This window comes from Drosophila tropicalis, unplaced genomic scaffold, assembly GCF_018151085.1.
Source record: "Drosophila tropicalis isolate 14030-0801.00 unplaced genomic scaffold, ASM1815108v1 contig_593, whole genome shotgun sequence".
Classification (NCBI taxonomy): Eukaryota; Metazoa; Arthropoda; class Insecta; order Diptera; family Drosophilidae; genus Drosophila; species Drosophila tropicalis.
Window position 1 is genome coordinate 19,933,399 of NW_027173070.1, and position 66,602 is coordinate 20,000,000.

Below are 66,602 nucleotides of genomic sequence, written 5' to 3' on the forward strand. Positions count from 1 at the left end.
GCAAAAACTGGTTTTTTAATGAGTTCTATTTTCTTTTATAGTCTTGATAAAATCAATCAATCGTACTTTTTCCTATTGTATTTGTATTTGCAGATTGAATTATTAATCATTTGAAATATATGTACATACATCTAAACCCGTTTGAGTAACCGCAATGACTTCTAAAACCAATACACCAGCAACTGAGTGACTATATGTGGTCAAGAGTAAAGAATTGTCTTCATAATCCTTGTCTCAGCTATGTATCAAGTTACCTGCTGCTATGATAAATTGTCTTGTTTTAGCCAACAGACATCTATGGGATGAGCTTGGGCTTACCCAGTTGAACATCACACACACACACTGGCATACACACAATGTCACAATTTACAAATCCAATCAAAATGTTGCACAATTCACACAAAATAGATACAATTTTCTCCTCCTTCATCCCTTTACTCCTTTAGCCAAGAACGTGTGTAATAATCATGGAGACAAACCTTGAGAAACTTGTGTAAATCTCTCATCGGGGACAGTATTCGTAGATATGTATATACATATGTATATAGTAATGACAAATTCAATTTGCTGCATCATAAACCAGATGAGTAATTAAAGTTTCTTTGCTGCAATATTTAATATTTTTGCCTCTATTTCCGTTTGAAACTGTGCAAAACAAAAAAATTACATTTTTTTAGTTGGCAACAGATGTGCTATATAGTATATGTATATAGATAGCATATTTTATTTATGATATTCAACTGAGCTGAGCTCATCACTTGCCACAATTGTTGTTAATATTTTGCAATTTGTTGCTGCTGTTGTTTATAGCACTTGCAATTGCATTTGCATTTGTATTTACAATAACAACATTGAAATTGCAACTGCTCAAATTTCGTATGTTCAGCATTAGAGAGAGACGCAATTTGCATAAAATAACATGCCATGGCAATGATAGACACAGATATAATAACAACAACACCAACAGCTACAAATACAGATACAGATACAAACCATAGTGATGATGATGATGTCAAATTTCAGGATACTGTAATTAGAATTTGCATATTATTAATGGAATTTGAATCCATCAAGCTTTAAGGCATTGACTTTAAATTCCGATTTCCTTTTATGTACAAGAAAAATTGGAAACCCCAAAGCTGTCAATCAAAGTCAGCCAAAGTTTATTGCACTTGTAACAAAATGGAATGAAGCAAGTAAGTCGACTCGTCGACTTGGTTATACCATACACCAGGCGAAACAAATATTTCAAATTTCGAAAACCAAATGTATGTCTATTAAATTGTTTTTACATGTTTCATAGTATGTGCTATCTCGCTCACTCTACGAACATACGAGCACTCTAGCGCCGCCACTAGCCAACGGCCAATTCTGGCCTTGTGGACTGCTTTGTAAAATACGTTCATACGCATATTTTGCATGTTTCTAGTCCGATTTCAATAAAATTCGGTAGTTTTGTAGAAATAGATAAGAATAATTAGTCTGCCGAATTTGCATGCGATAGTCAAAAATCTACAGGAGAAAATCGGTTTTTTCTTAAATATGGAGGCGGAAGTGGGCGTGGCAAAATATGAAAATAGATGTACCCTGCGCGCATACTAAGCCAGTGTACATACTAAATTTGGTGACTTTAGCTTTGTTAGTTTTTGAGAAAATCAGTTTTGTTTAATTTGCGGGGGCGGAAGTGGGCGTGGCAAAATTTTTAAATAGCCAATATCTGCGCGTCTATCAAGCTAATCTGCATACCAAATTTGATGTCTCTAGCTGTTATACTTTTTAAGAAAAACAGTTTTATGTGATTCCTGGGGGCGTAAGGGGGCGTGGCAAAAAGTTTGAACAATCAGTTTTTGCGCGCTAACTAAACGGGTATACAAAATAAATTTGATGTCTCTAGCTGTTATACTTTTTAAGAAAAATAGTTTTATGTGATTCCTGGGGGCGTAAGGGGGCGTGGCCGAAATTCCAATTAACTCTGTACGCGTGCATAATACACGAGTATACATACCAAATTTGGTGGCTCTAGCTCTTATAGTCTCCGAGATCTGCGTGTTCATACGGACGGACGGACGGACGGACGGACGGACGGACGGACGGACGGACGGACGGACGGACAGACGGACATGGCTAGATCGACTCGGCTGTTCATCCTGATCAAGAATATATATACTTTATAGGGTCGGAGAAGCTTCCTTCTGCCTGTTACATACATTTTGGCGACTTTAATATACCATTTCACCCTATGGGTGTATGGTATAAAAAGGGAAAAATGCGGTGATTGGAGGAGGAGGAGGAAAAACGAGACGAGGCGAAACCGAAGAGGAGTGGAGATGTGGGAGCCAAAAACCGCTTCAAGGCTGAGCTATTGTACCAAGAACCATACATACATACCATATATGTACAGCTGCGAGCAAAAAAATAGTAGTGGCTTCACCCATTTTATAAATATCATAGAAAGTTATGTTATCGGGGCAAGACTGAGACTTCTTGGTATGCAAATTTATTATTCGGTCTGTTATTAATTATATTATAAACAAAAAAAACCACTCCATTTTAATATTTCGAAAATAATGAAGATTTGGTGTCAATAGTTCCAAATTGAGGCGAGCAAAATAATAGTAGCACATATTTTAAAGAGCACAAAATATCATAGTATAGGGTTTTATTCCAGGGAAATAGTTTAAAAATAAAGACCAGGTTAATATCAACCTATTAATAATTAGTGGCATGTCCATTGTTCCCCAATGCGGCTGCGCAGCGAGGCGGCATTGAATCTATCATTTTCTAACACTTTTCTGGTGTTATGGCCTTTCATGTACGCTCTATAGCAGTCTAAGGACCTCTTTTATTAGTTGGCTCTGCAGCAACTACTCCCTTCTTAACGTCGCACTACAAATTTTCAATCGGGCTCAGATCGGGCGACTGTGCGGGCCACTTCATTAAATCTACTCTAGCATTGTCGATACGAGCTTTTGCCACTTTCCTTGTGTGTTTCTGGTTATTGTCTTGTTACAATACCCAACAAAGTGATATTTTCTCTTCGTCATGATGTACCTTTACTTCCTCAATAGTTTTAACGTACACTTTATGCCTTCTATGCAGCATATAGGACCAACACCGTATTAGGGAAAACAGCCTGACACCAACACACTTCATCTGCCATGTTTAAATGGTCTTTGTGGTGTACTGTGGACTGTACTCCGTGTTTTTCTGTCGACGAATATCCGGCCTAGATCCCCTTTGTCCAAACATCACAATTTTGGACTCATCTGACCACAGTATGTTGCGCCATTTCTCCACAGGCCATTTTATGTGAAATTTTGAGCATTCAATCCATTCGTTTATGGTCTTCTGTGGGAGAAGCGGATTTTTCCGAGGGCTGCGAGCGTTCAAGTTATTTTGAGGTAACTCTCACCGCACTGTCCAAACACTGGCCGGCACTTTAGGCTCTTCCTGGATCTTCACAGCAGATGCAAACGAGCGAAGCCTTGAGTCTCGTACTATTTTTTTTTCTAATTCGGGCGAGATTTTAAGCTTTCGGCCACGTCTTTCTGATATTTTTTTAAATTTTAATGCATTTGGAACAGCAGTTAGGGAGTAATTAAAAATTTGACAGACTTCTATGTAAGTTTTGGCCTTATCCATAAGGTTTCTGATCTGAATAATCTTCTTAAGAGACATATGCGTACCCCGGCCCATTTAAGTCTGCGAATTGGAATACTTAAATGAATCTTCTACCGCGAACATTTAACACATCAAATAGAGCAAAAAAAACCAACCTTCTAGCAATAGTTTTAGTTTCCTGCAAAGAAAGATCCTTCACTACTATTATTTTGCTCGCTCTAAATTTGGCAATTAAGCTTAAAAATTAAGTAGCAAAAAAGTTAAGTCTTCAAGTGAAGTTAAAATGTAATGGACAAGTGTTAGACATTGCTGATAACGGTACTTAAAGGTTTTACACAGATCGGAATATTATCTTGCAAGTTATAGTAATAAATATCGGCAAGTGTTTTGCGCTACTATTTTTTTGCTCGCAACTGTATATACATTGTGTATTGTATTGCATATCCACCCACAGTTATTTGTTACAGGAAAAATTCTCAAGAGTACAGAGTCTCGTGTAAGTAAAACAACTTCCATGCAACATGCACCATTTTCCTACCCTGTACCCAATTGACTAAAAGGGCATATTGTCATATGTAGTAATAGCCATTAATTCATTGTCTTCGTTATCATTTGGCACCAGAGTGCAATCTATTAATTAAGACCTTTTGAAACAAAGTTAAGGAAAAAATTAAATATAAATTTGGAATAAACAATTTGATGTAAAATCGTGATGCATAATATTTTACTAGTGTTGTAGTACTCGCCTGTGAGTAAGTGGACAGGATTGAATTACTTCCTTCATAAACTCCTTGTTCAATCTGTGACTCACCTGTTCACTGTCTCTGACTCACTTGACTGAGTTGTTCACTTACATCACTTACATCACTGACTTAATTTTATAAAAATTTAGCAGATAGAAGCTAAGCTCTACCTATAGTCGGGGATGTTTTCATCTTAGCAAACTTTCAACTACTGCTATCAGATCCTTTTCACATGACTATAGGAACTGATCAGTTACCTCAGAAAATAATAGTTAGTACAGACTGACCGAAAGTCTCAGGAATGAGAGAGAGTGCATAGACGAGAACATACAAAGAGCGGGCTTTGAAAAAGGAGTTATAATGTATTCAACATTCTAAACTTCCAATCGGTATCTATCCTGACAAAAGAGTCAATGAGAGAGAGTCAAAAGAGTAATTGATCTTTTTCACGCATTCAAGAGCGAACATGGACTTCATGGACTTGTGTAGAGCGAATTCATCAGGGGCAAGCCAAATTGGTGAAATCAATGAATACTTTATTTGTACCAAGCAATGATAGTAAATTTGTATCCCTGATTCAAACTTTTTCGCTCTTAACTCTACTGTTAGTCAAATTTAGTTATCTATTGGAAGCTAAATGAGCAATAAATCTACTTGACAAAAACTCTAGGAGTTCAGTTAGAAGAATCTTATCTTTCTTTTATATAGTTTTGATCCTGTGTATCCAAGGTGTCCCTTTGTAGCAAAAAGCTTCTATCTTTTTGGATACCTTTTCGTTTACAAAAAAGTAAATGTTGTGCTATAACTTTTTACAGGATACTTCGAAGTAAGTTCTTTAACTAAGAGTGAAAAGTTTCTTTAAATTGTTTTAAGGAATAAAATTTACATACATATGTATGTGTGTATGTATGTAATGTAGACACGCAGAGACTCAGACACGTGTGCACACACAATGCAATCAATTTACGCTTCAGTTAAGTTTCATTTGCCATAGTTAGACTTATTCATTATACATCATAGAGAATGCAGACTAGAAGAAAAACAAAATTAACCAGAACTGCCAACTGAACGAGCTCCCTACGCTCACACCCTGTATGTCTGTTTTTCTCTTTATGCGCCCCTCCCCATCATATCTTCATTTCTATGTATATGCTGCTAATTGAAATTAATTAAGTGCGTATGCTTTTGATGAAAGTCATGGCTGATTGCTCCTAGAGCAAATTGTATAGAGGCATTCCACAAAAGAATTTGCACCGAAATTTCAGCCAATTGCAGAAGAGGAAAACTGCTTAAGAGGAGCAAATGTTTATCAGAACTCGATTTCCACTTGAAGCACATCAAAAGAAAAGCAATGCAGCTGAGAAAAATAATATAGAGAAAGTAAAACTGTAATAATTATTTATTAATTCAAACAGATAGAAGTGCTCTCCCATTGGAACTATGTAGGAGTAAAGCTAATTAATCAGTCAGACAGACACATAGACAGAAGAAGAAACTGTAACAAGTTGAGCAAACAATTCATTTGGCAAAGTTTTGTCCCCTAACTGGAAAGACTGTTTAAACTGTTTTCTGAACCCCAAGTACACCTTGATGGACTTATTTATTTCGCCCGAATGACAACGACGTGACAATTTTGCACAAAAAACACAAAAATAAATTGATGAAGGCCAAGGCAAGCAATTATTATTAACTACGTTGAGGTCCTAGGAGGATTGAACCGAGATCAAGTTGACATTGTGGGGAATGAAGTAAGCTTTGTACGTGTTGGGCATAAATTTTTCAGCTCCAACACAAGATGCAACTAGTGGGCAAAGATCTAGCACTAAATTACGGCAAAAAAGAGAAGAATAAAATGCTTTAACGTCTGAATTGTTTTTCGTTTGGCCTTTCGCACATTGCCCATACGCCAAGTGGTACGCTTAAAAGCGAACTAAAGCTGGGGCAAAATGGTGCAGCAAATGGAAAACGCTAAAAGCTAACCAGATTGCCTACGTAATTGCTTATAATGGTTCATTATTGTCTACTCCCACTCTAAAAATAACCATTTAGAATGCGTTGCCTAGGTGAATTTTTGGTTGTTTTTAGGCGCTCACACACACACACACGCATAAAGAGAAACAGAAGGAGAGGGCAAAATGAACGAGTGAACGAGAGGATTAGGCCAAGCCAATAACAGCTGCACTTTAAATGAAAAATTCCTGGCGAAATATTCGCCAAAAAGGCAAAAATATAACCCACACAGACCCCGCCCACTTTGCAAAAATGAGAAAAGAATAAAATTTGGAATTTAAAAGACATTAAAGCAGCATGAACTTTTAAGGCAGAGTCGGCGGCTGAGGCACACACATACAAATATATTTGTATTTGCATAAATAATTCAGTCAGCATAACGTGGAAAAAGGTAGAAAACAGGAAATGAAAGTCGAGTTAACAACATTACAGAACGACCGAATGGTTGGTCCAAAGGAGCAAACCAAAGGACCAACCTCTGCAGTTTCCTTCCTTTTTGCAGAAATAGCTGAGGTAGAAAATTATAGAAAAAGCAATAGCAGAACTGCAATGACATTTCCATCCTTCAACTGAACTCTGACATACTTTCTGCTGATTAATCTTGTCTACCTGACTCTCTATATCGTATTTATGTATGTATAATTTCCTTTAATTACATTTTGGCCCAACTGTCAAAATAGCTTAGAAACTGTTGTTCTATTTTTATGAAATTTCCCTCTATTCCTGTCTCTCCCTCTCTCTCTTGCTCCTTGGACTCCATGGGTGCTTACACAATACATAAATTAAACGATATATCATGCTGACATCTTAAATATTGTTAAAAACTGTCACGTTTACCGTTTCTGCTTTTGCTTACTCATTCAGTTGGTGGACGACGATGACGATGACGAGGAATAGGATGGAGAACAAGAAGGAATGAGAACAAGAGCATTGAGGACGTCTTCAGGCAGCAGCTTTTGTCTGCGGATTTTCAGTGACTGACAGTTAATGGACCATAAGAAATTCAATTAGAGACGTTATGCTTGTTCTTGTTGTTGTTGTTGTTGCTTTCCTTTTTGTGGCATTATTTTTATTAATGATACTTTACGGTTTTTGTGTGCATTACAAAGCCAAAAAAATATACGGGTATATCCCCATATACATACATACAAACATATATAAAGCAGAAAGAGGCCAACTGGATGCGATTGTCTGCTTCTATATATATGTAAATGGGAGTTTAGTCTGCTGCCATGTGATGCCGAGAGAAAAATTAACAATGGCGCATTGTGAATAGGTAAAAATGAAATGAACGGCGCCAGAAGGTAGGCTATGGAAAATGCGGATGAATGGCAAGGATTTGTATGGGATGAAGGCGTATGTTCATGTGTGTGTGTGTTTGGACAGGTGTCTGCAGAAAGCTGTGTGTGATCTAGTTATAAACAATCGAAAACCATGAAGTTAAGAATTTAAATATGGCTTGTTTTCACCGAAGTTTTGTTGCAAAATAATATTTTAATAATGATGTTCCATAAGTATAAAGTCAGCTAAAGTAGCTCAACTTCCGATAGAAATCTAACTAATTGCGCCGATATTTGTTTCCTGTTTTTAGGTTTACTCCTTCATTTATACATACAAACATATTGTTAAGTTAATTGGGTTAAAGATACCAATACCAATTACTACATCCATTTTGTCCAAGAGCTCGTCCAGTGGTAACATAGATTCCTGTTTAGACCGTCTATTATTTGTTTATCTGTAAAAATATTATAATTAATGTTTTAGTTAAACTAAAATAATGAATTTTATATCAATACTTTATTTGTTTATCAGAAAAATGAATTATTTTTAAGCCCTCATTTTAATTTAATTATTGAAATTCTTCTCTTATCATATCCAACACTTATATCATCTGATATGCTTTAATAACTTTTTCTGTTTCTGTTTAAGAGATTTAGAAAACTCAATATCAATAAAAACGACTTCATAATGTTTCTCTTTTACTATAAGAATTAGAACATCAAAATAAAGATAATATGTGTCATAAGCTGACATATTGTTAGTACAATTATACATTTTAAGCTTTATATAGCAGACTATCACAAATTTAAGTTTACAATCATTCCAGAATAGAAAATTATTATCTCTATTTGATCATTCCATTCTTATAGTTGTGATATATCCTAAAAATTATGATAAAATTAAAATTTTTATATCACATATACAACACATTTACATTTGCAAATGCATATTAAATGAAACACTCAAATATTTACTTACTTCTAAGCTCTTATCCATTTGTAATACTTTTTGTTCTCGCCTTTTTAATACGTGCCTTCAAGAATCCTTTTGAACGTGTCGAATTTTACCAAGGTGATCTTATTAATTTTAATATATGTATGTATCTTTGTGGGATAAATTGAGTGCATTAGGTTTTTGTTATTTAGTAAGTCTGCTTTTCGAAATTCTTTCATGATCCAAAAGTAGATTCTTAGCGAACGCTAGAGTCATCTTCTCATCAGGTAGTTGTTCTATAACTTTGATGACTTCATCATATGAAGAAGGCAGAGTTTGAAGCAAATAAGTAATGTTCTCTACTTCACACACTTGAGATCCTGCGCCTGTTAATTCAGCAATTAATTTATCGAATTCTTGAAAATGACTTATTAGTCTGTCGCCTTCTTTTAGTTTTAATGAAAACAACTGTCTGCGGACTGATAGCATTCGCGATAAGCTTTTTCTTTCATAAATTGCGTCCAAGTTTTTGAAAATCTCTTTTGGGGTTGAATCCATAAGTCCATTCGTAGCACAGAAGAGAGATGAATCGCTCAGATTATTAAGTATTAGACATCTTGCCAGTATTTCCTTCTTCTTCCATTCATCAGTAACTTTCTCATGGTTTTCATTGATGACATCCAGGACATCATATGCACTTAACAAAGCTCGAATTCTTAATTTCCACGTTGTATAATTTTTACCATCAAAAGACTTAATCTTTCTTTTACCCATTGCTTTTTTTCACAAGTGTTGGTTACAGAGAAAGAGGCTGAGGATAGGTGCGAAAACATTAAATTTAAACAGCAACAAATGCAAAATGTAAACAACAAAAATATACCAGTCAACAGTAAATCCAATAAATTTGTATATGGACACGAGAATAAAATAAACAATTCAAAATATTTGCACGTTGCTAAACTTTCCTCTTTGTTTGGCAAGTTTACCACGTGAAAATGAGTTAGAGGTGGGGATAATGTTGATGACAATGCCGATATATCGATAAATTTTTGTCATTCACAGCTGTTTTTAGGTGGATGCAAATTTTAAGAAGTGGAAGAAGCAGATATTTTAAGGTTTCAAATATAATTTTACATATCATAGTCCCTGATTATTATTGTCATCCGAATGCTTCAAACATTTTGGTTCATCTTCCACCTGTCCCACCTGTTCAAACTATTACGAAGCTTAAAATTCATGTGATTTAGGTTTACATTACGATTTAGGGTATTTTATAACTATCATCACTTTATTTTCCTCGACGATATTGTTAAAATTCAACTCGATGGCATATTTAATTTGCGAGTTAAAAATCTAAGGCCAAAAGGCATTGCCTTGGCAACTTGCAATTGGCATGCGCCGCGACAAGAGTGTTTTAATTAAGCTAAGAAGCGATAAGCAAAATGGCAAACAAAAAAGGCAACCAAAAATTGGCTTTCTGTTTTTGTTTTGTAAGTGGTTTGTGTCTCTTTCTCTTACCCGCTTTCTCTTTTATTTCTCTCAGTCGGTGTTTGACGCTGTCTCTCTGTGTGTTTGCCTTTCTGATTGTGTAAGCTGGCGGTTTCCTTGGCCGCCTTCATTAGTGCGAGCCTGTAAAGTCAGCGACACCTTTTCTCATTTACATAAGCCCACAAACAACCCACACACTCACTCACACACACACACACACACAGAAAGTGGTTCACACACGTTAATCAGTTGGTGCTATCGACTTGAATCTCTGCATTTGTCTTTGAGCTTTATGTGCCAGTCGTAAAGTTTCTAAGGGCAAAGAACTTTCCCCAATGAGACAGCAGAAAATATGGCCCCAAATTACATAATCAACCAGCATTACCCTCTCACTTCACCTCACCGTCTCACTAACATTTCGTTTTCCTTTTCTACACTTGGCTAAAGTATTTACGGCATTATTAACTGCTGTCCAACTGCAACTGACAAACTTGAAATGCTTGGCAAATAATATATATATAGTGTTTGTGTATATGTACGTGTATATAAATTTATATATTTAAGTATATATGTAAGTGTATGTGTATAATCGAATACAAATCGATCAATCGTTGCCACTTTTCTGCTTTTCTACTCGCTTCGTTTTCATAGCTGCAAATTGGTTTTTCTCTCGATGCAATTGCAATACGATACAACAACAGCAACAGCAACAACACAACAACTCGACAGCAAACACAGGAGATGAAGATGGCGAAAAAGAAGAAGTAGAAAAGGACGACGAGGACGACGACTACGACGATGAGAAGAAAAACTCACCAAGACGACAATGCAATTTATAAACTGCTTCCTCTTCCTACTCTCTTCTGCTTCTGTTGCCGTTGCTGCCCCTCGAATGTATGCTATGATTTCTTCAACTCGAAAAGCAAACACTTTGCACTGCATTGGCATTTCAATTATGGCCCAAAATAAACTACTTAGCGGCAAGTAGCAAACACGAAACGACAACCAAAGATTGTGAGAGTGAGAAAAGGACAAGATGATGACTTGCAATTATTATTAAAGAATTTTCATCAATATTTATCAATTTATGTATGTATGTAAGTATGTTTTAACTTTGTGCGTGTGTAGGTACTGCAACTGTTGTTGCACATCTTCTTCTTTGTATTTATTTGGCCGTTTTCCAATTGCACTCAACAAGCAATTTTCATTGTTCAGCCAACGTCGTTAGATTTGTGCAGTCAACTGTTAAGATTTCATATACTTCAATTAAACAAAATGATGATGATGATGATGACGATGATCGAACCATGACCAGAACTTGTTACTTCCCTCTCGATGGCTACAAAAAGAGAATAAGATTTTGCAGTTGTTGTAACTGCATATATTCTTAGAAATGAAACTAATAAACCCGCTTCAAGCTGCAGCAAAATGCCATTAAAGTTTCGTTTTAAGTTCAAGGCGTGAGAATTGCAATTGCAAATAACAAAATAATTGCAAAAGAAAAAGCATTCAACACACAATATTTCTACACAAAGTTGAGCATTTTTGGTCTTTCAATTAGGTCACTTGGGTGGGCTCGAAAGTCATCAATTTTAAAAAATGATTGTTATAAGGGTCATTTAGCATTCACTTCCTGAGTATCTGGGCATCCTGTTGACCTACTTTCTAACCATCTCCAAATTTAAAACAACCAAGTATTAAGTGGTTTTGTAACAAATGATGAAAATTCAAAACTTTAAACAACAGTCGATGCAATTTGTTTTTATTGCAGAATCGTGGCCAAGGAAAAAATAAATTTAAAAAAAAACAATTTCAACTTGAACTAATTGTACTTTTAGCAGCTCTGAAGAAAAAATATAATCCCTAAATTAAGTTGAATTCATTTTGAAAAGAACAATCTAAAAGTAAATAAGTTATCAAACGATGAATGAATGTTAAAAAAATGGTGAACTTTAGATGTAGTTTGATGTATATGAAAGTACATGGTCTTAAAGCTAGTTTGTTTTACATGATAAGACGCTTAAATTCAAAATACAAATATGGGAATTTTTTTTGAGGACTCGGGGCAAGATTACAAGCCATTAAGTTGCCGAAATTTCTAACGTTTGCTGGGTTGGGTTGGGCTTTAAAATGTTTTTCAGTGTTCCTGCTATTGGACCGTATCTAAGATGAGTCCCAGGTTTGTTAAACCAAGACGATTCTCTTACAATAGTTAGAATCTAATGACTTTGATACATCCCTAATCAGAGATTCATTTACACCAGGTAAAAGATGAGATTCGCATCATTAAAATAAACTCAGTGTAACATTTTCTTAAGTGCATTAGCTAACAACTCCTCCTTCGTTCTGTCTCTTTTCTCTTCCTCCTCAGAGTTTTAGTTTCATTCCTAGCATTTTTCCACTATCAACAAAGATTCTCATCTAAAATTTACAAATGCTTTCCCCTCTCTAGCTTTGCTGAGCTATGCCCCAAATATGCAATTCCCATACTCCCTCCACTAGTCCCCCACTCAAACCCCGCCAAAGTCTACTTCTAATTTCAACTTGGCAAATTTTGCGCAAAACTATTTTAATTTGCATACCGAAAGAGCCCTTTGTAAGTTACTTCGAACATAATTGATGTTTATTTGAACTAATTAAATTTTAAGTATGTAAATGTTGATATAATTAAGTCTCTCTCTATTCATCTCTGATTCTCCCACTCCGTCCCCTTTTGTTACTGCTAAGGTAACTAACTAAAATGGTCAAAAAAGAACTAAAAACTTGCTGACCACAAATTGCTCGTTCATAAATAAAAAAAAAGAACTAAAAATTGTATTGCCAACTCGTTTATGAGAGTGTTAGAAAACTTTTTGTAGGGCAAAAGGAGAAAAAATAAAAACAATTCAATGTTGCATTTTGCTAACAAAGTCTAATTGCACTTGACCCAGCTTAAACAAGTTTCATTTAAACTTAAATTTTCGCCTTGCTGTTGGAATTTGCTTTATGGGGCCAACCATTTAAGCCAATTTAAAGCTAAGGCAGCCAAATGAATGTGCCTTTTATTGCACGCAGTACGCACCTATGTGCACCCCTCTCCATCTCACTTACCTTTGGGCCAAAGTCAGACATTGTTCAACCAAAATGGAAACCAAACCAAGCTCGGAGAAGCAGCCACAAAAGCAAGAATCAATTGAAATCAGCATATGCCATGTTTTGTGGGGGGGTCGGCTGTTCAAGTTAGATGGGGGGACGCACAACAAAAATCATTGCAAATTGCAATTGCAATGCAACCTCAATACAGGCTTCTATTCTCTTGTCTCCGCTCTCTCTCTCTATCTCTCTCTCTCTCCCTCTCTTGTGGTAATTTTTGCAATTACCAACAGTTCCCGGGTTGGTATTTCTGGTTTTAGAGATGGAGAAGTTGCAACCAAAAGTGCAACTGGCTTTGGGTCGAGACAGTGCAGCCTTAATGCGTACTTTAATATTTCATTTTGTGACATCGGGTTGCAACTATGTACAATTGTGTCCACCGTCCGATCGTCACTAGCCCCCCCAACACGGTTTCCCTCCGTCCACAGATGCCACAGACCCATCCCATGCCGTTCCGTTTGGCAATAACAATGACAGCCAACAATGGCAACAAATAAGCCGAAAAATAAACAGGAACCCCAAGCTAAACAAATAACAGTAAATAACAGCAGCCGCATCAGCTAACACGTACAAGCATATATATGTGTGTGTGTGTGTGTGTGACTTTATATATATGTATATGTCTATGTGTGCATGTATCTACAAATATGTATGTATGTATACCTTAATGGTTTATGCCTTAAAAAACTTAGCAAAATCATGAAGAGAAGTTGCCCAAATATAAGTTCTTTTAAGACACAAAAACTGGGTAAAGTCAAGGGGATAACCAATTCTGTTAATTGTTTTTAGTATCCATTTACAATTAAATTGTTATCAATAAGAAATGTTTGTAAATTCAAACAATTATATTAGGAAAGGGATAGAAATTATGATAAATATTTACAATTTTAAAAGCCCATTTGTAATATTTGGATTTGAAAGGGTTTTCTTCCTGCTTATAGGAGTTCCCTGGATGAAGTCGACTCTTCCTTTTTTTATCAAAGTTATAAGAGATGTACATGAATATTTACTTCTTGAAGATACAAAAACAATTATGAGATAATTTTTGAAGGTTTCTAAAGTATTAGTGGTCTGGTTAGACCTCATAAGAAAAAGGGGTACTTCTATTAACTTGAGCTATGTACATGATGGTAAAAACGAAACCAGTCCAAAAGTGATTGGATCATTTTCTTACTTCTCGTCATAAAAACTTATAACAAAACTTAAAGTCTGTTTTCTTTCCTAACCTTCATCCACTCGTAGCTATTTTAAAGGCATTTGAAACGTCCACTCCTATATTAACGAATGAATACTTTAATAGAACTGATTAAGATTCTAACTAAGTCGCAAATGCTTTGTATTAAACTTAGGCTTAGCTTGAAATACTAATAGAATGTGGATAAATGGATAGATTTTTGTGACGACCCAAACACTAACTAAATATCAAATTTGTCTTATTTACATAACTGATGGAGATTTAAGTTCATAAAATCATATATTATCATATATAATCATATAAAGTTATAAATAAGCTAATCTAAAATGTAATAAAATAAGTCCTTTTAATGATAATAATAGTGTAAATACATATGAACTTATACTGCATTATAGTGATTCTCTTAGGCGAATATTTCACCCCTTAGCATATTACCCTATTAAACAGTAAAAGAAGATTATAAGATTTAGGATGCCGATTCCGACTTTGGCGTACAAATTGGTAGATAACCTGCTCTCCTTCGTGCTCTGCCTTTGAAATAATCATCTTTAGATGATTTGCTTCTAATCCGTTTAAATGCAAGGTTAAATAAAAAATATTTTGTATTTTTATTTGTACGAAAACTCATGATGAAAATTTATGTATATGTTATTAAGAGTGAGGAATGTAAAACGTCTATAGGATTAGCAATTTAAAGAATAAAAAAATATATAAAAACTTTTGATTACAACATGAATCTACATATATAGAATTTTATTTAAAACTATTTTATTTATCTTGTGAACTTTAATTGATTATGAGGTTGTTATCCGCATGAATCAATGAATGAATCAATTTTTTGTTTTACACTTTACAGATTTCAAAAAAGGTAAAACGAAATATTTGAAAAAAAAAAAAATGTTATAATTTTGAGTTGACGATTTTCCAAATTTTTATTAACTTTTTTGTTTGATATTTCAGTTAGTGTCGTGTAAACCTGCTTATTGTTTGGCACACTAATCGTCGTTCTCTGCGCCACCATCTCCGCCGTCTCCATGGTCGTCCTCTTCGTCTGCACATTAGTTGTTTTTCGTGTTGCTTTTGTTTTGGAGCAGCAAAATATTCGCTCTGGTTTTGGGGTGCTGTTGCTCCGGAGTCCTAGGTTCGACGGTTCCTAGACCAGGGGCAAGAGCATAGAACTAGCCAACCAACCAACTTTGCATGCACTCAGCTTACGGTAACGGCAGCGGCAGCGGTAACGGAACATATTAGTGTTGTAGTTTTGAGTGGAGCAGGATGTAAGAGGGGGAAGGCAGCAGGACGCAACAGTCATTCGGTAGGAGAAAAAATGGGTCAATGGAACTTTATGGGCTGCCATTGCCATCGCCATGTTATCGTTGCAGCAAATAAATTTCAAATGCTGTCACATAAATTCGAGTGTTTTGCGCCTTTACCCAGCTGGACAATGGTTGTAGCTAAAAAATTAAATTTGACTGCACATTGTTAATAGGTCTGCAATGTGGCCAATAAAAAATGCCATAAATTAGTCTGCTCGGGGTTCGTTACACTGGCCCAACTTCACTTTGGTTCAGTTCAGTTTTAGCGATAAGGCTAATGAAATATGAGGAGCAGCAGTAAATAGAGAGAGAGAGAGCGAGAGAGCGCGTAGGCGTGGGTAAGCAAGAGAAGTGTTGGGCTGAATAGGGCTCAGCTGAAAAGTATGCTATGACTAGAACAGTTAATTACCAAGCTCACTCACCCACACACACACACACATACATAGCAAAAGCACACACAAAGAAATCACTTTGCTGTCATAATCAAATTGCTCAACTCGGGCAAACTTTGCCATAACTTGAATGCGCTTATTAAATTGTATTTGCTCGTAAACTTTCTATATATGTAGGTGTATGTGTGTGTGTGTGTGTATTTGGCCTCAAGTGCTTTTGATGTCTTCTTCCTCCTCGTTTTACTTTATCATCATCTTGGCAGTTTTTGCTTAAGAATTTAAGATCCCGCAAAAAAAAGAAAAAAATCAATAAGCCAAATGACAGACATCGAGGTAACTGTAGACCAAAAAACAAGTCAACATCCAACATGCCCAGGCCCAAATATGCCTTAGGCCGACTCAAAATCCTTCATAGTCATGGTCTCCTCCACCCCAAGGTAGATTGTTGATTTTCCCTAGTTTTCGTGCAAGTCAGCAGCAACACGTGATGGGATAGAGGATGATAGAGTATAGCGCTAGATGAAGGATGCGTTAGTAGTAGGAGAAGGTGGAGCAAAAAGTTACCAACTTCCTTCTCACATTATTTGCGCAATCTCAACTTTGTGTTTGTGCCCCAAACTAAACCGAACTAAACTAAACTCAACTGGAGCGACGGCGCGTTGTAGTCTGCCATTTTCAGTTTTAATTATGCAGCTTGTAGCAGACATTTGCATTTACCTGTCGTAAATTTAACTCACTCTCTGCCACATATGACGCACTGTACGCAAATACATATGCACGTCTCTCTCGTCTGGCTGTGGCACTATGTTACATTACAAATAATCAACTAATTTAATTACGTTACATTACAAATATTAGAATTAATTGTGTTTATTAACAACAAAACTCGATGTGCGGAAATTCGTATGTATTTCTAATTATACGATAACAAGGCACAGTGGGCTAAAAACCATGGACAAAGTAGTAAGAGAACAGAGTGGATCAAATACACAACAATACACACTGGTTGAATTTGACCAATTGCAATTCACCTACCGACTATTACTAGCCATGGAAACCTAAATTAGAAAACAAACTTAAAACAACAAAACTACCTTCTTTGCTTTTTCACACAATAAAACAATGCACAGAACTTAATATTGAAATATCCCCCGTTAAATATAAATCAGAAAACAAACCTAGCTGGCACCGAACTACACACTTCACTTAAATCAGACACACCAACCTTTATATACCAACAAAAATTTAACGAAATAAATTCTACATCGAACAGAAAACTGCTGTACACTGATGGTTCCAAAACCATAGACGGAGTAACATAATCTCCCAACAAATAAGTACTACCCGACTACACCTCTATTTTCACAGCGGAAATCGATGCCATTCTTCCAGCCTGCATATATGCTAGCAATCAAAGAGGTAAATTCACCATCTGTTCAGACTCCCTTTTCGCACTAAACAACACCAACAAACAGACCTACTATACCACATGCACTAGGAACATATTAAACAATACGAAAATAACAAAATATCACTGCTTTGGGTCCCCGGGAACGAGAAGAAGCCAAAAACGATAAAATGTTCCCCACGGATATCCTAAACTTCCTGAAACAAAACACAAAGACATACAGGGAACTAGTATTCACCAATACATCGCAACACTACAAGAACGTTTCCCAAGACAAAACGACAACAACTAACACCTCTCGAAGTGATATATTGAAGTTTACCAGAATCAGACTGGCACACCATATCCTTCACAAATCTCCTCCTCCAATATGTACACAGTGCAACGCACCAATCAACATTTCTCATATACTTATTGATTGCCCGTTATTCCAACAGGAGAGATCTTAATTTCTTAAATCAACAATAAAAGAAATAACGTCATACCAAAATTTAGAAGAAACAAATAAGCTACCAATATCTACCATCTATTTTAGCCATATAGTCAATACAAATGTAAATATTAAATGTAAATGTAATTTAATTTCATTTAATTGAATGTTAAACATACACACAATAAGCATAAGGCGTTAGTTGCTATAGCTTAATTTTTCAAGTTAATAATAATAATAATAATAATATTAATCTTTGATTTGTTTCACCTTTATTTATCTGTCAATGTGTGAGCTCATTAGATTTCCATCAATAAATAATCAACAATGTTTTTCGAATTGCTGTTCCAGGTAACCGCATGAAAAATGAATATCCTTTGACCACTGAAATCCTCTGCCATCTAATCGATGAATCGTTTTTGGGGGTCAATGCTCTACAGAATTACTTTCCAAGTATTTGCAGTGAAATATTTTTAAATAACTAGATGATTCATTCTTGGCATTGTTTTTGGTGATTATTACTTTTGTTTCAGACCCATTTTCAATTCAATTAACTAATATTTTTTATTGATAATCAAAACCAAAAAAAAAAAAAAAAGAATTAGTGGAAAAAATTAAAATTAATTGTATGCATATGTGAAATTTTGTGGTAAAAATACAACAGTTTGTATATTCAATAAAAATAAATACTATGTATGTTCATTCCCGCAAATACACATCAACATGGATATATGTGTGTGTATCTGTGTGTATAGAAAAATCAAAATTAGTTTTGTTGGTTTCAGCGGTTTTACTACGGGCAAGAATGCCCGAAAGACTTGTGGCTAGTGGGAATACAAGAGAGGAAGAAAAAAGGACGCAAATTGATAAATAATTCACAAATGGCCTGCAAATTTATTTAAATGTAATCAAAGGCATTGGGAATTAAATATAAATATTCTGTGCATATTAAAGCAACTTTAGAGGAAAAAGTAATCATGTCAATGCTATTATTAACAATTCACGACTCCACTCAGCCAACTCGTCTCTCAAGGCAACTCAACAAGTTTATCCCAAGTTCTGATTTTAGAGTGTGACACGCGTTCGCGTCATATTATGAATATTACGTGTATTCTAAATAACAGCACACATGCTGACACATGGGCGTAGTAACGGGGGCTCACGCATAAACAATCCTCTAAATTGTTCCATCTCTCATTTGGGAATACTTTCAGCATGATCAAGATGATCCGGAAAGGTCCAAAAAGAAGAGTTTGCAGTCTTGAGACTTGTTTTAACTATTAACTTGTTTAAGTTATAAACCGGGAATCTACTATTGTGCCATTTCAATTAAAAACCGCCTAACCAAGAAGGACCTGTGGGGTCCTGCCTTACATAGGAGAGAGAAAGAAATGAGGGTCGAAATGATAAAGATGACTCCCCTTCTACGTGGTATTCAGGGAACGCCCATGCCTACGCCGATGTCTGCTTATGCAAATTCTCTAGTTGAGCTTGTTTTCCAAAAACTTAACCTCACACTTGCCCGCACGCACTAATACAAACATTTGCCGCCTTTTAGCAGCATCATTTTCGCGTGCATAGAAAGAAACAGGGCTGAAAAGAGACAAAGACAGAGGGAAAGGGATATAGGTGTGGGCGGTGGCGTTGGTGGGGGGGTTTGGGGTTTATGTTTATGTTTCGGAAGCGTTGCAAAATGACATCCTGTCACATTTCCCGTGAGTGTCGAGCGTGGGCCATCTGTTGGTATCACTCACTACTTATGAGTGTGTGAGTGCGTGACTCTCAAAACGTCCCCCACCGCTCCCTCTCACTTTGACACACTCTTTCACCATCTCTTTGTCCTGTCTGTCGGTCTGGCCGTCCACCCGCTTTAAAGCCTCGTCACTCTGGCAAGGACAACAGCTGCTCGACAATCGCACGTTTTATTTAAATTTCACGCACCCACATTTATATGAGAAAGAAGAAAAAAACACAAACAACAACAAAACGTAAAGAGCAGAAAAACAAAAATCTTTGCACAGTGGTTGAACCCATGGCAAATAGACAACGAAAGATGGTCTAAGTGTATTAAAGTGCATTTTTAATCTGTTTTAGACTAGTGTAAGTTGGCCTCATGCTGTCATCATCAACGACAACGAGGCAAATGAATAAATGCCCTCCCTCTCCCCTTTTCACCGCTACCACCCACTACCCATCTCTCACTTCTTCACACATGCACACACACACACAGAGGATACCATCGCCGTCTGGAGTTTTATATGCATTTAATGAGGCAACATTGAAATTAACATTATTTTTTATGATTTTGATTTTATAAGTAGGCATTTCTGCTACGGGGGCCCTGTCATAAAAAAGGCCAAAGCTGGCAGGATATCTACATAAGTAGGCATACAAGGATACTCGGGATATACATACAAGGATACGGGATGCGTATTTATTGACAATAATAAAATGGCAAATGTAAAGCAAGAGATAGAATGAGTGGAAAAGGGAAGAGAGAGATGGAGAAGAAGGTTAAGCCCAAAAAGATTGTTTTCAGCTTGTTTGCTTTATTTTCCAAGGACAATAAAAGGTATCCTTTAAGATTTCGGCAATCGTACAAATACTTCAAAAGGAGCAGGTTCCAAAAAAAGAACACAAAAAAACATATATTTATGTATATGTGATAGGAAATCCATCAGCAATTTTAAATTCAGTCACTAATCAGAAAATACTCTCCTTTGTTGCTGTACACTCCATAAACGGATTATGCATATCGGCCGCATCATCATAAAATGTTTGTTATTTGCCAATTTAACTAAGTACTGACAATAAGCCAAAAAGCTCAACATTTGGCCGCAAAAACCGCAACCGAATAACCATCCCCGCTCAATGCCATTCTTATGGTGGGATATTCAATACAAAATGCCACTAATACGACTTTGGAGTGGAGGTAAATTATATTTTCATTTATATATAATTTGCATTGACCACACACTGACAAACATCCCCTCGCACACCCATACACACCCACACACAGCGAAAGTGTGAGTAAGTCCAGCTAAAATGATTAAAAGATGAAGTGTGATTTCCATTTATCTGTATATAGTTGTTAATTAAATGTTTTATCATAAGTAATTCATTAGGCGAGACCAACATTTAATTTCAATTGAATATCAAAAACTACAGTGAACCCTGTCAATACATCCTATTACAAAGGAATGCTAGAAGTGAGTTTCATCAGTTGCAGTTCTCACTCGATGAACTGAATGCTAATATTATAGTTACATCAGATGAAGGACCGTGGAGATTCGTAAAAGGTTAACCGAGTTGCCACTTATCTTTCGCCTCATTTGGCTAAAATTCTCAACTAGTTTTAACGCTGTAAACTCACAGCACTCCGTTGTAAGGTTGAACTTGGACACCAGGTTTGATATTTGGCTCTACATTAATTGGAGAAGAATAACTGATATTGGGGTTCTTTCAAATAGCTGTCAAATATAATTTTGAGAGACTGTAATAATAATGTTTAAAACTATGTTGATAGTTTACCTTTTACCACCTTTTTTTATGTGTTTATATAATTCATTAAGGAACTAAAAACCGATTACAGGATTTAGCTAAAGTCAGATAGAGTAACCAAGGTTAAATAATATAAATCCTCGAAAAAGAGTGTAGAAGGAATGGAGAAGGGTGAATCAGGTTGAATTCCTGTTGTGATTGAATCAAAGAAGAACAATGTTAGAACAGTCCAAAAACGTTTCAGTTGGCTCTCGTATACAGTCGAACTTGGTTTTTGTCAACAACAAAAAGTGAAATGTGCCATATATAGTTTGTAGCCACGTTTGTATGTACATATATACCTACAGAACCAATAGAAGCTTACATATGTATGTATATATATTATATAGCTATATGTTTTTTCTTTCTCAACATTTGAGTTTTATATGTGGTTCAGAAAAGTTTCTGCAGTTTTGTGGCTATGTATGTATGTATGTACTTGGGGTAGTACGACGCACTCACGTTCATAAATGTAATGCAATTTCAAGTTGAACTTTATTTAATTGAGTATTTCGGTGTTAAGGTTGTCGTCAGCACACACACGCCTTCATGAGTAACACCCATGTGCACCACCCTCAAATACATGGATATATCTAAGAGTTTTATGAGAATAGTTTGCATTATACCAGGACCGGACCAGATTCCGTTGAATATGAAAAAGTAAAACTTAAATTAAACGAATAGTAACCAAAAATTGGCATTCTAATCGGTTTAAAAAGAGCCAAGTTATGTGTCCCTTCCTGTTTTGCAAACTGAAATCGAGTCAAAGACATACATTTTTTTGAAGGCTTGAATTGGTTTTGGAAAGACGTTTTTATTAATCTTTTGGGAAAACTCCAAAACTTAAGTTAATTACAAAAAAATATACATCTTTATATTTTATCATTTCAAGGAATCCCCATTATATCCATTACCTAAATTACTTACGAACATTTGTCGTAATTCGCCCCTGGTTTTGGGGTAAAGTTGAAGTAGCTTAAAGGCTTTTGTGTAAAACTTTTGCATTTCATTTTGAAGCACAAGCTGCTTTTTGCGGTCTGTCTCTTCTATCTGACTGGATGCGAGAAGTATTAAGCTCAAACATTTTATCTATGATTTGGGGTTAACACACAGGCACACACTTTCCCGCACTCACACACATGCTCACTTAAAAAATAGAAAAACAATTTGCTTGTTGTTAATCTTTTCGTATAGTTGCTTATTATTCTTGTTACTGAATCTTAAAAAGAAAATATAAAGGATGAATTTTTCAGTATATTTCAAGATATTTGCCACAAAAAAAAAATACTTCACATATGTACAAACATATAGAAAAGAGCAGCAGTCAAGAAGCTTACATGAGTTTATTGTGGCACATGGCATTATCTTTACACACACGCAGACGAAACACATATGGATGTGCGTGTGTGTGTGGCTCCACTTCACTTCAGTCCAGCTGGTGTTTGGTGCGCACTGAAGCAGCATTTTATTTATGCTCATAATGCTGTGCAATGAATAATTATGCAAATGGGTCAGCTTGCGGTCAAGAACAACCCAAAGGAAACCAAATCCACTCATGCATACACTGAGAAAATAAGAAACGCCTTGGCAAAATCAAATGTAAAGCATACTTAACGGAAGCCAAATTAAAATAAACATTTTTTCATACAACCGTTAAGTACTGAGCTCCGATTTCCTAAAAGTGTTTAACTAATTGAACATACATACATATGTGTTTAATAAATCGAATGGATTCAACACTTTGATATTATTGAACAATTTGCAATCCCAAAAGTATGCTATAAACAACAAACAAACTCAAAACAACTATAAAGTTAACGAAACTCGTAATTAATCGAGTTTTCTTGACGTTTTTCCATTTCATTGCTCCTCTTTTTCTACATGGCTGTAGCAAATATAATCAACAACTTGTTCGTTGAAAGATATCCTTCAAATGAGTATATCAAGGATATATTTCTTGGGCGTTATGCTAAAGTCCATCAAGAAATGATCGGCCAAAGGCGATGAGTGGTTAGTGATTATTTGAACTATTATATGCCCTAACTTTCAATTAAGTTAAGTTTTCTTTATGTCCTTTTAAACGTGCAGAAACTAAATCTAACCATTGCCGATTTTTTGTGGCTTGACTTCTTCTTTAATTTATTTTATATCCAAGCCTAACTATCTTAAAGGTTAAGGAAAAAATTTGATGATTTACTGATTGGGCGCATAGAAAACCATTAAAAAATCTTTCTAAATATCCTCTCATTTATTGTCAGAGCTTCTAAACCACCTTTCGAATAAGCAAACTTTCTGATGAATGAATAGATTATTCATTATTATTCTCTCAAATAAACCAATGATTTCTGAAGTATCTACTTGAGTAAGTAGGTGAGGCTGATGTCTAGAATTACATAGGTCTTAGGACAACATGGACATTTTAATCCTTCTGCTTTATATGTATGTAGTTAGTAACTTCAGTACCTTGAAATTATACCTTGAGAAATATATACTTTGGGTTCAAATATATTATTAGGTACTAACTAAGATTGGATCTAAATATGCTTACATCTAGTAACTTCGCCGAAGGGTTCATACAACATACGAAAGTCCTTCAACTTATACATTAAGGAACCTTCATAAAAGATCAAAGAATGCACCTAATAACAATATAAGATGTTCTGCTTTTAAAAATACTTTTCTGTAAATTGTTTCAAAGGAAATTTCTGAAACGTTTACCTAAAACTAACAGTCTACTTGGTTTCTCTTTAAAAAAATTAATTATGCCTTTTTTGCACAATTTGCTAGCCTAAACTATTGTCCTTTTTATCCTTGCTTTCTTAAGATTAAGTATCCAAAGGAAAAATGTCACAGCCAGACTTCTGAGAGACCAGTGAAATAATTATCGCAAAAAATAAATAAAAAAAAAAAAAATTACAATGAACAAAAAAAAATGCACAAGAAAATTGCAGTTTTTCGCGCCTTCTGCAAATTTTTGTTGTTGGCTAGAAACTTTGTTGGCCAACTACCGCCTACACAAGGTCTGAGCGAAGGGGAGCGGTGGTGGGTGGTTCCCTGGCCCTTGTCGCCGAAGGAAGTTACACAAAGCGTTTGAACGGATCAAAGCTTAATCGTCTGCCGCTTGGCTACCAATGCAAAGTCCGAATTCCGAATCAACTAACGCAAATTCATGAACTTGAAAGTTGGAGGGAAAACTTTTCTGTTGGCTCTGGACAAAGTCAAGATTTCAAATATATTTCAGCTGCATAATATTTATTATCTCACAGATGCTGCCGCCACGCCTCCGACTCCCTAAAATCGCTGATGCTGACGTGGCCATATAAATCAATATCGTATTAACTGCTTAGTCGGCCAACAAACCAAAAAGTTTTTTTGTTATTTTTTTGTTGTTTTTTTTTTTGATTTTGTTTCATTTTGGGTTTTGTTGCCTAAATACCCTTAGAGGCACATAAATAACGAAAATGTCAAAAAGTTTTGTTTTCTTATTTTTCCAAGTCAACTGCAAATGTTGCGGCCGTGTGGACCAAGCTCCGAGGTTCCGAGGAAAAGCTAAGAAAATGCTGTCACATGCACATCTTTTCAGTTATATTTTACTTCAATTACTTTCAATTAACCTTTGATGCAAGAGAGTGGCAAGACTGGCCAGCAGGGGCAAGCGGGGTGACCAGAAAAGGAGAGAAAATGGGAAAATTAATTAAGTAAATCCAAAGCAAACACCGACTACAGAGAGTACTGAGCCGCACACTTGGCAAGTGCATTTAAGTTTTTAATTAAAAACATGCTATTTGATTAATTACGTTCACTTTTGGTTCTGACTCTCGAAAGTTCAATGTGTATGTGGTTGAAATTTCAACCAGAATCCCTCCTTCGGCTGCAGATTATGTCCCACAACGCTTTTCAGCATATTCGAAACTGTTTTCTCTGCCGGCATCAATTTGAAATTCAATACCAATTGATATATAATCAATTTGAGTTCCATAAGTGCCAGTCGGTTGCCTAGAATGGGAAAGAGAAACAAAATAAAGCCAAATAAATTGTTAAAGCATTATCTCTACTGCGGTTAAGCTAATCAAACCACAGATTTTATTTTTGTGCACTGTTTTTACACATAAGGCTATGTATCCACTCATTTCATACCTTCCTTGGTGTATATGTTTATATCTGGGTCTATAGAGGATTGATTTGATTTAATTATATCTAATAAAGGGTTAATTGAAAACTTAAAAATCAATATCTATCATCATTAACTCCCTTCTAACTTGTCTAGTCTTAGATGAGCTTATTGTTTATCCATAACCCATAACCCAGATAAAAAAAATGTCTGCCCAAGATGTACCAGATACTTTGTTTACCTTACCTTCCCTTAAGTCGCATGTTAATCTTGCAGTAACTAACTATCTTCCCTTGAGGTTTTCGAGTGCACCAACCCTTCAGTACCAAATGTCGCCGGGGACAAAATCGCCACATATTCCGAACTACTAACGTCGACAGAAAAAAATTCTGCCAGCGCATTTCATGCTGAGGTTAGCCGAAGGCACCCGAACGAGCTAATGTCGTCATTGTACATACATATATATATATTTCTCATTTGAAAAAAAAAATTGGAAGAGTAAAGCATGATGATTTTTGTCTACGCCAATTCACTTCGTTCGTCAGTGCATTGTTGTTATTGTTTTTTCCAACTCCTGCGCGCGTCGCTTTGTACTTTTCGTTTCTTTGTTCATTCGCGATTGAATTTCGTAGGGGCAGGAACTGTTGATTTTTTTCCAATTCAGTGTATACAGTAATAAAGGTAAGTGTTATTAATATTTTGAATTTTTCATTCCCTAATCAATTTTGTTCTTTTAGAATCCATCCAAAATCCGATTCCGGATGAGCCGGCGGAGAATGTGCTAAGACATTGGTTGGCACAAGCCAAAAGAAGTAAAGTAATAAAAACTTAAGAAAAATGTAAATATACATAAATATTTAAATTTAATGTAATATATTTAAGAATAAAAATAAACAAATTTAAATGTATATATATGTTGTTAAATAAAAACTAATGCGTGTTAAAAAACCAAATCAAGTCAAGTTTTTATTTATTTTTGGAAAAATGCGGCGATATTCCATCGACAATGTCGCCGCAATGTCGATTGTAAATCCGAGAAAAATTTTTGCTGGGATATTCCATCGACAATGTCGCCGCAATGTCGATTGTAAATCCGAGGTAAATTTTTGCTGGGATATTCTATCGACAATGTCGCCGCAATGTCGATTGTAAATCCGAGGTATAATTTCGCTGGGACATTGCGTCGACATGTCGCCGCTAATTCGATTGAAAAATCAACCACTATTTTGCGGGGACATTCCGTCGACATGTCGCCGAAAAATCGATAGAATGTCCGAGGCGCTAGGACACACAATGTTAAATGTCGCCGGTAATTTGTATGGCATGTCCCCTGAAAATCCGAGGCGACATCTCAAAAATTACCTCGGATTTTCTGAGGAATTTGCGGCGACCGGTACTGAAGGGAACTATGTATTTGGAATGATTTTAAAAGGGTTTGTCCCAGACATAGACTTGTTATTCCTCCAAAAAGGGCAAAGTGTGTCCCAACTATCCAAGAAGATAAACATGAATAACACATGATGTCAATGAAGTCATGATATTGCAGTGACCATCCATTGTAAAATCAAATAGGGCAAAAAACTCTCCACTTCCATGGATAGTTATCATTAATATATTCCCCCTTAATCTATTCAAACAATCTTTAATAGCAATATTTCGAATATTTTTCTTACCTATGCAATTCCTGGGACCCAATCCAAAAGGTAAATATGTAAAAGGATTCACTCCGTTCGAAAAGCGTTCAGGATCAAATTTCTCAGGTTCCTCGAAGTGTTCGGGATCGTGATGTATGGCAAAGATGGGGATTTGCAGCACATCGCCAGCCTTTGCGGCAAATAATACTTGACCATTTTCATCCTTCAAGTCGATATCCTTGCTGCACTCTCGATCCGTGGATATAGCTGGAGGCCATTTGCGTAGGCCCTCCATTATTACCATATCCAAATACTTCATACGTTTGATATCCTCGTACGACAAAGGGTTTCCTGCCAAATCCTGCTGCACACTCAGAATTTCCTCATACAGATTCTTTTGCACATCTTGATTCATGCAGAGTTCGTAGGTCAGGAAACAAAGGGCCGTAGAAATAATGCCATAACCGGCGAAAAAGAACAACAAACATTGCGCCAACAGGTCATCATCAGATAAATCGGAATACCAGTGTTTGCTGTCGTTCTGATTCTCCTTTTTCAAATCCTCAGATCTCAATCGTTTGGCCTCCATTAGCAGGTGGATCATATCGGGTCGTATGACATTATGTTCTTGGCGATATTTCATGGCAACCAGAACGAGACTTTTAAAATAATCAATAACCTTTGGATCCATGACTTGCACCTTCAATAACTGTAATAATAAACCCAGTTATGATATTAATAACAGATAAATATATAAATGATAAATTGAGATTTGCGGACCACATTATAATATCACATAATCTTTAAATATAATAAAACTTATTAGAATAGGCTTAGTGATAAATAGTTCATAATTTAGAAAAATATTATGGAATTCAAAATTATTATGAAAGCGAAACTTATTCGGTGAAATTTATTGAATGTTTCAACTATTTAATGATGGTATAAAACATTTTATGAGTCTATATATACTTCGGTACAGCCAAGTTAATTCGATCTTTATCTTGACCTTGCAAAAAGGTTATGTTAATATTGGTCCGGCGGTTCGGACGTACGTTCCTCATGCGTTTTGGTATCGGAAATACACAACTCTTCTAACTCTGACTTATACTCATCGTAGGAGTCAAATGTCTCCACTCGAGTTTGATATCTCAGCGCAGACTCGATATTGGTATTTAACATTTCAAATCTACATTTCAAGTGTATTGCTTGAAACGAAATACTTCTATCTTTTAATTGTTTACTAAAGCGTTTTATACTTTTTACGCATTGAGCATCATCGTAATCATTACTAATCCCAGATGGAGGACCCATTGTTGCAAGATGCAAAAAGGGTCTGTTAATATTGGTTAAAAGTATGCAACGCATAAAGGGAATCTCCGAGCATATCAAGTATAAACATATATTGTTGATCAGACATGTTAATATTGCTGTTGATGACTGTTGGGAATAACCGGTCAAAACAAGATTTTATAGGAAATATTTCACACCTGTAAATATCAAGGGATTCACCAAAAACTTACAATTACATAAAATATTTTACATTTTAAACTTTGAAGAAGAAGGCAGATTTGTGAATAATAGTTATACAAATTTCCTGTAGCAAAGTATCCACAAAAGTTTGTTTTTTAATGACTAAAAAGTGTCCTAAAACGGCATCCTTCATCATTTTATAGTTTACTTTCTTTGTTTCATTAAATAAAAAATATGAGGGTAATATTGAAAATTCTATTGAACGTGGTATCGTTAACGATGTGTAATGCATTGACAGCTAAGTTTGTTCACAAGTGACTTGTACTAGCAAGAGAGAAGCTGTTAAATCTTGGACCCACAGATTAAAAGAAATGTTTAGCTTCTATTAAAACTAAATAAAGAAGTCTGTAAACACATTCTGATGGCGCTCATGGGTATTCACATAAAAAAGGTCTATTATGTTTACTTCATGTAGTTTGAATTCCCAACTACTTTTAGCGTTGCAGATATGGTATGGCAATTACAACTCTGGATTCTTTAGGAAATTCTGCTGATGATAGAACTTGGTGGATTTTGAAATGGCCACACAGACAACCTGCTCACCTTCTCTGCTGCCAACGATTAAGAATCTTATAAATTCGTACGATTTATTGACCTCAAGCCGCCTAAAACCCAGTTTTGATTTTAAGTAAAACCTATTCTTTTTTCCCGGAAAAAAAGATGACGATAGCGAATGGGATGTTTTTGTCAAGAATGCATTTAGGAGCAAGTGTATTTAAAGAAATTAAAAATTGCAGGAATCTATGAAACTATTTTATTCGTTTGAAAGTTTTTTTACTTTAATCTATAACACTGAGCAAAGTTTAATAATGTGAGTCAATAAATATCACAACGTGTCCAATTGAAAAAGTGATGAAGCGTTTTTAAGAATGTAGGAAATACAAATAGGAGGATCTATACTCTGTAGACCTCTGCCAAATAAGAATATCTTATACTGCACAGTGTCAAGTATAATTAATTAATAAAATAACTCATCTGGTATGGAGAAAAGTCAAAGCAGTGCTTTGATTTAATAGCCACAAAAGATTTAGAAGGAATGCGAAAGATTAAAATCGTAAATTCTCGTGTCTTGTGTTTCCAAATTGAAAAAGAAACATTTATGGTACTTACCCTCATTATCCTTGGCATCAGGGCAAAGAGTACCGCCTTGGTCATTGATTTGTAGTTGAACACAGTCAAAGATTGACCGATGCGAAAGAACTCGTTATCTTTCCGCCTGAACGAGTTGACCTTTACACCGAAGGCCACAGTGGCTATCACATCGTTGGCGTAGCAAGTAAAAAAATCTCTCATTTCCAATTCAATGGCACCGTCCTGTGCCTTTGGTAACTGCTCCTGGATATGCTGGACAGCCTCTGCAGAGCATTCTTGGAGCAGTTCATACATGGCTCTCAACTTACTGCCCGTAAACGCCGGTGTCAATATATTTCTCATCTCTCGCCATTGCTCGTTCCTCAGTGAAATAAGACTTTTCGACAATATGGATTCGTTCATGTTGTTGTGCATGGCATTATGATTGACAAAGTAATCGAATTTCTGTATGCCAACTAATTTAATCAGTTCGGAATCTCGCAGAAATATAAGGGGATCGCGCAAGGCGTACACCCCGTAGACTTTGCTACCCTTGAATTCCATATGCTGGTCGATCATCAGCTGAAGAACTGGCAGGCGACCGAAAAACCCACTAATGGGAACATTCCCCAAAAGTGCTTTAGGCTTAGCATGAGCCACTCCCCTCTTTATGAATGTATCATGTGTGGCCTTTGACCATTTGTACAGGAAGAGCGCCAGAAGGGGCAGTACCAAGCCAATCAGCAAAGTGGAGGAGGAGGCAATTGAATCCATGATGTAAGCACACGCGAACCGAATCCGAACCGAACTGGTCTATGGTTCGAGTATAACTAAGAAACTTTTCAGAGAGCTCTAAAGCTTTATCGCAAAAGCTAATCAAAAGCTACGATATCGCTTATCAGAGATCAATTATGGCCAGATTTTACGGTTATCTAAACTAATTCATTTTGAATTCGCTTATCTCTCGTTATCAATATCGATTAAGTCGATTATATTACAGACACTAAATTTATGAAATTGCATTCAAAATAATTCCAAGTTCTTCATCTTTTAGATCCTTTATATCAAAAATTAATGTACAAAATGTTTTATAAAATACCTTTTAAGTACAGAAACCTCAGATCTTTATTAGAACAGTTTATTTTTATACACAAAACTCGCCAAAATATCTACTTGTAAAAAGCTTTAAGCATTTGATTAATCCACAACTTTCTTCTAGAGTATCTATTTACCATTTATAACCAAATATGTTGTATTTGTACATTCCAATTGGACAAATTATTAAGGAAAACCAAAAATGACAAAAAAAAATATCAAAGAAGTTAAATTCGGCTATGCCGAAGTTTATATACCCTTGCAGTCCTTGACAATAATAATTTCACATGTTCAAAATTTCTTTTCTGCAACTCAATTCATTAATATACAAACAAAACAATTTTACTCTTCATACTACATATGTACAATTTGTTCTTCTTCTTCCCTCATTCCCTAAGCAAAGCAACGCACGCATACACATACAGTTTATGTAGCGTTGCGTCTGTGTGTGTATGCATGTGCTCTGTTAACAGATGGTGACGTAGTAGGCAGCAAGCAGAGCTGCCGGCAGCGATTGAACCGATTTATATAGACTGTAACTTGTGTTCTATTTATCCGATCAGGGTCAAATTTTGGGATCTGAGATTTTATATCAAATTCTATTATATTGGTAAATTTCATGGGGATACTCCAATTTTTGCAAAAATTTTTGTTCCAGAGCTATATGATATAGTAGTCCGATCCCAAAGATTTTCATACTTTATCTCACCCGGGTAAAAAAAAGCTCCCAAAAAAAATTTCATCCCGATAGCTCTTAAGATGGCTGAGTAAAACGCGTACGCACCGACGGACAGACGGACAGACGGACAGACGGACATGGCTATATCGACTTAGCTTCTCATGCTGATCAAGAATATATATACTTTATGGGGTCGGAAACGTCTCCTTCTGTGCGTTACAAACATCTGACCAATTTTATAATACCCTCTGCAAGGGTATAAAAATATGAAAGCCCGAAAAAGGGCTGAAAACGGAAAACATAATGTTACAGAATGCTAGGCCAGGTTAAGATGAAATCAACTTCTGACGATTCCCTAGAATTCAGTGATTATAACGCCCTTTAGTTAGAAGAAGATGCAATGTAGATGGATTTAGTCTCGACATCTTACTTTCTTTAGGAAAATGCAATATTTTTTGACTTTCTCGACAATCTAGTATTATCAAATTCCTCCTCATTTGATTCACATATAAGTTAATTTATTGTTTTAAATGCTTGGGAACATAGAAATATATATTTGCTTTAGCTCTGGCTCAAAGAATTAATGTTACATTAAATAAATGTTCTTCTTTCCCATGCACAGTGAGCTAAATACTCCAGAAATGTAAACAACAAATATTTATAATAAATAAACTTAAAGTACACACTGCGGATGCGTAATTCTATTTAAATGTTTCAATCGTTTATTAAGATAGGGTTAATGTATTTTAATCACAAGAAATATTTTACAAATTAAAGTTAACCATTATCAGCATGACAATTCTTCGGTTCGAGGATAAATATTTAAAAAATAGTTTATTAAATAGAATTGTGTTGAAATTACCACTTCCAAAAACGTTCTCAACTGATTTTATTGTGGTCAGAATATTAGTTATTTGGTTAGATATTACCGATACTCTTCTTTACCTTTCTTTCTTAGACCATCAAGGAATTTCTTGAAGAGAGAACTAGAGTATATATGTTTAAAGGTCTTTTAGGTTTTAACTCTGTCAGTTGAACTAGTAAATGTTTAACAACTGTATGTTAAAGGACTGATATTATAATTGTAAATCATTCTTTAAGAATTACCATTCTTAGCCCAATTACTACTATTACCAAAGAGTATGACTAGCAAAAGTCTGGAACAAACTTGTTCTGAGTACACCAAATTGAGTGTCTGAAGCTTCTTTGTCTTTCTTCTTAGTCTGGTTTTTAAATTTAATTGATTCGTCTATTGTGTGGAAGTCTCTCTCGGTGTTACTTGTAAGCAAATTCCATTTGATGACTTAAAAAATATTTAAAATCATCTTTTTGTCAAGTGTTCAATGAAAGACATTCGATATATAAAGCTAAGCAGATGTTGGTTCTTTTAGTTCTTTGAATTAGTCATTGTGTTTAATTGTGAGTGCAATTTGTACAAAGGGCAAGGACGAATGTAATGTAATACAATTTGATTCCCTTGGCTCAATAAATATCAAAAATCATTGCAAAAAATTAAAAGAAAAATGGTTGGCCTCATTTGTGTGGGAAATTTGGCATGCAATTGAGCAAAGGCCTGTCTGTTGATTCGGGCCATATAAAAGGGCGAAGTCTGTTGTGAAATAAGTTAGTTAACAATAAAGCCATGTTCGAGGATATTCAGTTGATCCACATGAATGTAAAGATTCTCCGCTTTTGGGCCCTGTTGTACGATCATAATGTGAAGCGCTACATTTGCCTGTCTCTAAGCGTTTTCCATGTGGCAACCCAGTTAATGTACATGATGACCACCGATGAGGGCATAACTGGGATAATACGCAATGCCTACATGTTGGTCCTGTGGATTAATACCGTGCTAAGGGCCTATTTGCTTATACACGATCATGATAGCTATGTCAGACTGATTAATCAGCTGAAGGAAGCCTATTATGAGCTAATAAATCGTAAGGATACCTACATAACGCATCTGCTGGTCAAATTGAATCGCCAGGGGCAGTTGATGGCCAAAGGGAATTTGTTTTTTGGTCTGCTCACCTGCATTGGATTTGGTCTGTATCCTTTGACCTCCAGCGAAAGAGGTAAGGGACTTGTAACTGAGAGTTAATTATCATGTTGAACCGTTCATGGGCTTTCAGTTCTGCCCTTTGGCAGCAAAATCCCTGGAGTCAATGAATACGCCACACCATACTATCAATTGTGGTACATCTTTCACATGCTCATCACTCCGATGGGCTGCTGCATGTACATTCCCTACACCAGTTTGATTGTGGGCTTTATCATGTTCGGCATCGTCCGTTGCCAGGCGCTGCAGCATCGCTTGCGTCGCGTAGAATTGGCCAAAGAGGTGGCGGAGTGCATTCGGTATCATCAGAAAATCATTGACTACATAGAAACCGTCAATGGACTTACTACCTATATATTTCTCGTGGAGTTTCTGGCCTTTGGCGCTTTGCTCTGTGCCCTTCTCTTCATGCTCATTGTGGTGAACTCCTCGGCTCATGTGGCCATTGTGTGTGCCTACATCAATATGATATTGGCCCAGATATTCGCCCTCTATTGGTATGCCCATGAGTTGAGGGAACAGAACATGGCCATAGCCACGGCTGCCTATGAAACGAAATGGTTTACCTTTAATGTACACTTGAGAAAGCACATTTTGCTTATCATATTAAGAGCCCAGCGACCGGCTTCTGTAAGTTAAAACCAAATATTCAAAACTACGAATATCTCTTACCCATTGTCCTTTCTCATAACAGATTCGTTTGGGTAACATACGACCTATCACCTTGGAATTGTTTCAGAATCTCCTCAATACAACTTACACTTTTTTTACCATTCTTAAACGAGTCTATGGTTAAATATAAACAATTAATCTCTATCTAAATTGCACATTTATGTAGAACTAACTAGCTTTCAGCAACTACCAAGCACGAAAAGAACAAAAATTAAAGTTCTATTTTAAATATTACTAAAAATGAAATTGTATTTTAATTTGTTTGCCGTCATCTCGTCTTGCTACGCATCATTTGCGGTTGCTTTTGTCACCCTGTAAAGGTTTTATAATGGGATATGCTCGGATTGTAAAAAAGAAAAACAGGAAAAAGTGAAGCAAGTAAGAATACTTATTATAAAGTATTCCATTTCCCAATAAACCTTTGGATAGTATAATTCTTATATGTATTATAGGAACATCTAATTAACTTGTTTATGTATTGGCAAAACATGTTTTCCATATTTCTAAAATAAGGAAAGTCTTCCAGAAAGCTAGGATAAAAGAGCTTTTACGATCAAAAGAAAAGCATCTCGACTGAGATATCAAATACTTGACTTGTCTTTTAAATTTAAATTTAATGTCTATGTATTTGTAAGAAGTTTGTGGAGGAAGAAGATCCACTAAGTTTTCTTTTATAACCTTCTAAATCTGAGTTTAATCAAGACATCTAATCTAGTACGGGCTTTAATCGTATCCAAGATTTCAAAGAATTGTAGATATTTGAGCAAGATCTCCGATGCCATTTCTAAGCACACGGTAAGTGAAAGTCCATATAAGCAGACCTAACATCGTTTATTATTTTCCATAGAGTTTTACTATGCATTTGCAACATTTATTTTGGTGTTGCAGCGGTATGTGGCAAGTGAACGATAAAAAAATGTCAGTGCGTTAAACTTGTCAACGAGGGGGTGATGGGCGACGGCTGTCTGGTGCGGGGAAAAATAAACTTTTGCCTCGCCAACTTTGACTTTGAGTGGCAGGCGCTGCCAACTCCTCCGTAGGTGCGAAAATTATAAACGAAAAACCGAAAAGGGGGAAAAAAATTGTGAAAAAGAAAATCACACTTTAATTTGTTTGCGAAAAACAAATGTTGCTACTGACAATTAAATGAATGCAAATGAAATGAAATCACATATGTAGCAAATAAAATATTAACGTTCTGATGTTAACTTTCTTATTGTTGGAATGGTTTGGCTTTTGATCCCACCCATTTCATCAAAAATCATTTCATGGAGTCCACAGTTCATAAAAATCGTAAGATGGCGTATTTTGAGATAAACAGTTATCAGTGCACTAAGCAAGTCAGTTAATAAAATTCATTTTGTGCAAAAACAAAACACTGACTACCGTTGAAAATGCATATATTTATGATGTCTCTTTTGTGGAAGTTTTTTTCGACTCTACGACTCAAACAAATGGTCGAACTCCTGTATTAATTGCTTAATTGCACGTATTGGCCACAAGATCTTGACTAATTCAAAATTCACAAAAAAGCTTTACACTAGAAGCTTTAAATTATTGCGCCATCAAATTGGAGAACCAGTTCCCAAACAAAAACAAACGTCTTATTGGTCCAATTGGTCGACCTGTAAGTTGTAAAAAATAGTTATGTAGTTTTATATTTGTATCCTATGTATACTAAATGATACTAATTATAAACAATAATATAAATAACAAGGGCTAAAATGGTTAAAAAATTCAAACCTCACAGCGAACACCCTACCGTCTAAGGTTCGACGTTGTCACATTTGTTCGACTTATCGGTTGGATGTTGGCGCGCTTTTGTTCGACTCATGGTTTGGACTCAGACCTTAGCACTTCCGGCTCCGACCTTCGATTCGATTTAGACCTTAGCACTTCGATTAAGCGGAGGAGGTTCGCCAGGAGGCTTAAATGCTTCTTGGGTTATGTTTTGATTTCCGTGCCGGGCAAAAGTCCCAAAGAAAATTTAGGAAAAATCAAAAACTAAAGCTTCTTGGTTTAGTTAAATATATATTGATTCATATCAGCAAAATTACTTTCAAGTTGGATTTGCTAAAAAAAAAGCCATTTTGGCATCCATCTAAATAAGCCAAAATGGCAACACTGCATAGAGCGAACATGGTCGGCGAATATTTAACTTTTAAGGGCGAAAATTTATTTTTTACGGCGAATGTTCAATGTTTTATGGCTCGGGCGAATTCGAATGATGTTTTGGGTGGGGGTGGTTCATATGTAGTGTTGCAAAAAGCAAAAAGTAGAGAGGTGGCAGTAGTGGCGGAAAGACACACGGAAAATAACAAAAAATAAATGTATTTAATAAAATTGAAAAAATAAATTATTGAGTTGTAGTTGTTTGAAATTCAAAATTATTAGTTAATATAAATTGTAAATGAACGTATTTGTTAATAAATATAAAAAGTGAGTGTACGATTATCGAACCGAACGCAAATACGAAAAAAATGAATCACAATAACGGCAAATGCGATATGAATTTATTGTTATTTCAATTGTTTATGCTGGTGCAGCTGTAGTGACATCCAAGCCAACTCGGCCCCAGGATTACACTTAATCTTAATTTAATACTTTTTGAATAGTAGAAATAAGCCCGCGTATTACAAAATCATTAGAAATCGCCGCAAAAGCAGAACAACAAAAAAAAAGTGCGACCATTTGGCTCTGTGTGCGTGCCTGTGTATGTGAGTCTTTCTGTGCGTGTGAAGAGTGCAGCTATAAATTTAACCATAGCCTTCCCGCTCTGGCATGGTGTTATATGAGTACCAAAACAACACCCCAAAAAAGGGAATAAAGAGAGGCGCCGAAAAATGTTGCAAAAAAAAAACAAAAAACCAAAGAAGCGAGTGCAAAAACGCAGAGTAAAGCATATTGCAGATGAGGGGGAATAAAAACGCAATAAATAACATTTCAGTTCGCACTTTAGATTTTGTGTTAGGTGTTTCGTTTTTGTTTGATTTTGTTCCGGCTTGTTTATGTAGAGAGCGGGAGAGAGTGAGAGAGGGAGACAAGTTGCGAAAGAGAGTAAGTGAGAAAGGTAGAGACTGTTGCTCTGAGAAGCAACAAGTTATAGTGTGAAAAGTTGGTGAGTGGGTAAAAAGGGGTGATGGCGGTGAGGCAAAGAAGTGCCAGCAATAAATTGAAATTTTTAAATATGTTTCTTCTGTGGCAATAAACGTGGCTTCAAGTTGGCATAGAATTACCTCTTTATATGCCGGTGTGTGTGTGTATGTGAGTGTCTGTATCTGTATGTGTGTGCGTACCGTGTGGAACAAGTGTGAAAATCAGAAGCAAGCCGATGCCGACCTCCAGGAGAGACGTTGCGTCTGCGCTCTGCTCTTAACTCGACTCGGCTCAGCTCAGCTCATACTCCCCCACGCACAGTTATTTCTGTTTTGTTTGCTTCTCCCCTGCCGCCGACGCCGCCCCTAAACGGGAGTGAAATGTAGCCAACGCCAATTAGTGACAAAATATACATAAATGACAAACACTCACACACTAATATGTATGTACGAAGCAGCATACAATACAAGAGGCAATGTTTATGCGTACGCAACATCACGATATCAATTTATTTTGTTCTGTTAAAAACGACCCATTTAAAAGATATCTTGCAGGAGTTAAGGGATGTATCTTAATCTTTCACCCGATTAAATTTTGCATATGATGATAGGAAATACTTACATACATACATAGATAGCTCACCGCTTGCCACACACACACACGCAGTCGTTTCTCCAAACTACTTAATTTTAACTCTCCCCAAATACGCATACCTTAGTCACAACTTTTTAATACGCATAAACTTTCCTGCACAGGCACACGCATTGATGTGCAAATTAAGTGACAGTGTCCACACAAAAGAGGGGCATAACAACAACGACAAGAAAAGTGCCGCCCAGTCTGACTAGGCGCGAAATGCAGAAAATAGCAACAAGTAGAAAAAAAAAGATAAAGCAGCTGTACAAGAAGAAGAAGCGTTGTCGTTGTCGTGCAATTAAGACAGCGACACCAACAACAACAACAGTCAGCCAGCAAATGACAGCGGGATGTACATAGTTAATTTTAGCAACACCAGAGTTCCACTTTCACTTGGCGACACCCACCAAGCCACGCCAAGCCATGCCACACCGCACTAAGAGAGAGAGACCTCCTATGACGGACAGGCAGTTGCTTACGGCAAAGACACTTGCGCGGTTTTGTCAAGATTTTTTGTAGTTTCAGTTAATCACATATGTACACACACACACACACATTCACACAAGTTTGATGAACCTAAAGTACAAACGAACTAGCTGCATCAATGACATCATCAACAAAATTAATATCATGATCATCGCCATCTCTATCCTCATTATTATAACTCTCATTATCCTCATTATCATCATCATTGTTGTTATCATGATTTTTGTACATACAAACATACATGTACTTACATACATACATATGTATGTGGGGCATCGACAGCGAAAGTTTTCGAACTGCAGCTATCAAGCAGAGGAGCAGTGACTCATTTTTAAGTACTTATGTATGTATGTATGTATGTATGAATGTATGAATGTATGTACAAGTGAAGTGTATGCATCTGTGCATCTGCATACTTACGTATGTAAGTCATCAAATGGCAAACCGAAACTCATAACGGTTAAGGTTACAATCATTTGTTAATCGGTGGACGTATAGGTAGAACTACGTTTCATAAATCAAGAATTCATCGAATAAAAGAAATTATGTATTATCAGAAACCCAAATAGAGATTCTTAAAGATCAGTATCCAAAAATTAATAATATACATATATCATATAATTATCCATACATACATTTGTACATACATACATAATTTCAAATATGTAATAAAAATTATAGAAGATAATTTTGGTTGCTCCAAATAAAATTTCACATGGTCTAGGCTCTCACTAGAGAGTGGGAGCCATTAAAATTTTGAGTTCCTTTAATTCTTTAAAATTTTTGTATTTCATCCGATCATCCCATCGATATTTCTCCTAAACACACTTTGAAAACATTTTTCTACTTTAAATCACTGATTTTAAACTAATTTATATATTGTCAAACTTGATCTCAATTAGGCAATAAAAAGTTTTGATTCCTACTTTTATTCCAGGAGCTTTCACATTGAGCATTTATTCGAAACTTCTACTCTAAATTTAAAAAATTAAAAGGGGATAAATATTCTTCCAAAATTTTTTAAAAGGTTTAAGTTTTGATAAAGGGTAACACAGTAAAAATAGTAGAAATCCCTTGGTCGGAAAGCGTCTTTCAACAATGTTCATTCAAAACTATGTTGAGGGGAGTTTTCACAGTTAATGTTGATTCAGGAATCTTTCACTCACTAGACTATATTACAATCATTTGTCACTTGTATCCCAAAAATATATATATATTTTGTTGTATTCTGTTTCAAAAGTTAATTATATAATTGTGCTACCAATTTGTTCTTATTTTCGCCACTTTTAATTAAAAGCCCTGTAACCTATTTGTTCCCATCGCTTCTCCCCTCTTCGTTTTCTTAGGAATAAGAATATCTTGAAAGGCAATGCATAAAGTAAAATCAACCAAATGATAAACAAAAAAACTACTTGAAGATTGGCAATCAAGCATTAAGCCAATTTGTGGCCAGTTTTTTGCGGCACTCCTCTTTACCTCTGCACTTCCCCTCGATATTGCGATAATCGTGATGTAATCCTCTGATCAATGCTATAAAATTGTATAAAATAGACGTGGACAGACATTTAAAGTTAACAATTTACAAACTCTTATTGACAATTGGGAAAACTATGAAACAAAAACATGAACTGGTAATACAGTGAAACCTCGATATAACGAACTTCGTTATAACGAAAAACCCAATATAACGAATTTTTTGTTAAGTCCCTTGAAAGGACTAAGGTTTTACATTTCAGTACCTATAGCGAATCAATAGATATAACGAATAATTTTGCGATCCCCCTCAGATTCGTTATATCGAGGTTTCACTGTACATTCAACTAGATTAATATTGGCTTTTCAAAACAAAATTGAAAGACATTTCCATTTATAACTAATGGAAGAGCTTAGCATTAAAGAAATATGTCATAAAATTTGACTTCTATTTATTTATGTGACCCATTTAGGTATAGCTCAATATAAGTTAAAAGGAAAGATCGAACTATGACTTTTTTTTATAAACAAGTTGATTAATCAGTATGAAGCTTCATTTCATTTCGTATAAAAAGCATATTATGCATTTCACTGTGTTTCGTTCAGATGTCGATATCGACGTTGACTACACTGAATCACCACCCGCATTGCACAGCCGAATCATACCAATACAGATTTATGTTTATATATGTATGTATGTGTGTATAAATGCATTTCCGTTTTTATAAATGCAAGAATCTTATCGCCAGAAAGGGAGAAGAGCCGAAACCGAACAAACATCAAAGGCAAGTTCAAGTCAAAAACGAAAGAATTTGTTGAATAGTGTTAAATTTTTGGCATTTCGAAATTTTTAATAGAAATGCAAATTGCACTGCAATCTCAATTGCCAATGATAATAACTCAGCCATGGTAAATGCCAAGCCAAATGATGGCCAATAAGAATAATAATGACGATCACAATCATGATGATGATGATGATGGCAGCAACGAGATGCGATTGCTAAGAAAATTGAATTTTGCCTAAGATGATTTAATTTTCTATTAATAAGTTTGACCTTCACCGGCTGCTGCTCCTCTCTGTTCTCTCTCTGTCTCTCTATCTCTCTCCCACTCTCTGTGTTTGTGAGAAACAAATTTTCACCACCGACAAAACGAAGGTGTTTTGGCTCATAAATTACTAAATAGTATATCTATATATAAATATATATGGACGTATCTGTGTGGCAAAGGTAAAAGGAAACTACATTTCATTAACGAAACCTGCTTCGACTATCGATTTGAAGTATCCCCACTTAAAAAAAAACACACACACAGTACCTATCTCTTGCGGGTTTTTGGGTTGATATTTCTTTATCAGCAGATAGTCGCAGCAGTAGAACAGACTGAACATTCATTTGTTGTGGCCAACACCCACCTCTGAGCCAAAAAAACACTCACCTTGTGGCCAAAAAAACAAAAAAAAAAAGAAAACCAAAATACAGAACGAAGAAAAAGTAAAACAAAAGACCACATACGATAAATGATTCGTCCATGCCGTCGTTTTTAGCAGGTCAATGACAAATATTTTAAGCATAATAACCATAATAATTTTTATGACACTTTTTCTGATTAAAAACCAGACTAAAATATGTTTCTGCAGTTTTGTAGCCCATCCCAGTCCGACAAAAGTATTTAATATTATTTGTTATTTTTTGTTGTTGACTTTTCAGTTATCGTGAAGTTTTTTGTTGTTATTTTTGTTTGTTTGCTCAGTTTTGCCATAATTCACGTGTTGGCAGGCAATTTTTTATAGTGCCCAATGATGATGTCATTGGGTTTGGGAGTTGATGAGTTTTGATTAATTTGGCACGTTTATTTTGCCCCCTTTTTGCTAATGCTTAATTAAACACTGTCACAAAGTTGCAGAAAAATAGTGAGAAAGGGGAAAGGTGAAAGCGTTCTATTGAACTATTTTCCGGGTTTGTCCATAGGAGGAGAGAAAAGTATCTCTAGATTAAAGTCTTATTGAATTGTAGCCCAATGAATAAAACCTTCAGTATATGCTTGAAATAATATAGAGTAGTTAATCTTTGACTATCTAAGCCGAATTTGGTTTCCGTTGTCGGTTGCAACATTGATTATAAAACAATTTTCGATTTTACGCCACATTCATTCAGTCATTTATTCATATTGATGTTTCTTTTGTTTTCTTGTATAAATTTGCATGCGAAATTTACCAAACAATTCGCTGAGTTTGCTGAATTGTTTAGAGAGTTAACTAATATAGGCAAGTCTCAGTGTCTGTTTATAATAATGTGAAATGTAAAAATGTCATAAGCTTGGTCGATAAAACATATTATACCCCATCCAATTTCGGTCTTTCTCTCACTGGCTTTTGGTTCAGTATTAACACAGTAGCGCTCCTATCGGTTGATTCTTTTTTTCCAATGCCCAATATAAGTTCTTGCGAGTCCATTAAGACCAGAATCTATATCTAACTTCATTCTCTTTTCAGAATGTTTTCGATCGATCTTAAATTATCGAATCAGTTATATACATAAGCAAGGGATTGACTGGGTCAACAAGTTCTCAAATTGAATTGATCCATCATGATAACTTTCCCTCTCTCTGTTATAGTTCCTTATCCATGAAAATATTAATCACTAAGATTAAGTATTACGAAAGTGAAAAAATACAAAGCCTATTAACAGCTTTGTATGGTGAAACTGAACTTAACAATGTTATGAATTTAGCCGACAAAAGTTTTAAAATCAAGTGGTTCCATATACATATACTTATGTATATGTATATACTTATTTATATTCCTGATTTTTACTTGATTTGAAATACCAATCCGGAATATATATAATTTATGTGGTCAATAACCTCGTTAAATGGTTCGTCATGTTTCAAGTTTTACTTTAAATTGATTATTCAGACTTGGGATTGGGATTATGAAATGTGAATAATGAATTCATATTGTTTTAAGATTTATGGATAGACGTTTAAACTTAATTAATTTAAAGAAATTATGAAATATTATTAATTTATGGTAATAATTGTTTATTTTTCTCTCTCTTTACAGACTTTTTTGGAAATCTTATTTTTTGGTTGTGCAGAATTTCGTTCAAAATTTCAAGTGAAAAACCCTAAACCCAACTAAAGCAACAGGAACTTGTAGTAAAAGGAAGTAGTATATAGAAGATGTCATTTCGTGTAGTCCGCAGCTCAAAATTTCGTCATGTCTATGGCCAGGCTCTGAAACGTGAGCAATGCTATGACAATATACGAGTCTCAAAATCCAGCTGGGACTCCACATTCTGTGCCGTCAATCCGAAATTCTTGGCCATCATTGTGGAATCTGCGGGCGGTGGAGCATTCATCGTTTTGCCACACAATAAAGTGAGTGAGTGAGGAAGTTGGATGAGTGATTCCCCCCGACTCCCTCCCATGAAACCTATTTTGGATATGCATTTCTGGGTATTATTTAAAGACAGACAATAGCCAATTGTTGGCAGAGGACTTCTCAAAAGGGAGAAGGGGGCAGGGGAGAAAGTGGCGTATATCTATATATAGCGACGATTTTTTTTTTTTTTTTTTGGCGGAAAAAGTTTTGTGGCCATTTGTAGGCTTGTAGTTGCTGCCTCTGCTGCTGCGAATGACGTCGACATCGATGGGTGCTACTGCTTAAATTTGGCTATAAATAGTTATACCATTTCTATATAGATTTCGATACACATACATTCATATATATACTTATATGGGGAGGAAGAGAGTGAGTGTGAGAGAGTGAGTGAGGGACAAGATGAGCGATCTTATCTCTCCCTCTCACCTCGGCGCACTTTTGTAATTTGGCTTCTGGCCAACATGACAAACCAAATTGTCTAATTTTAACAGAAAATAAATACTTATACAAAAATCGACCAACAACAAAAAGAAAACACAAAACAGCACCAAAAATTATATTCAAAAATTATATATTGCTTACACAAATAATTTCTTACTCTCTCGCCTCAAATTAAGCCACATGCGCATCCGTTCAAACGGTAGCCCCCCCTTTGGCCCACTCACAAAAAAAAAAGAGAAGAGAAGAAAAAACTTGGCCACTTTTTTTTGCGGGTTATTTGTTCTGGAAAAATTTAGTATGCAAAATGCGTATGAGAAAGTCGCCTCCGCCCCGCCGCCCAAACGATCAAGTGACGATTTGTATATAGAGCAGCTTTCACACGGTTTATTTTATAAGATAATAAGGTAACCCAGAAAAGTGCGGGGGGTCTATGGTAATGAGGTATAGACTTTTGTTTTTTAGACCATCCCAGACTTCTTTATTAATTACAAAATTTCACGCACCTGCTGTCCGTCGTCATCAGTGGTTCGTTCGGCCGTTCTATTTGGCTTGCCATTCACCATGAAGTTGTAGATTAGCAAACAAAAATTGTATTTCCAGTTGGATTAGAAATAAAACCATGAAATCAATGTCGATCTTAAAGGCGTGTTTGTTAAGGTTTAAATATTTTACCTCATTTCATCGTTTCTCTTAAGTAGGCTTGAAGACCTACTAAAACTTAAAACTATATACTACTATAACGACTGATGTTACAGGAGATTCTAGTCGATGTGTATAATCATTCTTTTATTGTTAGTACAATTAGCAAATAGCTTAAAAAAGAGACGCAAAGTTTTATAAGCTAAATCAAATCAGGAGGACTAATAGATCGACAGAAAAATCAATTGTGAAGGTCCAAGATATGTCCTCTACCGCTTAATCCAGGTATTTTCAAAAGACTGAAGTTAAAGAGGCTATGACCTCAGGCCTGAGAAGATCTAACAATGAATGATTAATTTTCATATCTTTTGAAATTTACTCTAATTTGTAATCAAAATTAACCATAAAAGTCTGTAAACTCAAGAGATTTGATAAAGTATTCAAGTTGATTTTTACATGACTTTTAGTTTTTCTATTGCCAATACATTAGACACCTTACTAATGTTATTTAATTAAACAGTTTTCGAACTATATCGCCACAATTCCTGATATAACAAAAGCGCCATATTAGTCTCTGATTTCTATGAAATCTTTACATCAGTTTAGACTCAAGATAACAATTTACAATAACTTTTTGGCCTGCCTTCGCAGAGTCAGCATAATTAACTTGGGCTAAAAATAGACGTGCAAAACGAAAAATAAAAGGAAATTAGGCCATTAGGTGGAATGTCGTCAACTGGTTAATCAGTTTAATAGCAATGTCATGGAATCTCGTCTTCTGCAGGTTGGACGCATCGCTGCCGATCATCCATTGGTGGGAGGACACAAGGGACCAGTTCTCGACATCGCTTGGTGTCCGCATAATGACAATGTCATAGCCTCTGGCTCAGAGGATTGTGTGGTCAAAGTGTGGCAAATACCCGATGGAGGACTGTCCCGTACATTAACCGAACCCGTGGTGGACTTGGTCTTCCATCAGCGTCGTGTGGGTCTAGTTGTGTGGCATCCATCTGCTCTTAATGTATTGCTGACGGCAGGTTCTGATAATCAGGTAAGTGGAATTTAATTATAATAAATTTTCTTTCTCATTAAGACTAATTAATTGTGGTTTTGCTTTTCAGGTGGTCATTTGGAATGTCGGCACTGGCGAGATTCTGGTTCATATTGACTCCCATCCCGATATTGTGTACAGTGCCTGCTTTAATTGGGATGGCTCCAAGTTGGTTACCACATGCAAGGACAAGAAAATCCGTATCTATGATCCACGTACAGCGGAACTCGAAAGCGAAGCTATGTGCCATGAGGGTTCAAAAGCGACACGGGCAATTTTCCTGCGGCACGGACTGATCTTTACCACTGGATTCAACCGCAGCTCCGAGCGTCAGTATTCATTGCGTGCCCCAGATGCCTTGAACGAGCCCATTGTCATGGTGGAGCTGGACACATCGAATGGTGTGATGTTCCCCCCTGTACGATGCGGACACAAATTTGATTTATTTGTGCGGCAAGGGTGATTCGGTTATACGATACTTTGAGGTCACACCGGAGCCACCATTTGTGCACTATATCAACACATTTCAGACCACAGAACCTCAGCGTGGTATTGGTCTGATGCCGAAACGCGGCTGTGATGTCACCACCTGCGAGGTAGCCAAATTCTATAGGATGAACAATAATGGTCTTTGTCAGGTCATCTCGATGACTGTGCCCCGCAAATCGGATCTGTTTCAGGAGGATCTCTATCCGGATACACTGGCGGAAGATGCGGCCATTACGGCCGAAGAGTGGATGGACGGCAAAGACGCCGATCCCATAACATTCTCGCTCAAAGTAAGTCCAGCGTGGCCATTAACCACTGTTGCCCATATATAAAACAGGTAACGTTGGGAATACAGCGCTTCAATGCTGGGAGCCTTAGGAAGATGTTGTTCTACCTTCCTATGGGCCAGCCGGAATGGAGCGTACAGTACTTTTTAGGGAAAATATGGATGGTCATCCATGGCATGATTTCTGCGTGTGCGTGCTACAAGCGGCAACGTGACTCTAAATTGTGAGAGGCAGTCACTGCCCTTGGGCAAGCACTTTTTCGAGCAAATGTATTCCAACGGCTTCTTTGGCTAAATGTGTATATCCTTCTACGTTGACCAACTGTTGTTTAGAGTGGCTACCAGTTGGTGTTGCTTGGCTTGCATACGTATCTCTCTACACACACGTACTCCATATACACATATGTTTATATTTGCGTATAATTTTTGTAACTCGTCTGCGCCCATACATCCAATCTGCTTTTGCCTTATAACACGCACGACGCGGACCGCTTGCTGTTGTGTTAATTGTTTCTCGTTGTGTCCCCGTTCCCCTTCCCCCCTCTGAAACGAACAGATATTCTAATAAACCTAATTAGGATCGTGTTTCCATTGTACAGGGTGGCTATGTATCCTCATCGGCTAGCAAATCACTGTCCGTCAACAAGAAGGCCAATATTCTCAACAAGCCAAGAGGAGCAAGCGGAGCTGGAGCTGGCAGCAGTAGTCCAAGCGGGGGCAATCATTCATCGGCGAATAACAATGAATCCAATGATGGTGTCGCATCCGGTCCAGTATTTATCTACACGGTATGTTAACAAGCGGCATTAACTCTCAAAAGAAAAAGGTATTTCAAATAGTTTTCAAAACCACGAAAGCAATTTATAGTGCCAGAAATAATAGGTAAAAAGAAATGCATTCTAAAGCAGTAAATTCGGTCCATTTCGATCTATGAGACTAGCAATAAAGTCTTCTTTAAAAGATGTGCTCGAAAAATAGAAACCAAAAATAGAATATGTTTCAATTGGCAATAAATCATTTCATAACTAAATACATTTACTACACTTACTATGAGCGTATTTTATGCAGTATATTATTATTTTTTCAAACCATTACAAGAATCGAGATCAAAAATGTTGAACTTAAAGAGAAACACAAAACATTTACGAAATTCCTCGTTATCCTGTAAAGCACATATAAATCTGACAACCGGATCAGTTGACTAATATCCAATTTTGGCTTAATAAACACAGGCACTTAATAATAACCATCTAACAAACTTGGTCTCCTTTGAAAAATGTTAATAAATAGTTATTAAATTGATTTATATATTCCCGACATATAGGAAAAGGAGCATCGCAATATTCTAGATGAAATTCGCAAACTGAAGGCCATCATAGTGAAGCAAGAGAACCGACTACGTGCTGTAGAGGCCAAGACCAATGCGGGCAATGGTGATGAGACGGATGCACGCAATAAGAATGGCAGTGCAGGAAGCAGCAATCAGCCAGCGGCGTCTGCGGCAGCTGCGTCCTCGGCGGACAGTCAAAGTGCCAATGATCATGCGTCGTCCAAATCGGCGACAGCGGAGCATGAGGACGATTAGATAAGATCGTGGTTTGGGGAGAGAGAGTGAGAGATGGAAAACTGCTTTACAAGCTCGTCGTTGTCGTTATCGCTAAAAAGAAAACCTCTTTCTAAAAAAAAAACAACAAAACAAAAAACCAACAAAATAAAACAAACCAAATCATAAATGATTTATTATTTCGCGCCTATGTCTATGATTTCAATTATTTATTTTATATAATTTTTAATTAATTAGTAATGTCGTGTACACTTTTTTAATACGAGCAAATTCAGGAGAGTAGTAGCAAGCAAAGAGAACATCCTGCCAAAAATATATATGAAAACCTAACGAACTACCTACTTACAAGTTGCGCCCAAAATCAAAATGCAAATATAAAAAAACGAAATTTTATGTAAATTTTAACAAAACAAGAACACAAGGCAAAGCATAGACTAAAACTAAAACTGCAATCATCGTAAAATACAAAAAATCATTATCTATACAATTATATACATACTTAGATACATCTACAAAAATTTTTGATAAATAACCATTTGTATACCTTTCTATTGAGACGTTAAACATATACATACATACATACATACATACATACATACTCTATAACATGACAATAGCTTTTAAAATTTGATATTGATCCGTCGTGGGTATATAGCCTTTGCTAATGCTCCGACAGATCTATAAATATGTTTTCATCATGCTTTTTCTAAAAACAAAAACAATTCTCGTTCTAACTAATAATAAGTTGTATTTTGTAATAATAATAATAATAATAAAAAAAAAAAACAAAAACGAACCATTATAAACCAACGAACACATTTATAAAATGATTATAAATCTTTTATTTCAATTTATTAGTTCCGTTTTCATTGTTTTAAACAAATTATTGTTTTGTTTTCTGCAGTGGAAGAGCTACTACTACTGCACCTAGCCTACCGATTTTTATAATACTATAATGTATTTTATATACAATTTGATACTGAATAAAATAATACAGATCAAATATATTTGAAATCCTTTTTTATTTAAGTTAATGAGATATGGGATAACACTGTAGCATTTGTTTCAATTTATTAGTATGTAGCTGATGAAATTTAATTGTTGGTATTATTTATGGTTCACATTGACTTTCATAGTTTAGACAACTTAAAGCTCCTAACTAATCAATTGATTTAAATTAAAAAATCCTGCGTTAAAAGGTTTATACATTAGAATTAGTTTAATTGTCTTTAGTTTGATTAAAACGCAACTGTCATACGAGGGTGGTCCGATAAATAGTTAACCTCACCGCACGGTGGCGTCACTATTATCGTGTAGAACCATCTTATAGACGACAAAGCTAAAAATTTCAGTCGAATTAAATTTGTGGTTTTGTTTTGACTCCGTGTAGAAGCGCGCGTGTCCATGGATTTTAGAAAAATGGAAAAAGAGCAAATTTGTTCGGTGATTCGATTCTTGTTTTTGGAAGAGAAATCGCGAATTGAAATCAAAGAGCGGTTGGATGCGTACACAGCATCCTTTCTTCTGATTATTCTCTTATTGGCAGGCCGCCGATTGAAAGTGCCCGAGATAGCTGAGACAGTAGGTATCTCGAAAGACCGCGTGGGTTATATCCTCCATGAAATTTTGGGCATGAGAAAGCTGTCGGCGCGACGGGTGCCGCGTTTGCTTACTCCGGACAACAAGCGCAACAGTAAGACGACATCAGACTAGTGTTTGACGCTGTTTAAACGCAATCCGAAGCATTTTTTTAGTCGTTTTGTAACCGTCGACGAAACTTGGATCCACTGGTACTCACCAGAGACCAAGGAACAGTCGAGACAGTGGCGAAGACTGTCCTATCAGCCGGAAAGGTGATGGCCACCGTTTTCTGGGATTCACAAGGTGTGATCTGCACCGACTACCTGGAGAAAGGTAAAACAATCACAGGGGCCTACTATATGGAATTATTGATCCGATTCGACGCTAAATTAAAGAATAAAGGCTCCATTTGGGAAAAAAAAAGTGCTCTTTCACCATGACGAGTTCCGCCGTCGCCATGGCCAAATTGGACGAATTGGGCTACAGATTCCTGCCCCATCCACCATAATCTCCAGACTTGGCCCCGTGCGACCTCTTTTTGTTTCCAAACTTCAAAAAAGTTACTAGCCGGGCAGAAATTTGAGTCGAATGAGGAAGTCATCGCCGCCACGGAGGCCCATTTTTCAGACCTCAAGAAAACTTATTTTTCAGACGGGTTAAAAAAGTTGGAGCATCGCCAAATTTTCGTTTTCATTTGTAGGCTAAGTACTTATTGGACTACCCTCGTAGAACTAGAATTTTAACTGTTTATGTTCAAGTTTCATTTTTGCAGTTAAACTATTCAAAAAGATAAGTATGGAGTAATAAGGGGAGATTTGAAAATTTTCCATGAGTTTTTCTTGACATTACGTAAAGGTCAACCATGGGAGACTAATAAAACCCAAGATCAAACAATAAGATCTTTATTTAATATTTTTGTTTCGAAATAAAGTGAAGAAATGTTCATACATACATTTAAATGAAGCAAGTAAGTCGACTCGTCGACTCGGGTATACCATACACCAGGTGAAACAAATTTTTTTAAATTTCGAAAACCAAATGTACATATGTATGTCTATTAAATTGTTTTTACATGTTTCATACTATGTGCTATCTCGCTCACTCTACGAACACACGAGCACTCTAGCGCCGCTACTAGCCAACGGCCAATTCTGGCCTTGTGGACCGCGTAGCAAAATACGTTCATACGCATATTTTGCATGTTTCTAGTCCGATTTCAATAAAATTTGGTAGTTTTGTAGAAATAGATAAGATTAATTAGTCTGCCAAATTTGAATGCGATAGTCAAAAAACTACAGGAGAAAATCGGTTTTTTCTTAATTATGGAGGCGGAAGTGGGCGTGGCAAAATATGAAAATATATATACTCTGCGCGAATACTAAGCCAGTATACATACTAAATTTGGTGACTTTAGCTTTGTTTGTTTTTGATAAAATCAGTTTTGTTTGATTTGCGGGGGCGGAAGTGGGCGTGGCAAAATTTTTAAATAGCCAGTTTCTGCGCGTCTATTAAACTAGTCTGCATACCAAATTTGATGTCGGTAGCTGTCATAGTTTTTAAGAAAATCAGTTTTATGTAAATTCCGGGGGCGGAAGGGGGCGTGGCAAAAAGTTTAAACAATTTGTTTCTGCGCGCCAACTAAACGAGTATATAAACCAAATTTGATGTCTCTAGCTGTTATACTTTTTAAGAAAAACAGTTTTATGTGATTCCTGGGGGCGTAAGGGGGCGTGGCCGAAATTCCAATTAACTCTGAACATGTGCATACTACACGAGTATACATACCAAATTTGGTGGCTCTAGCTCTTATAGTCTCCGAGATCTGCGTGTTCATACGGACGGACGTACGGACGGACGGACGGACGGACAGACGGACATGGCTAGATCGACTCGGCTATTCATCCTGATCAAGAATATATATACTTTATAGGGTCGGAGAAGCTTCCTTCTGCCTGTTACATACATTTTGGCGACTTTAATATACCATTTCACCCTATGGGTGTATGGTATAAAAATACTTGCTTAAAGAATCTGTGAACAATTATTCATTCAAAATTTTAAAAATATATGGACTAAAACAAGGCATTTTTGTAGAATAAAAATAGATTAACAAATACATAGTAAGATTTTTAATACTTATAAAGTTTTATTCTTAACGCCAGATGAAGTTTTATTTTGTATACAAAGCACTTCTAAAACATTTTTGTGAAATCAAAATTATCCAAACTAATCTAAGCAGTTTAAGCAGCAAATCAAAACCTCATATTTTTTCACGTAATGATTTTGCTTTTAGGTTTTAAATGTTATGGCAGAATGACGATTCAAGTATAAATAAAAAAAGGTACACATTTTTCGGACTTTTTATTTTATTGCTATTATTATTGTTAATTTTTTTTTACTCTCATAATACTACCAAAAATTATTAGTGGTAAATTGTGAAAAAGTTTTTATTTTGCTTTCAAAAGATGTGTTAAAGTTATTTAGTCATTTTTTTGACTTTGTTTTGGTGCCACGTTCTCAAAATAAGGTCTGGTAATTTGGCGTCGTTAATTCCGTAAATGATTTTGGTTTTTTTTTTAGCTCTTGTCTTCGAAATAATGAAAAAGCTATTTCTTTAAGGTTTTAAAATTTACATTAAAATATTTTTTTAAAATCTTAGATTTTTTAAAATTCTTTTTTTAAAAACATGTTTAGGAACAAATGTTAATAACTGTCATCTGGTGAGGTCCCATATAAAGAGGGGCATTGGGCTAGAGAGCTAATAAAATAAATCCCAGTGGAACTAACCCGACAGTCCCTCCAAACAAATGTGAAAATAAAAAGTGCCAGTAAAACCTAAACTTTCCGACACATACAATACTATATTTCTTAATTCCAAATTAACATGTAACATTTAAAGAGGTGTTTTAGAATGACTTTTTTTTTTGGTATATCGATTTTGTTTTCGATCTTGTTTTTGACCTACGATCTTAATCTTACTGAATCGGATTAAATTGTCGGAGCTAAAATTAATTTACAGCTATTTTAGATATTTTTTAGAAAAAAAAAAAACAAAAAAAAAGGCTAAAAAAAAACAAAAACATTTGTACCTTGTGTTGTTTTATTCTTAGATAAAATAATTTAATGCATCGTTATTTTTTTTAAATCGCGGAATTATACTTTAGAACTTTTAAATTTTAAATGTAATAGTTACTGAAAATTATTTTATTTTAAATTCTCCGAAATTGCACCCTGTATGTGGCGATTAAGCTTTAAGAGTTGTCATGGCGTTCCAAAAGGGCTTGGAATTTCTGTGTCTGGCAACACGGTACACCCATCAGGTGGCCATAAAAATCAATTTTCCGGTCTTTCACTTTTACGAAAACTCAACTTATAATGTCCGAGCCGAAAAAGGCAAAAAGGGTAAAAAAAATTAAAGCCAAGATACCGGAGAAAATCGTTGGCAAACGGTTCGACAGAGGGGACCCTGAAGTTTTGGTATTATGGAGGGACTTTCCGGTTGAAGAGTGCACGTGGGAACTATTAAGGAATATGGGTCGTTGGATTGGCCTAATTGCTGATTATGAAAGAGACGCTTTTATAAGAGAACATGAGCAGAGACTCCAAACATTATACCTCCTTAAGGCAAATAGTATTGCGAATCCAATTGCAAAATCAGAAGACGTAGAATCATCATCCAGCGATAGTAATTCATCTTCTAGCTCATCCTCCAGTTCATCTTCTGGTTCATCTTCCAGTTCATCTTCTAGCTCATCGTCTAGTTCATCTTCCAGTCCACCAGTTCAGGAGCAAAGCTACAGGGCTGATGAAGCGCAGTGTAAACAATTGCAAAATGCCGAATCAGCCTCCAATACAAATCACACTAATGTGGCTTTGCCGATGGTAAGTGATTTGACGACGTCCTTTGTCAGATGATATTATAACTTATTTATTTCATTTACTTCGATTTAGATCCCACAGATTCAGAATGAGAGCATTCAACCGACAGCCGGTTCGAATTTAATGCTAATGAATCCACAACAGCAGCAACTGGTCACAGCGCAACAGCCAGTGGCTGGGCAACCTTTCTGTCTTCCAAAACAAACAAGGGATTGTAACCAAAGTGATCAACTCAACTTGGGATCAGAATCCGAATTGGTAAACCAGACGGAATGTCCTCAATCATGTCCAAATCCCCCATCCAACATCCCCAAGAAGAAGGCGCAACAGCCTAAGAAGAAGAATGGAATGCAGGATTGTAGCCAAAGTGATCAACTGAACTTCAACTTGGGATCCGAATCTGAATTGGTAAACCAGACGCAATGTCTTCAATCATGTCCAAATCTCCCATCCAACATCCCCAAGAAGCAGGCGCAACAGCCTAAGAAGAAGAATGGAATGCAGGATTGTAGCCAAAGTGATCAACTCAACTTCAACTTGGGATCCGAATCCGAATTGGCAAACCAGACGGAATGTCCTCAATCATGTCCAAAACCCCCATATAACATCCCCAAGAAGCAGGCGCAACAGCCTAAGAAGAAGAATGGAATACAAGATTGTAGCCAAAGTGATCAACTCAACTTCAATTTGGGATCCGAATCTGAATTGGTAAACCAGACGCAATGTCTTCAAGCATGTCCAAATCCCCCATCCAACATCCCCAAGAAGCAGGCGCAACAGCCTAAGAAGAAGAATGGAATGCAGGATTGTAGCCAAAGTGATCAACTGAACTTCAACTTGGGATCAGAATCCGAATTGGTAAACCAGACGGAATGTCCTCAATCATGTCCAAATCCCCCATCCAACATCCCCAAGAAGAAGGCGCAACAGCCTAAGAAGAAGAATGGAATGCAGGATTGTAGCCAAAGTGATCAACTGAACTTCAACTTGGGATCCGAATCTGAATTGGTAAACCAGACGCAATGTCTTCAATCATGTCCAAATCTCCCATCCAACATCCCCAAGAAGCAGGCGCAACAGCCTAAGAAGAAGAATGGAATGCAGGATTGTAGCCAAAGTGATCAACTCAACTTCAACTTGGGATCCGAATCCGAATTGGTAAACCAGACGGAATGTCCCCAATCATGTCCAAAACCCCCATATAACATCCCCAAGAAGCAGGCGCAACAGCCTAAGACGAAGAATGGAATACAAGATTGTAGCCAAAGTGATCAACTCAACTTCAATTTGGGATCCGAATCTGAATTGGTAAACCAGACGCAATGTCTTCAAGCATGTCCAAATCCCCCATCCAACATCCCCAAGAAGCAGGCGCAACAGCCTAAGAAGAAGAATGGAATGCAGGATTGTAGCCAAAGTGATCAACTGAACTTCAACTTGGGATCCGAATCTGAATTGGTAAACCAGACGCAATGTCTTCAAGCATGTCCAAATCCCCCATCCAACATCCCCAAGAAGCAGGCGCAACAGCCTAAGAAGAAGAATGGAATGCAGGATTGTAGCCAAAGTGATCAACTCAACTTGGGATCCGAATCCGAATTGGTAAACCAGACGGATTGTCCTCAATCATGTCCAAATCCCCCATCCAACATCCCCAAGAAGAAGGCGCAACAGCCTAAGAAGAAGAATGTTTTACAAAATCGCCAAAACAGCTGCACGCAGGACATTGGGAACACTGTAAAAAAATTCACGATTAAGCTTGATAGGATAAATTTCCCACCAAGAGAACCCAATGTGGAGGATGTGGAGCCTCCGCTCACACAAAATGAGGCACAACCGAAACGAAGACCTATCCGGCGAAAAACTACAATTGGAACGATGAGACAAAATGCTGCAAAACCTAAACGAAGACACACTCAGCGGGAAACGACCATTTGCTCAATTCAAGCAGAAAATACATCCCAGTGCCCTGATTTAAGGTTCGTGTCAAAAAGAAAAGAGGTTTACGGCTTACAGAGGGACCTACCTGTCGAGAAGGTTATCCGTCATTTTGATTTTGGCGAAAAGTTATTTGCATTTGTTAAATGGTCGGGCCTTACAATGACAGAAGCAGTGCTTCTTGAGGACCTACGTGTTAAGCACCCCTATGCTATCATTGACTACATGCAGAAGCTTGAAATTTACTGCAACTTTTGATTTAATTTTTAGAATTTTTTTATGACTAGAATTTCAAAATATAGTGGGCTCTTGTTAAAAGCCTAGATTTCTAAACTAATTATACCAATTATACAATTTTACCAATTATAGCCGAGCTTAACGCGTTTTTTTTAGGATATGTTTTGACCTCAAGTTTATATTAATAAATTGTTTACTCTAAATTGCCTCCAATGCATCGAATTCCACCAATCTCCAGTATATACATACATTGTACATAAGTGTGAATCCTTGTAGGGTTGGGTTTGTCCCAAGTCGAGAATTGATAAGTGACATGTTTATGGACTTTTTCCTTCAATTCGAGTGCTTTTCGGTTCGAATTTCATTTGAATATGCATGCAAACTGCATTTAATTTGTAGTCCTTAAAAAGCTTTGTCAATTTATATGCATCGTGTGTGCAATATGCACCTAAATCCTGTGGCTTTTTGCCGTATAATGTGTGATTATTGCTTTGGCAAATAAGCCAAAAAATGCAATTACAATTTGCGGGACGAATGATTTTGACATTTTAATTAAATGCAGCCATAAATGTGTGTGTGTGTGTGCGTAAGTGTGGTAATGTCTGTGTGTGTGAGAATGTGTGCCTGGTAATTATGATTAGGTTTGATACTAAACAAAGTCGTTGATTTAATTAAAAGTGTGCGTTTTATGCAAACAATTATCGTGCAATTAAAGTCACGTGGGCAAACTCTCTTACATTAAATATGGCTCTGTTAGCTAACAACGAATTGGTTTACGTAAAAAATGAAGGATGTTTATCCTTGGGCTTCAACTACACTAGTTTACAAACGGAAATAACATTGAGTTAGTTAACATTGAGTCCGATGTCTACAACACCGCGAAGTCGAGTAACTCGATGGCAATATGCGTTTTCGAAACATTCGCAAAAAGCCAGTTTTAAGACAAGATTCAAAAAACCCTACAGATCCCGTAAAACATATTGTCCTGCCACATACAGTGGTGGTCAATAGGTTGACAAAAATCCCCAATTTCAGCTGACTAAGCAGTCTTTCCCAAATCCTTCATATTATAGTTCGACATGTGTATTCCTTAAAGAATATGTAGATCTAGGTAATCTAAGATAAATTCCGCAGCAATAATTTTAGGGCCAATCGAAATTTTTGTTTTTTGTATGTAATTCTTGAGGTCTTTTGCCTTCACGCTGTTTCACAACACCAATTTATACTAAAGCACTTTTTTCCTTGATGTACGTGTAAAAGAAAATTGAATTTCCCATTAAATGATACATGTTTTATAAAAAACCGACTAATATTAGAAACTTTTCCACACCTCCCATTATTAAAAAGTAGTTAATAAAACTTTCCTATTCGTGCATGCTAAGAAAGATATGGAGGATGAATACTTATACCACACAATTTGAAAGGTATTGACTTGGCCTTTTTAATGATACATTGTATGTGTGGACCATCTGCAAACTTTATGAACATTTGTTTTTAAATGTAACAATTCAATCGAAAAGTTATGTTTTGTTTGCGGAGTCTTAATTTTAAATATTTTATGTCAAAGTTTACTTGGCCAAATTTCTTTCCGTAAATCAGTTTTTAAATGCACAGACAAAATCTTTAAGGTCTCTTTCTTGTGTGTGTTAAGGATATAGTGGTCCGATCCAAATGATTTTCATACTTAATCTCACTCATAGCTTAAATACCAAGTTTCGTTCCAAGAGCTTTTAAACTGGCCAAGTACAAGGCTTAATCGATTATATCCTTCTCTGCGTTACAAACACATGACCAATTTTATAACAACCTTTGCAAGGGTATCCTAAACGGATATCACCATCAACTTCGTAGACTTCGCAAGTCTGGCACGAGTCAGAATGGACGAAGTGTTCTGTCTTCTTTTTCTTTTTCGCAAGCCCTAATTAGTGTCATCTACTAAACCGTTTCTGTGTTACCAACTCAGTCTTTCGGACTTTAAAATAAATTTACAACTTGGAAATTGTCTTGTGGCAAAGGTAGGTAAACTATTTCTAGTGACCCGCTCACAATGTAGATCAGTGATTTTAAAAATCCTTTTTTTCGTTGTTTCCTTTAAAGTTTTGTCTTCTTAGCAGAATTTCTTGGTGATTTCATCAGAAATGCTTTGGACCTTCTTTTTTTTGGGCTAACCATTGTATTGTAAGCAGATCTCTTCGTTGTAGTCCCAATCAGATAAATTTTCATCGTTCTCTTTGGTAGACATTCAAGAGAAACCTCTAGAACGTTCATATAGGGTATCAAAATAGCTAGTCATCGAGTTAGTCTCTAACCTAATACTTGTACTGATTACTCAGAGTAAGTTATGGTGGATGTTAATCTTGAATGTTAAATTGTATTTTACGTAAATATGTAATGAAAAATCTAGCTCAAATGCTTTTCATTTGTAATTAAGATGTCTCTCATTACGAACCAGACCCCCTCAGACAATTCTACCCTCCCGTTACCATCATTCGCGAATGATTGCAAGGCATTTGTTAATTAAAAGTAAGCAACAAATATGTTAACAACCAAGAGACTTGGTACATGGAAACACGTGCTAAATAAATACGCAAAGTATACGCCATGTTGCCAGGAAAGCATGAGTTCTCTATGGCCAGCAGGAACCCCATATAACACCTCTGACATCCACCGAAATTGTCGTAAATTCACACACAAGAGGCTTTTCTTTGTTTTGTGTGTGTGTGTGTGAGTGTGTATACGCGTATTTTAATGCATAAAGAAATATACAAAAGAAAACTCTCGAATACTGTGAAAATATTTCCGGGTGTTTTGTTTATTTTCACATGAAAATAAATGCGTTTAATGTTCTTCGGAAGTTTATGCCTCGTAAAATGAAGTTAATTAGCTTTCTCTTGAGTATGAAATGTGTTTTCGTATCATCATCACATACATATATGTACAAGGACACGGCGGCACACCGACAAACACACCGACACACACACACATATAGTGACAGAGATTTTACCCTATTGGAAATTGAAATTAAACTTTTTGACTCCTATCTCTTTCTCTCTCTCTCACCTTCGTATCTCCTGTGAGGCCAGGTTGAATCCTGCGGCAAGGCAAATATTTGCCACAGTTTCAGTTTCCCCTAGGTGGCTAAAACTTCATCAAAAAGCTAGACAAACTACACATACTAAACAACATTTGAGAAAATAGTTTTTCTTCTTACCACATTTATGAAATGTGCACCACAAGCCAAACAATAACTTTCGCTTGCCATGAGAACCTCCCGAACCCGGATAAGGTCTGCGAAAAACGGAAAAGCGGTAGGTTGAGAGAGGCCTCTAAGCAGCTTAAAACTTGCCCAAAAGTGTTTGGAGGGGGGCCCAACAACTGAGCAACAACTCTGACAACCGGGACAACTGACAACTGCCATTTTGAGGAGTGGTAAATATTTGCAAATATAATGAAAGTTCATACACAGCACACACACACACACCTTCATTCTCTGCACACCACATGTATGTGATATCAGGAAGCAAGGAATGCAGTTGGATAGCTTTAAAAATGAACATAAGTACAGTGGATATATGAATATTTTTTGTAAATTTAGTTGTTTTCATTAAAGCCAATGTTGGAAAGACTTTAAGGTTTTCTATATAGCCGATTGTGCCACTCGAGGCAGAGGATTGAAATATGCAAAATAGCCGCCACTCAAAGTCCACTTCATGGGAAGTGCATCGGTAATTGTCGCAAGAGAATCGATTAGCAGCAAAAGCTGATTCGATGTGGTCCGATTGAATACGTAATTTCCGTCCGGTTATAGCGACAAAAGTTCGATGAGTGATTGGTTGGTCCCAATACAAACTTATATAAAAGGGCCTCCGTTTAGTACGTCTTCTGGACATAAGGACGAAAATCGCCGGTCCCTTGAGCGTCGTTATAGCTACGGAGTTCTTCGAGCTAAAGTTCCAAAATGTTTAATGAAAATGTCAAAAGTCTGTTTGCTTTTCCGATTGGATCAATGTTTCAACTTTTTTCATACTACTACCAAAACTAAGAAAAAACTGAAAACAATTCAAATTAACGAATTTAACCATCCACTTAACAATTCTGTTTATAATTTCCGTGAATATTTTCGATCCGATTTTAGTCAAATTTGGTAGAAATGAATAGGACCCACAAGTGTGGTTAATTTAGCCAAAAAATTGCGATAGGCAATAAACTTAATCATTGCACATACTTCATAAGTCTACATACCAAGTTTGGTGGCTTTAGCTCTTATAGTCCCCGATGTTTAAATGTTCATACAGACAGACAGACGGACATCGTTAGATCGACTCGGCTATTGATGATCATCAAGAATATATACACATATGTTGCTTATGGGGTTTTAAAGGCTTCGTTATGCCTGACGCTACCTGTTTGTCAACTTTAATATACCCTTTCACCCTATGGGTGCATGGTATAAAGATTGTAGCTCATGCATGTACAGGAATTGTGGTAAGATATTATTGTAGAAAATCACTTTTTAATAATAAAAGAAAAAGGGTTTAAACATAATTTTCCAATGTCTATCTAATTAACTTGGCAAAGCACCTGGAAACCTTTGAATTATGGATTACTACATCACTTCTACTACTTATATTAGAGGCTCTTACTAATTCATAATTCCACTTATGGTTTCAGTTATTCTTTTTCCGCAGTTATTCTTTTATAATTGATCTTAAATATTTTGGTTGCTAAAAGCCTTTCGTTCAAATCAATTTTGTTTTTCGATGATAAAACAAAATCAATTTTCCACACACATCTAAACACATATGTGTATGTGTGTGTGTGTGTGTGTTTGTGCGGATGTCGAATCCTCTTGTCTGTATGTCTGGCACGTGTCTAAATACATTGCGAAAAAATGTCAAAAGTCACGTTTCAGTGTTTTCTTTCGATTTTATTATTGTTCTCTCGGCAGATTTTTTTTGTTTTTTGCATGTCATGTTAGAAGTTTTAACAACAACTACGTGACTATCATCAAACATTTCTTAATTTTCCTCTTATTTTTCCTCTTTTTCTTTTTTTGGCAATAATCATAACAATGAAATGAAACTTAAACTTGTCCAACTAATTCAATTACAATTGCAATTGCAAAAAAAAGTGACACAAAACAAAAATTCAAATTCCACTTAGTCCATATCCCATGATCCTTTGCGCCAGTTTCAGTTTGAGTTTCGGTGCAATCGTCTGTGGCTAATCGTTAGCTATTTGCTTACATATATACATACATAGATAGATAGATAGATAGACCGTCTGGTTGGCTGGCTGCTACCCCCCTCCTATCCTTGTCCTCATCTATATTCACATCCAAATCCATTGCTAAATTCACATTCGCATAGCCAGACAAAGCCCATAAATTAGGCAGTTGCTAAGTGCTTCGATGTTTGGGGGCGGCTCCTCTCAGCTCCATAGCTTGGTGCGGTTTGGTCTGGTCTGGTCTGGTCTGGCTTGGTCTGGTCTGCTTTAGCATTCGAGTTCCGCCAACTACCGAACTCCATTGTGTGTTTCGTGAGTAAAGATTTATATTTTGGTCCACACTTTCTTTTCACGCCCAACATTTTCAAATGGCATAAAAACCATGTCTCAGCATCGTATGCCCATTGTGTCCCAATGTCTAATGAAAGTTTTTGCCATAAATTTCATAGATATAAAATATCTAAATCAACATAAAAAAAACTTTAAATTTCCTTCCTTCCTACGAGAGTAGGCTGAAAAGTGAACCCCAACAAAAATAAGTTTCTTCCCAAAAACAAATGCTTATAAACAGAAAGATTTCATGACTTGGATATGAATACTTTCACTTCCGCCCTCGTTTATAAATTCGGGGTAACTTAGTTGAGAAACGAAGTATTTCCATTTAATTTGCATGTGGAATTTTCTATCAACTTTTTATAAAAATATTATGCAGGAAATACGAAATTCTCTGGATTTTATTGCCAGCAATTAGTTAAATGAAAATGAAAAATCAAAATGAAAATATGCAGGTTAGATTTCTTTCTATAATTGTGTGTGTACGTGTGTGTGGGGAAGAGAGTGGAATGTCTATTTTCTTTTTGTGTGATTTTTCATTGAAAAACCAACTGAACTCAACTCAATTCAACTCAATTATCACATATTCAGCAGTCAAGAGGCTTGTCCTTCGCATTTGGATTCAGCCAGGAAATTGGCTGACTGAACTGAGGACTCATGTCATGGTTACGCTTAGGGTTTTATGCTTGTGAGCCAAATGTTAATTAAAAGGCCAAGACAAGGGAACAGAGACAGGACGCAGGCCAAGCAGTAAAAAGGGATTTCGATTATATTTTTCTTCGTAAGGTATAGATAGCTGGGCACAAAAGCCATCCAGAGTTCTGGTGAAAAAGACAGAGACAGATATATCCGAGAACTGCGATGAGATACAGAGAAAGACTTGGAGAGAGAGAGAGAGAGAGAGATTTCATATAGATTTTTAAAATTACCCACAAGTGTGGGCTACACAAAAAACACAAAAAGGAAAAGAAAAAAAGTTCGTTTGCTGTTTTAATACCCATTAGCTTTGAAGCCAGGATATATTTGATTCAACTATTTGTCAGGAGCTGCAAAATACAACAAGTGGAAAAGGTTTGTGGTCTTGGTTTTACAAAAGACTCCCATTAAATAAATATTAGGCTCATTTCCCAAATCGATATGCAAGAGCGTAAAAACAATCAATATTGCCAAAATCATTTAATTATTAATTTAAATGTGTCTTTGACCTGGACTCCTTTAGGCTGAATTCAAGAAGACAATAATAATATTTTTCATATTGTTTCATTGTCCGAAACTCTGTTCTACACAGGGACTTACAAACCCCCTCAGTCCACAAGGAGGTCCTGAAATTCGGAGTTCGCCACCTCGACAGACTCACCAGTTATCCCAACCGGCTGGCAGCAGTCCTGTTAAATGAAAAGTATCGTCGCAGACTGAAAAAATTTTACCCTCTTGATCTACCTTTCAGCCCTGATCCTGACTGGTAGCGGTAGTCTGCTCGGTCTGAGCAGATGATGATTGAAGACCCACCCGAAGAAGCCTTCTGCGGCTTTGCTTTTTAATTGTACTTTTGCTAATGCCATGTTTTTCATCGAATTTAATCATTGTCCAAGTACTTTGTAGACATTGAGCAGTACTTTGTAGACCACAATACGTTACCAAAAGTCATCTAACAATAAGATATTTCCAGGTCTCATTAATGTTTGGAAAACTGTATCGGGGTCGAGGGTTAAAATGAAATAAATCTTTCTCTTTCCTCGTGGTCTGTTCCACTTACAGTAAACATTTATGGAACCCCTGAATATAAAGGTTAAAGAGAAGATGGCTATCCGGCACAGTTTTCTTTTTGAAAAATGTCCCCTTTTGTTAAAAATTTTCAAGAAATATGTGGTAAATTAAAGGAGTAAAACAAATGAAAAATTGTGATTGTAAAAAGGCATATAAAAACTACTATTTTAGAGCCTAAGATAAATTAAGGGCATCCCTTGTTGCATTTTTCAATTGTTCTGAGATTCTGTTTTTATATCTGTCACTTTGAAGTTAGTAAGAGGAGCAACAATTGTATCAGTTATATAACTTTTTATCAAAAATTTCGCCTTCCCATAATAGTTTCCGATATTAATATTGAAATATGTATATTGGACCTTTGTATTTATTGTATTTAGGCAATTTTCGTAGAAGAAATTAATGGTCAAACTAAAGTCGAACATACTTACTTACATACATATGTATATGCAATTCGCTTTTTTTCCTTTACTTTTTTGTCCTCTTTCTATTTGAATTGCTTTGCTCTGGTACACACACACACACACACACTCTCCTAGAGACTTTTAATTACACTGCACATTTTGCACTTCAACTGCAGGTAACAGAGACACTTTTGAGAAGCGGGCGAGTTGATGCGACTAGTGGTGGGTGGTGGGTGTTGGGTGGTCGGTGGTGGTGGTAGTGGGTAATGGCGGGTGTGAGAGGCAGCATTCATGCCACGTTGCACAAATACAAACCAAATCCAAGGCACACACTTACACTCTCTCACAAACTATGTGACACATACGCAACCTTGGATCTGTCGTTACAATAAAAAGTCTTGTATGTATGTACTATATGAACGCTTACAAGTGTCAAAATAGAATCCAAAAATTGTGCAATTTAAATTCAAAACAATTTGTATTGCGTCACACCTGCTACTTCACTTTAAATTCATTTCTCTGTTTTGTTTTTTTTTTTGTTTTTGGTTGTTTCTTTTACTTTACTTCTTCTCTTTTGGCCATATTTTGTTTCATTTTGCTTTGCTTTGGCCCTGTCCAGTGTCGCATCGAGGGCGCGGACAGGGCATTTTTCTTAATTTTTCAGCGTTTTATTTTGATGAGAGAAGTCATTTATTTTCATTGCCCCCCGCGAAATCCCTGAGCCATGCGAGTCCCAAACGCAGCTGCTGAAAATTTAAATGAAATTCAAGCAATGAATTTAATGAATAAAATTTTACCAAAGCATTTGCCACTGACTTTTCACGCACCAAATAAACCGAAAACAACAAACAATATTTGCCATGTCCCACTGACTTGACAATTTTCGATATCAAGCATACGCCATGTGGTAGATGGAACTAAAATGAAATCAATTATATGTATTTTATTTAAATATTTCTGCGAACCACGTTGACCACAAACAAATAAATGCTTTTAATGCTGGTCAATCGACAAATTTGCGCTGATATAATTTCCAACAAAATTTTCAACATTTTATGTCATTCCAATCACAAAACATAACAATGTTTGATATATGTATATATTGATAGAGTTATATGTATGTATGAATCTAGATCGTTCAATAGGAATTCTTTTCACAATCTTTGCCCCGTATTAACTGTATAAACGGAGGACCACCTTTGACTTTTTCGCCTGAAGTGCATTAGTAAATTGAAAAGCAAAGGTGCATTGCCTTTATGTCGGCAACTACATGGCCAAAGGATGATGATTTCTCTTCACGTTGGCATAGTGAAGAGAGCATGGAGATAACATGCTATAAATACGCAAGGAATCCTCCAACTGCCATCTACCCATAACCAATTTAATCTTCAAGACATAAGCACTTGACATTCAATCCGCAGGCAATATTATTAGGTGTGGTTTACAGTTGGCAAAATCCAGAGATTGAAATTGCTTTCAGATATATTTTTTAGATTAATTATGAAACAGCTTGTCGGACAGAGGGATAAAAGCAATGACACGACACTTTTGTTGCAAATTTTTCCTTAAGTATCCGCAACGAGGCCATCGAACGAAAGAAAATGTAGACCCAGCAACTGTCAAACTTAACACTGGAAATTTAAAAGAAGAAGTATTAATAATGAAAGAATGAGAACTTCCCCAACTATGAGCTAGATCGAAGTCTCTATATCCTTTTCACAGGAAGCCGAACTTTTGAGTACTTTTCACGTATAATATACGTATAGCCCAACTAGTAAATATCTATTCAAAGCCAATTCGATCATAGAAGTTTTTAAGAAGCACTTTTGCGGGAAGACACTTTTTATTGTAATAGTTAATTAAGACAGTTTAAGGTGGTTAGTTTAGGTTAAATTACCTCAGAGTGAAAATGTTTCCTATCTGTCGCTGAAAGGGTATCAGTTAAGGCGAACCCGAATTAATCAAGCATGAAAAAAGTGTTTGCAAAGAATTTTCTAGCCTTGGCCATTTATAATTTTTCCTTTCTTTTTCATTTTACTGCCATTACTTTGGCCCTTCCCTTCCATTTTTCCCATTTGCTGAACTGCAAAAAGTTGTCGGATTTTCTTACTTACAATTAGGCGCCCAAGAGTCAGCAGAAAAAGGACGTGAAGAAAAAGAGAGACAGAGAAAATGAGCGAAAGTAACAAATTGGAATTGAAATTTAAAGGATTTTTAGTAAGCATTAGAAATGAGTTTTCTTTGCCCCTCTTTTCGCCATTATTTTTATGATATTTTTTATTTAGCTCAACAAGTAACAAACTTTCCACATTGAGAGGACAAAAAAATGTACAAGTATTGCCTTAACAATTTCCTCGGTTTTATTTTCAATCAACAAGGAAATGAAATTGTCAAGCCAAACAACAGAGTGAAGGTAGTTGGTGGGTGAATGGATTGAGAGATTGGGATGAAGGCGGAAAAGGGCTCAGCGGGTCTTCCATTTAGTGAAAACAATAAACTGAAATTATGGTCAATGACAGCTGACATTTAAGCCCTAACACACATACACACACAGGCACACAAACACACACACACACACACACAAAGGCATGCCGAATGTTAAAAACCCAGGCCAGTCCATGGCAGGCCATTCAAATGGAAAATTTCAATCCTTTCAATTTACCAACTGAAAATGGCAGAATATATAAAGTCCATATATACTTATATAATATATATACATACATACTTCATACATTGTATACTCAATCGAGTTTCAATACAGTTAAAGTTCTGGCTCAATTTGCAATGCCATTTTAAGCAATTTGTTGTAAAACTAATGCAGCTTGACCGCAAAAAAAAAAAAAACAAGAAGCAAAAATGGGGAGATGATGATGATGGGTTGGATGAGAAGGCGGTTCGTCCAGACCCGAACTAATAATAAAAATGTTAAAATAAATCTTTAAGCTGTCAGGAGGAGAGTGAAAGAAGTGAAGTCTTCTTTCAGCAGCAGATTTATGCAGCCATTGTGAAAGGACCCTCTTATATATTTTATGCGCATAATGGCCAACTACAACAAGAACAACTCACTCAACACTCGCACACACACACTAACACACAAACACATACGCATTGTCCTTTCGGAAAAAGGATATGGATGTGGATGTGGCTGTGGCTGTAGATGTGGGACGTGTCTGCCTTGTTTAGTTGGCCTGAGGTTGTTTTTTGTTATTTTCTTGTTATTTACACAAAATTGCGCCTGAGGTCATTCGGTTGGTCCTGTCATTGAAGGTGTTAAAGTTCAAATTGTAACGCATAAAAGCATAAAAATTGAGTGGAGACGAGACTGAGACTGGGAGAGAGACAAAGAGAGAA

At 36.2% G+C, this 66,602-nt stretch overlaps 4 protein-coding genes across 4 annotated transcripts; 3 read left to right on the forward strand and 1 right to left on the reverse strand.

Annotated features, from left to right (window-relative positions):
* Nucleotides 1-25,234: 25,234 nt before the first annotated feature.
* Nucleotides 25,235-30,510, reverse strand: Cyp9h1 (Cytochrome P450 9h1). Its single transcript, XM_068289687.1, has 3 exons — nt 29,878-30,510; nt 27,274-27,943; nt 25,235-25,485 (listed from the first exon to the last, which is right to left on the reverse strand). Exons 1-3 carry the CDS (start codon nt 30,415-30,417, stop codon nt 25,316-25,318), a joined length of 1,380 nt encoding a protein of 459 aa, XP_068145788.1. The 5' UTR covers nt 30,418-30,510; the 3' UTR covers nt 25,235-25,315.
* A 2,744-nt stretch (nt 30,511-33,254) lies between these two features.
* On the forward strand, nt 33,255-34,467 carry Or49b (Odorant receptor 49b). The gene is made up of 3 exons (XM_068292168.1): nt 33,255-33,687; nt 33,745-34,301; nt 34,366-34,467. Exons 1-3 carry the CDS (start codon nt 33,255-33,257, stop codon nt 34,465-34,467), a joined length of 1,092 nt encoding a protein of 363 aa, XP_068148269.1.
* Nucleotides 34,468-36,622: 2,155 nt separating this feature from the next.
* On the forward strand, nt 36,623-48,896 carry coro (protein coronin). The gene is given in 7 exon segments (XM_068290226.1): nt 36,623-36,782; nt 43,099-43,415; nt 45,284-45,550; nt 45,621-45,962; nt 45,964-46,329; nt 46,925-47,113; nt 47,650-48,896. Coding segments are annotated over 6 exon segments (1,623 nt in total). The 5' UTR covers nt 36,623-36,782; nt 43,099-43,217; the 3' UTR covers nt 47,911-48,896.
* A 412-nt stretch (nt 48,897-49,308) lies between these two features.
* LOC137575718 (dentin sialophosphoprotein-like) lies at nt 49,309-55,545 on the forward strand. Its single transcript, XM_068288352.1, has 4 exons — nt 49,309-49,582; nt 49,693-49,803; nt 53,129-53,352; nt 53,422-55,545. Exons 1-4 carry the CDS (start codon nt 49,309-49,311, stop codon nt 55,543-55,545), a joined length of 2,733 nt encoding a protein of 910 aa, XP_068144453.1.
* Nucleotides 55,546-66,602: the final 11,057 nt, after the last annotated feature.

What these genes read in the sequence shown, in the direction of transcription:
- LOC137575718 (XM_068288352.1), top strand. Translation starts at nt 49,309, where the DNA reads ATGGAAAAAGAGCAAATTTGTTCGGTGATTCGATTCTTGTTTTTGGAA. An exon ending in CACCGACTACCTGGAGAAAG is followed by an intron (nt 49,804 to 53,128) that starts GTAAAACAATCA and finishes TTGCAAAATCAG; the next exon opens with AAGACGTAGAATCATCATCC. An exon ending in CTAATGTGGCTTTGCCGATG is followed by an intron (nt 53,353 to 53,421) that starts GTAAGTGATTTG and finishes ACTTCGATTTAG; the next exon opens with ATCCCACAGATTCAGAATGA.
- Cyp9h1 (XM_068289687.1), bottom strand. Translation starts at nt 30,417, where the DNA reads ATGATCGACCAGCATATGGAATTCAAGGGTAGCAAAGTCTACGGGGTG. An exon ending in TGATGCCAAGGATAATGAGG is followed by an intron (nt 27,944 to 29,877) that starts GTAAGTACCATA and finishes TTATTATTACAG; the next exon opens with TTATTGAAGGTGCAAGTCAT. An exon ending in GGGTCCCAGGAATTGCATAG is followed by an intron (nt 25,486 to 27,273) that starts GTAAGAAAAATA and finishes TTCCCATTCTAG; the next exon opens with GCAACCGACTGGCACTTATG.
- Or49b (XM_068292168.1), top strand. Translation starts at nt 33,255, where the DNA reads ATGTTCGAGGATATTCAGTTGATCCACATGAATGTAAAGATTCTCCGC. An exon ending in TTTGACCTCCAGCGAAAGAG is followed by an intron (nt 33,688 to 33,744) that starts GTAAGGGACTTG and finishes ATGGGCTTTCAG; the next exon opens with TTCTGCCCTTTGGCAGCAAA. An exon ending in GAGCCCAGCGACCGGCTTCT is followed by an intron (nt 34,302 to 34,365) that starts GTAAGTTAAAAC and finishes TTCTCATAACAG; the next exon opens with ATTCGTTTGGGTAACATACG.